The sequence below is a fragment of the Jaculus jaculus genome, chromosome 5 (genome assembly GCF_020740685.1).
Source record: "Jaculus jaculus isolate mJacJac1 chromosome 5, mJacJac1.mat.Y.cur, whole genome shotgun sequence".
Lineage (NCBI taxonomy): Eukaryota > Metazoa > Chordata > Mammalia > Rodentia > Dipodidae > Jaculus > Jaculus jaculus.
In genome coordinates, this window is record NC_059106.1 from 139,587,668 (window position 1) to 139,658,175 (window position 70,508).

The following is a 70,508-nucleotide window of genomic DNA, read 5'->3' on the forward strand; positions in this document are numbered from 1 at the left end:
TGTTTATATTACCTATCAGGTATTTAATTTAATTTTTTTTTCTCAACATGTTACAGATTTTGCACATCAGCCCATCTTAGGTAATGACTGGAAAATAAATATTTCCATTTCATGAGTGTGCTATAATTTAGTTACCCATTCACCGTTTGGTGGCTATTTATGTTGCCTGCAGCTTTTTGATAATTCCATGTTGCAGTGATTATAATTATACATACAGCACTGGGCAGCTCCACAAGCAAATCCAGATGCCACATTTCTAAAAGTAGAACTGTCAAGTTGAATTTTGGAAGTTTTTGCTACAAATTGCTATGTTCCCCCTCCCCCGCCCCCCAGTTATTTGAAACAACTAGTAAAGGCCACGCTGGCTTCCTTCTACCTAGGACCCTTGGGCAGCCTGGGCAACAGAAGGAAAAGGGAAGGGGGAGGGAAGGAAGGGAGGAGGGAAGGGGAAGAGAAAAGGAAGAGGGCAAAGGGAAGAAAAGAAACCCAGTGGCAGGAGCAGCCCAGAGTCCTGGGTGAAGGTGGAAGGCCCCAGGGACAGAGCAGAAGCAGCGAACCATTGACAGTACTGGCACCTTTACCTGCTGCTTGCTCTGCACCGTGCAGCGGTGCGTGTCCTCACTGATATGGCCTCCCTCTCCTGCCAACGAAGCCCAAGTGGTATGAAAGTCAGTGGTCAATGCTCGGTCCTTGTGTTCTGATCTGTCAACCGCATTTGAAGCACTTGCTCAACTTGGCCTCTGTGTTACTCAGTCCCTTTAACAAAGTGCCTCAGATAACCAGCTTATAGGAAGAGATGTTCCTATCCCCGGGACAAAATGCCTACAGTGACCCACTTTCAGGAGGAAACACTTGTTTCGTCTCGTGGTTTGAGATGCTGCAGACCATGGCGTACTTGGCTCTGTTTTGGGCCTGTGGTAGCCCAGACCATCATGGAGGGCATAGACTGTGGATACCTGTTCACCTCATAGCAGCCAAGGAGAGAGAGATTGAGAAAGAGAGAGAGAGAGAGGGAGAGCAAGACAGAGCCAGAGAGATTCCAATGTCCCCAAGAAGGCACACCTCCAATGGCATATCTTTTAAATGTCCCATCACTAGGCTAGGGACTAATTATTCAGCACATGGGCCTTTGTGGGACATTCAAGAACCTTTTGAAAGTCCTTTGTATACATGGTTATAGACCGTGTGGTAGTTTGAATAAATGGCCCTCGATATCTTCAGGGTTTTATTAGTTTGTAGTTTGGCTCTGCAGCCACCTGGCTGGAGGAGGTGTCACTGGGTGGATCTGAAGGTGTGGTGGTGGGTTTGAAATCCCAGTCCAAAGATATGCAAAGTGCCTAGTTCCACCTGGAGTTCCTGAAGTGTGCAGTGTGGTGTGGCTTTTGGCTTGGGGCTACTTTCTCTCTGTTTGGCCCTTCTTCTGCCATTATGGAACTTCCCCTGGATCCGTAAGGGTCAATAGATACCACTTCCTCCATACCTGTGCCTGGTCTGGAAGTTTATTTAAGAGAACCTGAGCCGTCTGTTACAGACCACTTTCTTTGTTTATCTTTTCCTCGCTTCTCTTCTTCTAGATTTTAACTTTTTGCCTATTTATTACTTTTCTGCCTGTCTTACATATCCACAGACCTGGGCTCCAGCCCGAGTCTACTTCTCTTTTCCCTCTACAGCCACTCCCTTGGTAATGTAATCCAGATCCAAAAAATGGACCACCACCAGACAGAAGTCCAGACTTCTTCTCTCTGTGGATATATAAGCATTTCAAGGTAACATGGTCAAATAATTGAACTCTAGTCTTTCACCTGGAATCTCCTCTAGGATTTCAAATCTCCCCTCTTCTCAGTTAATAGAACTACATTCTTCCAATCCCTTTGGACAAAATTCTTGGAGTCATCCCTGACAATCCCTCTCACACACCGTTATACCTGTGTTAAACCCTGTGGGCTTTGGCTGCAGGCGTGTTTGGAGTCAGGCCACTTCTCACACCTCTACTGCTACCAAGTTGGCCCACACCACCCTCATCACTCTTCTAAATTACTCCCTCTGCTTCTTTGACTTTCTGCAGCTGGTCAGAACAGCAGTCACAGGGAGCCTTTCCCAATGGTAGTCAGATCATGTTACTTCTCTGCCACAAGCCTTCCCCGCTCCCATGCCAGCTAGCAAAGCCAGATTCCAAGTTCGTGAGTAGCGTGGTCCCAGCTACCCCTGACTTCCCCTGCTCTTCCTCTCACTCTTTCTGTACCAACGACAGGAGCCTTCTGGTGGGCCTTTAGCTCACTGCCCTGCCCTGGCCTCCCTGACCACTTGCTGTTCTGTCTGCCTGGGATGTTTTATGCTTTAAGATTTCCATCCTTTATTTATATGGGCTCTCTCCAAGGCCCAGGACCCAATTTCGTATTGGTAATTTGATACTCTATTTCCCTTTTTTTTTTTTTTTTTTGATTTTTCGAGGTAGGGTCTCACTCTGGCCCAGGGTGACCTGGAATTCACTATGTAGCCTCAGGGTGGCCTCGAACTCATGGTGATCCTCCTATTTCTGCCTCCCGAGTGCTGGGATTAAAGGCGTGCGCCACCACGCCCGGCTTTGATACTCTATTTCTTAAAGAATGTCTCACAACTGGGGACTCAATCTCCTTCTGCTCCCCCTGGTATCTGCAGAGCTCACTCCTCCACCCTATCAAGCCATTATTCAAAGCAGAACTACTGGCTTTTCATCTATGGCAACTTGGCTGGGAGTTTTGTATCTAATATGAATCTGCTTGAGGTTAAAGTAAAAGCTTATCATTTTGAATATTAGATCAAAATGTAGTTGTCTTTTGAAAAAATATTTTATTTGTTTGCAAGTAGAAAGAGAGAGAGTGTGTGTGAGTATGGGCATGCCAGGGCCTCTAGCCACTGCAAATGAACTTCAGAAACATGCACCACTTTGTGCATCTGGTTTTACATGGGTAGTGGGGAATCAAACCTGTGTCATTAGGCTTTGCAGGTAAACGCCTTAGCTGCTGGGGCCATCTCTCCAGCCCTCAACAAGCAGTTTTCTGAAAAAGAAAAATAAAATTTTGGGCTAGAGGTGTAAGTTAGTATTAAAGCACTTGCCTAACATATGTGAGGCTCTGGGCTTGATTTCAGCAGGACTAAAATTTAAATTAAAGTTAATAAAAGTTGAAAACAAATAAAATTTTAGCAGAGCATGGACTACACCCCCCTTTACATGTTTTGCACTTGGATAATGTTCCATATTGAAGTATACTCTGGGGACTGGGGAGATGGCTCCGTGGTTAAGGCACTTGCCTATAAAGCCAAAGGACCCAGGTTTGAGTCCCCATTAGTCATGTAAGCCAGATGCACAAGGTGGCACATATGTCTGGGGTTCATTTGCAGTGGCTGGAGGCCCTGATGCACCCATTCTTTCTATCTATCTGTTTCTCTTTCCCTCAAATAAATTTTTAAAAAAAATTTTTTTTAAAAAGTGTAGGGCTGGGGTGGAGAGATATCTTAGTGGTTAAGGCACATGCCTGTAAAGTCTAAGGACCCAGGTTCAACTCTCCAGGTCCCCCGTAAGCCAGATGCACAAGGTGGTACATGTATCTGGAGTTCATTTGCAGCATCTGGAGGCCCTGGTGCACCCATTCTCATACTTTCTCTCTCCCTCTCTGTCTCTAGTAAATAAATAAAAATAAATCTTTTCTTAAAAAAGTATAGGGTTAGATAGATGGCTTACTAGTTAAGGCACTTGCTCACAAAGACTAATGACCAGGTTCGATTACCTAGTACCCACGTAAACAAGACACACTAAGTGGGGCATGTGTCTGGAATTCATTTGTAGTGGCTGGAGGCCCTGGTGTACCCATTCTCTCTCTTCAATAAATAAATATACCCTGGATATCTTCCCTTATCTTCTGTACACTTGCCTTGGGTGTTCTTCATGGCTGCATAGTGTGCCATGTGGATATCTTTTTAAAAATATATTTTATTTATTCGTTTATTTATTTATTGGGGGGGGGAGGGACAGGCAGAGAGAGAGAGAATTGGTATACTAGTGGCTCCAGCCACTGCAAATCAATGTCAGATGTGTGTGCCATCTTGTGCATCTGGCTTATGTGGGCTCTGGGGAATTGAACCTGGGTCCTTAGGCTTCTCAGGCAAGTGCCTTAAATGCTAAGTCATCTCTCCAGCCCTATGGTGGATATCTTATTAGTTATGATATGTTTGGTAATGACTAAATATCAGATTGAGCTAGTTTAGGAAGAAAGAGGTCTTGAGAAAAAAAAAAAAAAAGCAAAGGAGGTTGGCTAGGCCTTAGGGACAGCTGGGACAGATTCCTATCTTCTCCATTTGCAAGAGACCACTGTTCACTCCCCTTGCAGCTTGGGTGGCTGTTATGTTTGGGTTCACAGAATGTGGCTTCTGAGCTCAATATATATATATTTTTTGTTTTATTTTCTTTTTCTTTGAGGTAGGGTTTCCCTCTAGCCCAGGATGATCTGGAATTCACTATGTAGTCTCAGGGTGGCCTTGAACTCATGGTGATCCTCCTATTTCTGCCTCCCAAGTGCTGGGATTAAAGGCATGCGCCACCACTCCCAGCCTTGAGCTCAATATTTTCAGCTTTAGATTGCACACTATCTCAACCCCAGCTCCAAAGTCTCAGGGAAGAGCTCTGAGCAGCCTGCTGTGGATCAAGTGAACATATTTATGATGGTTTGAATGTGAATGTATGTCTACCATAGCCTCAGATTTTTTTTTAATTTATTTGAGAGTGACAGACACACAGAGAAAGGCAGTAAAGAGAGAGAGAGAGAGAATGGGCACACCAGGGCCTCCAGCCACTGAAAGCGAACTCCAGACATGTGTGCCCCTTTTGTACATCTGGCTAACATGGATCCTGGGGAATCGAGCCTCGAACTGGGGTCCTTAGGCTTCACCAGGCAAGTGTTTAACTGCTAAGCCATCTCTCCAGCCCAGCCTCAGGTGGTTTTGATTAGGGTTAAGCTTCCTGCTTAAGTCTCCAGCAGCCAGCTGGAGGAGGTGTTACTGGGCAGAGGCTTCCAGGTCTGTGGAAGCAGTTTGAGCTGTGGTGGTTTTGTCTGCGGTGCTGGGTGGATGGTGATTTCTCTCTGCTTGGATCTATGAAAAGGAGCCAGCTGCTTCCACCATTGATGGAACTTCCCCTGGATCTGGACGCCTGAAATAAACCCATTCCTCCCATGAAATATGTTTGGTTGAATGTTTGTCCCAGCAATATGGAGCTAACTATAACAATATTGAATCTATCAGCTGTGGCCAAGAAGAACAAGATCTGGTGAGGGATAAAGAAGGTTAGGATGTGAGGAAGAATGACCCCAGAAAATCAGCAGTATGGGGCAGATGATATTTTTAGTCTGGATGGGCCATGATCTATTTAAACATCCCATTACTGGGTTAGTTTCAACTTGTTCTTACAAATAGTGTTGCCTCAAATCACCACACGCACACACTGTTGATAAAGTATTAGTATTTTTGTAGGCTAGAGCCCGGGAGTGGAAATGCTGCGTCCACAACATCATGCGTGCGGCTCAAGTGCTTTCCAGAAATGGCTGTCATTTTTACTCCTGCCAGCAGTGTTTGAGGGTGCTGCTTTGTTTTCCTCCATCATTTCTTTGTATTTTTATGAGAGTGAGTGAGTGGGGGAGGGGAAGGGGGGAGGATTAGCATGCCAGGGCTTCCAGCCACTGAGATTGAACTCCAGGCTCCTGCGCCATCTTGTGTGCATGTGCAACCTTGCACACTTGCGTCAGCTTGTGCATCTGGCTTATGTGGGTTCTGGAGAGTCAAGCATGGGTCCTTAGGGTTCACAGGCAAGCGCCTTAGCTGCTAAGCCATTTCTCCAGCCCTCTTCCCATCATTTTAAATCTTCAACAATCTGGTTGACAAAATGTACTGGGTTGAAGCCAGACGTGGTGGCGCACGCCTTTAATCCCAGCACTTGGGATGCAGAGGTAGGAGGATCGCAGTGAGTTCGAGACCACCCTTAGAATGCATGGTGAATTCCAGGTCAGCCTGGGCTAGAGTGACAGAGACCCTACCTCAAAAATAAATATTGGTTTGTATGTTTAAATTACTTATGATAGTAACTGAGTATATCTTATGTTTATTAGCCATCATTTTTTTTTGTGATTTCTTTGCCCTTTGTGCAATTTCTTTAAAATAAGATTGTTTTTTTCTTCTTATTATTCACATGTAGGTATCCTTTATGTTTTGTGGATTTGTCAGACTGGAGCTGGAGATGCAGAGTGTTTGCCTAGCTACAGATCCAATGCCCAACACTGCATGAAACTAGGCATGGTGGTGCATGCTGGCAATCCCAGCACTCAGGAGGTGCATGCAGGGTGATCAGGAGTCCAAGTCCGTCTCTGACAGTTACTCTTCTCATTACTGGGACAAATAGCTGATAAAGACCAATGAAGAAGGAAGGAAGGGCCTATTTTGTCTCACCATTTGAAGGTACCACGTCTCAGGATGGGCAAGAGCAGGAGGTGGTTGGTCATGTTGCATCACATCACACCAGGAAACAGAGAAACATGAATGCTGGTGCTCAGCTCTCTTCCTCCTTTTCATTCAGTCTGGGACCCTAGGCCATGGAACAGGATCACCTGCCAGCTACTTTACCTGACGCACTCCTAGTTCCTCCCCTGGGCCAGCTCCACTGGGTGCTTGCAGTCTTCCTCAGGGTTCCAGCATCTCCAACGTGGTGGGGTCTTGTGGCCGTCAGTTCCTCATTGCTGGAACACGCATCCAATCAGACACAGCCTGTGGGAGGAAGGGGTTTTATTTCAGGCTTAGAGAGTCCAGGGAACACCATCAATGGCAGAAGAAGCTGGCTCCCTTTCCTAGATCCAAGCAGAGAGGCACTATCAAGCACCCAGCCCCACCAGAAGCATGAAGACCAGAGCTCAGCAGCCCTCCACACACCTTAGGCTGCACTTAAGATCCACCCCAAACATACCTTAGGGCTGGACTCCAAGTGACCTGTCCTCTTCGCTGGTAGAGCTCCACCCACTGGAGACTTGAGCATCAAGCTGAGTTCGGTCGGGCCATACATTCAAACGACCACAGTTTCCATTGCAACTCAGGCAACTTTCACAGAGGCCCCTTGGAAGGACTGCAATCTGTCCAAGCACTGGCAAGGGAAAACTGGCTATAACACCCATAAGCCCGTCCCCAACAATACACTGCCTCCGGGAAGCATTAATTTCCAAATCTCCATCAGCTATTGTGTCAGAGGATGTTAGTACCTGTGGTGGTTTGATTCAGGTGTCCCCCATAAATTTAGGTGTTTTGAATACTAGGTTCCCATCTGATGGAGATTTGGGAATTAATGCCTCCTGGAGGGAGTGTATTGTTGGGGATGGGCTTATGGGTGTTATAGCCAGTTTTCCTGTTGCTGTGGTCCACCTTACGTTGGCCAGGGGGTGATGTCCACCCTCTGCTCATGCCATCGTTTTCCCCTGCCATCATGGAGCTTCCCCTTGAGCCTGTAAGCCAAAATAAATCTCTTTTTCCCAGAAGCTGCTCTTGGTTGGGTGATTTCTACCAGCAATGCGAACCTGACTGCAACAGTAAAGTGGTACCGAGGAGTGGGGTTGCTGCTGGACACCTGACTGTGTGGCTTTGGCCTTTTGTAGCTGATTTTCAAGAGGAATGTGGGAGGATTTGAAACCTTGACCTAAGAGATGCTTTGCAGTGCTGTAAGTACAGCTTGATGGTCTATCCTGGTCAGAGCTGAAAGACCTGAAGGCAGTAAGAACTATGGACTGTGAGGTTTGGCTTCTGAGGGTGAGAAAGAGCTGTGCTTGGACTGGGCTAGCAGTTTGTGTAGAAGCTTGCTCTTGTGCCCATGTCCTGAGAAGTTGTGCAGGGTTGCTTTGCATAGAAATGAACTGGTGTGTGCAGAGGGATATGGCAGAAAGAAAAATCTTTGGGTGAACTGTTGCCCGTTCAGCTGCAACTGAAAGATTACAACCTTGGAGATTCGGCCAGGTGACCTGTGCTAGGGAACAGGAAGAATGTTGACTCTTTTGAAAGGGTCTGAATGCTCAAGGAGTGTCCTGTTCTTCAAAGTCTGCTTTATTCACCCCTGGATTAACAAATTGGCACCCTACCTGGTATTGTGGAGTATAAGAAATGCAGGAAAGAGGGTCATTGAGTTTGCAACAAGGTCTTGTGTTTTGGAAATGGCCATGGGCAGTGTGAAGCGGGTTTGCTGGTTGCCTGCATAGAGACCCCATGGGGCCATGAGGAGGAACCGTGGCTTGCAGTGGAGACCCAGTGGAGATGCCGGGACCATGAGATGGCTGCCAAGGAGCTGCCGGCCCCGATGAAGTTTTCCAGGACTGTGAGTAACCTAGCTGGAGGGGCAGAATTGGAATGCCAGAGACTTGTTGCTGGTTAGAATTATCTGACTTGAACATTTGCCACTGGTTAGAGTTGCTGGACTTGAAGCTACAGAGTTTCATATTTGCCCTGGTTGTTTTAAATCTTGTATTGGTTGAATGTTTCTTTGCTATGCTCCATGCCATCTATTGCAGTGTGAATATTTATTCTGTGCCATTATGGTTTTTTGAGGTTATTTTTTGGTATTATGGCTCAGTTAAAAGATCTTGGACTATGGGGATGTATGAACATCATTGGGATTGATAAAAACTACGGGGACTTTTAAAATGAGATGAATGCATTGCATTTTACATTATGTATGATTATCAGTTTATGGGAGCCAGGGGTGGAATGTGGTGGTTTGATTCAGGTGTCCCCCATAAACTTAGGTGTTCTGAATGCTAGATCCTCAGCTGATGGATATTTGGGAATTAATGCCTCCTGGAGGGAGTGTATTGTTGGGGGTGAGCTTATGGGCTTTATAGCCAGTTTTTGCCATGCCAGTGTTTGGCACACCCTCCTGTTGCTGTGGTCCACCTTACGTTGGCCAGGGGGTGATGTCCACCCTCTGCTCATGCCATCGTTTTCCCCTGCCATCGTGGAGCTTCCCCTCGAGCCTGTAAGCCAAAATAAATCTCTTTTTCCCAGAAGCTGCTCTTGGTTGGGTGATTTCTACCAGCAATGCGAACCTGACTGCAACAGTACCCATATTTTCCCGTACTGTCTACATCAGAAAGGCTATGTGCCACAGATTATGGTGTTTTTGACCAGCAGAAGCTGGCAGAGACATGCGTTATGTCCCAGATGGTGCCTGGAGAGCAGCTGGCCCTTTGTATTCCTGTTCCCTGCCTGGCACCCCCTCTCCCTCTCAGCTCCATCACATCTCCTTGTATCACCCAGCCTAAGATGTCCTGGAGCAGATTAAGTTACAGTTTTGTCTGTGCCCTGCCTGAGCTATGAGCACCTGGAGGCCAGCGACCCCAGAGACTGCAGGGCAGGGAGAGAGTGTAAAGCAAGCATTGCCACATCTTGTCTTGGCCAGAGGCCAACCCTCCTACCTTTAACCTGTGCTCCAGGCCCCAGGATAAGGTCCTTGGTTGCTACTGTTGAGTCCTGCCCTTCTAGACAGAAAAGAGGGGCACTTCCAGAGGGGAGGAATTCAACTGGGAGATCAGACCACTCTCAATGGGTAAGTCAGTGTTCTACATTATACACACACACACACACACACATCTATGCGATTGCAGTCAGGTTCGCGTTGTTGGTAGAAATCACCCAACCAAGAACTGCTGTGGGGGAAAAAAAAAAAAAAAAGGAAGTTTATTTTGGCTTACAGGCTTGCGGGGGAACCTCCATGATAGCATGGGAAAACAATGGCATGAGCAGAAGGTAGACATCGCCCCCTGGCCAACATAAGGTGGACAATAGCAATAGGGGAGTGGGCCAAATACTGGCAAGGGGAAATTGGCTGTCACACCCATAAGACCATACCCAACAACACACTCCCTCCAGGAGGCGTTAATTCCCAAATCTCCATCAGCTAGGGACCTAGCATTCAGAACACTGAAGTTTATGGGGGACACCTGACTCAAACCACCACATTCCACCCCAACCTCCATAAACTGACATCCATACATGATGTAAAACACAATGCATTCATCCAACTTTAAAAGTCCCCATAGTTTTTATCAATCCCAGCGATGTTCAAACATCCTCATAGTCCAAGATCTTTTTTTTTTTTTTGGTTTTTCGAGGTAGGGTCTCACTCTAGTTCAGGCTGACCTGGAATTCACTATGTAGTCTCAAGGTGGCCTTGAACTCATGGTCTTCCTCCTACCTCTGCCTCCCAAGTGCTGGGATTAAGGTGTGCACCACCATGCCCGGCTCCCAGATCTTTTAACTGAACCGTAATACCAAAAATTCCCCCCCCCAAAACCCATAATGGCACAGAATAGACATTCACACTGAAAATATAGCATTGAGCATAGCAAAGAAATACTCAAGCAATACATGATTTAAAACAACTAGGGCAAACATCAAACTTTGTAGCTTCAAGTCCAACAACTCTAGTCAGTGATAAATCTCCAAGTCTGATAATTTTAACCAGCAACAAGTCTCTGGAGTTTCAATTCTGCCCCTCCAGCTAGGCTACTCACAGTCCTGGAAAACTATCAGGGCTGGCAGCTCTCCTTGGCAGCCATCTCATGGTCCCGGCATCTCCACTGGGTCTCCACTGCAAGCCACGGTTCATCCTCATGGCCCCATGGGGTCTCCATGCAGGCATCCAGCAAACCTGCTTCACACTGCCCATGGCCATTTCCAAAACACAAGACCATGTTACGAACTCAATGACCCTCTCTTTCCTGCATTTCTTATACTCCACAATACCAGGTAGGGTGCCAATGTGTTAATCCAGGAGGGAAAAAGCAGACTTTGAAGAACAGGACACTCCTTGGGCACTTAGACCCCTCCAAAGGAGTCTATATTCTTCCTGTTGCCCCAGTGCAGTTCAACTGGCCCAGTCTCAAAGGTTGTCATCTCTCAATTGCAGCTAAACAGGCAGCAGTTCACCCAAAGATTTTTTTTTTTCCCCTGTGACATATCCCTCTGATCACACCAGTTCATTTCTATGCAATGCAACCCTGCACAACTTCTCAGGACATGGACATAACAGCAAACTTTTCACACAAACTGCCAGCCCAGTCCAAACAAAGCTCTTTCTCACCCTCATAAGCCAAACCTCACAATCTGTAGTTCTTGCTATATTCAGGTCTTTCAACTCTGATCATAATAGTCCATCAAGCTGTATGTACAGCACTGCAAGGTGTCTCTTAGGCCAAGGTTTCAAATCCTTCCACATTCCTTTTGAAAACCAGCTCCAAAAGGCCAACGCCACACAGTCAGGTGTCTAGTAGCAATCCTCTTCCTGGTACTTTACTGTTGAAGTGAGGATTGCATTGTTGGTAGAAATCACCAAGCCAAGAGCAGCTTGTGGGAAAAAAGAGGTTTATTTTGGCTTATAGGCTCAAGGGGGAAGCTCCATGATGGCAGGAAAAATGATGGCATAAGGAGAAGGTGGACATCACCCCCTGGCCAACATAAGGTGGACAATAGCAACAGGGGAGTGTGCCAAACACTGGCAAGGGGAAACTGGCTATAACACCATGAGCCTGCCCCCAACAATACACTCCCTCCAGGAGGTGTTAATTCCCAAATCTTCATCAGCTGGGAACATAGCATTCAGAACACCTGAGTTTATGGGGGACACCTGAATCAAACCAGACATAAGCATGTATATAGTGTATGTGCATATATACAAGCACATATACATATATACATACAGTGCATGTGTGTATGATGTGTATGCATGTATGTTTGTGTTTGTGTAAGTGTAGCACGTGTGTGTATGTGCATCAGTGTGGAGGTCAGTCAGGAGTCATCCTCAGATATGCTGCCCACCTCCTTTGAGACGGAGTCTCTCCTTAGTCCAGAGCTCACTGATTAGGCTAGAATAGATTTGTAGTGAGTTCCAGGGATCTGCCTGCCTCCAATTCTCCAGCGCTGGCAAAACAGGTGCATGTGGCTACACCTGTTTTTTTTTTTTTTAATTTTTTTTGTTATTTTTGTTTATTTATTTGAAAGAGACAGAGAGGGACAGAAAGAGTCAGATAGAGAGAGGGAAAGAGAATGGGCGCGCCAGGGCCTCCCGCCACTGTAAACGAACTCCAGACGCGTGCGCCCCCTTGTGCATCTGGCTAACGTGGGACCTGGGGAACCGAGCCTCGAACCGGGGTCCTTAGGCTTCACAGGCAAGTGCTTAACTGCTAAACCATCAGCTGGGGACCTAGCTACACCTGGTTTTTTTTACCAGGGTCCTGGGGATTGAACTCAGATCTTCATGCTTGCAAGGCAACCACTTTACTGACTGAGCTACCCCAGCCTCTCACCACATTCTTGAGAGTAGAAGCATTTGCACGATATGGAAAGAAAGAAAGAAAAAGCAAGAACAAAACAAAACCTATCAGCTTCTGCTTTCTCCCTCAGGCAGATTTTACAGGAAGCCCCGGCAGCACAGACCTAAAGCTTCAGACCCTGGCGTTGCATTATTTGTGTGTGTATGCATGTGTGTTGTGTTCAAGTGTGAAACTGGGTGCACATGTGCCTTGGCACATTTGTGGAGGTCAGATCTCACTTGTCTGCCATGATGAAAAACAGCCCACTTGATCTGTGAGCTTCAGAATTCCCCCAACTCTACCTTTCCATTACTTTGGGATTACAGATGCTTGCATTATTTCAGTCTGGCTTTCTGTGGGTTCTGTGGATCTGAGACTGAGATCTGGACTCTGAGCCATTTCTTCTGTCGCTCAATTTAAGTCTTAATCTTATGCACGAAGTTCTCCTCAGGAACATCCAGAGTATTTAACTAAATACCTGAGCACTGTGGCCAGGCAAGTTGCCACAAGAAATTACCCATCACAAGTCCACTTCTGTTGACCTGGCAGCCGTACACGTCACCCCAAACTTTGTTAATCTCTAAACAAAGACACTAAGAAAGTTATAACGGGGCTAGAGGCATGGGTTTGTTAGTACAGAGCACTTGCCGAGCAGGCAGGAAGCTTGGGTCCAGTCCCTAGCTCAAGGAGGAGGAGGAGGAGGAAGAAGAAAGAGGAGGAAGAGAAAGAAAGAGGAGGAGGAGAAGGAAGAAGGATAAAAGAAAAACAGAAGGATATACTTCTGCCTATGGTATAACAATACTAACTTCAACTCTGCCCTGTCATACTGACTTTCTCCAGAAGAGGATATGAAGTCCTGAGGTGCCGTTTACTATGACAGAAAGTTAACAACACCTAAGTATTAGGAAATAAAATCAACATAGCCTATGTTACATGACAAAAGGATTAGTAATGGAAGGAAACAGGGTGCTAAGGGGATGGTTCAATGGTTAAAGGGACTTGCTTATAAAGCCTGCCAGCCAGGGTTCCATTCCAAGGCTGCCCACATACAGCCAGACAGGCATTGTTTGCAGTGGCAAAAGACCCTGGCACCCTCCCCACACCCACCTACCACACACATAGGCAAATAAGTAAATGAATGAAAAAAATATTTTAACAAGGAAGTGGAAGACAACAAAGATATTTGCTACACACCCATGCAAACATACTCATAAGTAAGCAAGGAGCAGACTGTCCTGGCAATTATAGACTTTGTAACTGGTCACATGATCATAAGTGGCTTGTAATGAATGGCCTCTACCAGCTCCACATCCCCTCAGTAAGTATCTCAGCTGTCAGTCATGGTTCTTTACTTGATGAGGTGATCCAAACTTTCTTTCCTGAAGAGACTGGCTTGGGTCATTAATAACTTGGCTGGAATTAGGTGGTGGTAATTTTCCACAGACTTTAATCACAGGGCATGCTAATGCTGAGAGATGCCCTAAGGGATTTTGTGTACCTCAGACATACTCTTGCTATCCTCCTTGTGACACTCAAGGGGTATGGCATTTGCCCAACCTCCTTCCATGTGACCCTGGATAAGTCCCCTTGGCCATTTCAAAATCTTCCTCAGGTAGTAATTCCAGGTCATACTCAGGGCACTCTGTTTATTTCCCATTCTGTTTGGGCCATTTCCTGTGCTAACATGTGCCCACACATACCTGGCAGGGTGAACTCCCAATGGGGCCGGGTAGAGCTGTCCTTTGACATCATTTTATGAACATGTCTCTAGGCCAAAGGATCTACCCTTGATCCCAGAGAGCCAAACTCACAGACAGTTTAAGCTTAAAACAAACAGTCACAAAGCTGAACTTTGCCTGTTCAATGACAAACACACAAACAAACATCCAGAATCTTAAATATTGTATTTTACCAGTAGGTGACTTTCCTATCACGTGTGTGCGAGATTTTCCCTTCCCCGGAAAAAGCAACCCAGGCACCAGAAGACTACGCAGAAAGCCTGGGGGAGATTTCCAGGAGAGCTCTTATACCCTGCTAGCTGGGAACTAGGAGGAGGCCCAGGTATCTGGCGGGTCCCTGCCTCGAGAGGACCCTGTGTGCAGACGGTGCCTCGGAAGCCTTGCTGCTCCATTGGCCGCGGTGAGGTGAGCGAAGGCTGACCTCCAGAGCTGTCAGCAGAAGGACGCACGTCTGGGCCTTTGGCAGGGCTTAATGGAGGGGTCGAGGTTGGGAACATGTGAATAGGCCTTTAGAGAGAGGTTCTGGCATCTTCAAAACAGAGAGGCAATAGCTTTTTCATTTGATACCTATGTTGAGAAAAAAAAATCAGGTTCTATCCTTGGTAGCAATAGGTAGGAGTGAAAAACATCTATTTGGGAAAAATAATTGAGTTAAGCATATAAAATTATATCTTGTTTTTAAACTTTTATTGTAATACAATAGTAAGCATTCTTTGAAAAAACAAACTTTGAAATTCAGAAAATTAAATCGGATGAAAACATTGAGAATTTTGTCAATATGGGCCAGGTGTGGTACACATGTTAATCCCAATACTAAGGATGCTGAGGCACGAGGATCATGAGTTCAAGGGCAGCTTGGGCTACACAGTGAGTTCAAGGCTAGCCTGGACTACATAATGAGATCCTGCCTCTAAAAAATAATTAATATAGCCAATTTAATTATTTCTCCTGGTTGAGGGCATCAGAAATTGACATCTGTATTGTAATCACCATAAGAACTTCCCATGTAGGGCTGGAGAGATGGCTTAGCAGTTAAGCGCTTGCCTGTGAAGCCTAAGGACCCCGGTTCGAGGCTCGGTTCCCCAGGTCCCACGTTAGCCGGATGCACAAGGGGGCGCATGCGTCTGGAGTTTGTTTGCAGAGGCTGGAAGCCCTGGCGCGCCCATTCTCTCTCACTCTATCTGTCTTTCTCTCTGTGTCTGTTGCTCTCAAATAAATAAATTAAAAAATTAAAAAAAAAAAAAGCACCTGGGCTTTGGTAGAATGGCATCTTAAAAAAAAAAAAAAAAGAACTTCCCATGTAACAAAGCAACTCTAGCTTCTGTTGGATTGTCCATAGAAACAATACCCATTTTGAAAAATTAAAAATTAAAAAAAATTTAAAAATCTATTTAAAAAAATCATATACTCTAAATGCCTTATACATCAGGACTTTAGGCTGGGGTATAGCTCAATGGTAGTGAGTGCTGTGCATGCCCAAGGCCCTGGGTTCGATACCTAGCAAGCATGCCTCTCCCCAAAACTAAAAGAAAAAAGGTTAGCACACATGGTGATGTTCTTAAGCAGGCTCTTTGGAGTAGAACGGATGAGGCAGGGTCGGTCTCTGCTGCTTCTCAGTCATGTTCATGTACACAAGTTATTTGACCTCAGTAGCCTGCAGGCAGGGATGCAGAAAAGGTCTTGGGTTGCTCAGGATTGTTGCAAGATTAAATGAAACGATGCTTAGACAGCGGCACTTGGCATAGCGATTGGTATGCTAATAACTAACCATGATATGCGAAGTTGTTTTAGTGAAAGCAGGGTCTCCTCACTGGTTTATGACTGCATTTCAAAAACACGGCACAACTCCTAACAAGGGCCCAGACTCTTGGAGCTAAATAAATGCAGTAAGAAATTCTATGGTTCGCTGTAGCTTCTGGTGGGGTTGGCAAGATCTAAGCCCACCCTGGTATTTATTTTCTTGCCCCCTCATGCTCTTTCCTCTTCAAAGATACAGTGAAGTCTAGTTTGCCAGCACTCGCCTGTAATCCCAACATTCAAGAGGGTGAGACAGAAAGCAGGTGTGGATGTATGTGTCTGGCCTGATTCTGCATTTTCCCTTTTCAACCCAACACTCACTGCAGGAGAAAAAGGTATTCTTTCCAGTTTTCATTCATGTGCAGAATCCAGTATGACAGTCATTTAAAATCAACTGTCAAGAGCTCTCTCCCTAACACACTGAGCCCCACAACTTGTTCTTAAACTTCTCTTTTCCTGCCAGTCAGAACAAGCTACTTGATACTTGTAATATTCAGTAGATTAAGAGTATAATTTCTATCCTTGTTAAAAACAAAAAAGAAAAACTCTGTGAGGTTTGGGGTGGTGGATGGCATTCTTGTTCTCTGTCCTTGTCTGATCTCAAGCCAGCTCCACACACTCCGACCTGGAGTGGCTGGCCAAGAGCGGAGTTTAGCACTCAGGACCTCCACAGCAGCTAGAAGCAAGCAGGGATCGGACTGAGGCAGGCCCAGCAGAGGAGGGGCTGGGCCCTGGAAGGGGAGGGAATGATTAACTAGGGTTGGCATTAGAGGACGCCCTGGACTACCAGGCAATGAGGAGCTGATCCAGCAGGGGACTTGTTGGGGGTGTTACAGATGGAATCTTGTGGGATTCTCCCTCTGCAATGGAGGTTCTCCTGCGCTCCCGCCAGAACTCTGACTCCACATCTCTGTCTTTCTTAAGCCTAAGAGTGGGACTTACCATGACTCACTTACACATGCACATGCCTCATCTCCCTAGATGGCAAAGACCTATCCTTTCAAACCTACCTTGGGGACTTGCAACAGCGCCCTCTGGGTGTTGAAGTGAGCCTGGCAGAAGGCTTTGTGTCTGGACAGAGAGGCACAGGGAGACAGAACCTTGGCACATGCCTTGTGATCTGGTTCCCACTGGCTCTGCTTCATGTGTTCAGCCTCGGAGACCAGCATGTCTCTAACTGCCAGAGTTGGGAGGCAGAACCTTAGCAGGGAAGGAACTTGAGATGGGACTGAGAATGGCTTTGGCCCTCGCCTAGTCCCAGTTCTTCAAGCCCTGTCTCCTGGGAGTTGCTGCTATTCCCTTCCTGTCTGAGGGTTCATTAGTGACGTCCTAGCGTTCAGGGCATCTGGGAGATGAAAGTGTGAAGTCTCAAACCCAACAAACCAGTTCCCCAGTAGCAGTGTTGGGAAAGGTCTGGTGAGTGAGGCCTGCCTGAAATGGGGGCTGAAATTCCTCCTCCCCCTAAAGCAGAGTCTGGGCAGGACATATATACAGGTAGTTCTGAGGATGAATCTGGTTTATTTGGTTAAAACAAGGAGGTGGTGAAACTGTGTTTTCACTAATGGATTATTGCTGTAGAGCGAGTCTTGCTTTTCACAATGCTTAAAGAGCAGCTGAGGAGCACAAATCTCACAGGGAATACACTCCATCAACAAGGTACGCTAACCACACTGTGATTTTCTTTAATCTAGAATCAAAATTTAAAAGCCCAGCTTTTAAAGAGATGGCTTAGCAGTTAAGGTGCTTGCCTATGAAGCCTAAGGACCCATGTTTGACTCTCCAGGTCCCACGTAATCCAGATGCACAAGTGGCACACACATGTGGAGTTCAATTGCAGTGGCAGGAGGCCCTGGCATGCCAATTTTTTTTCTATCTCTCTTGTTAAAAAAAATTACAAAAAAAAAAAAGAATGAAAAAAGTCCAGCTGTTGGGATGGAGGCACACTTTGATGCATATAAAATCTAGTAAGAGTTTTGCCTCCCTAAAGAGGTTCTCAGAGAGGTGTCTTGGCCAACCTCCTCACAGGCCTGCAAAGACATGCAAAACCCCCATCTGCCAGGAATCCGTGTCCATCCTGGTGGGACGGGCTTCAGAGAGCAGCTTAGAAGGCTGACAGAGAATAGTCCTGCACTACTGATCTCCCAGTGCATATAAAATCTCGGGGTTTTCGTGGTGGGAATCCAGTGTTTGAGGTCAGTAACTGACATATATGGTCTGACAGGGTGCAAAAGGACACTGTCGTCAGGACGTTCTTACCACAGCAAACTGTGTCACACACCTCATCAGCTACGAAAGCATTGGGAGTCACTTCAGAGCTACACAACAAATCCCACAGAACAGGACTAGGGGACTGGAGGCAAATTGGGAAGGAGGGAGTGAAAAAGGCGGTCCAAGGTTGTCCTATTGAGTGGATCACTACCACAGACCCTTGGCCACTGTCACTTTAGGATGCATACAGAATTCCCTCATAGTCACAGAGAGGGAGAAAAAAAACAGTGTTGGATTTGTCAATGCCAGGAGTGCCATTAGATATCCTCCTGGGAGGTGTTACCTTCCTATTACTTCCGCGTTTACTCAGTGTCAGAGAGCAGTGGATGGCGGTAGCGGGTCTTGGGGTGCTTCGACAGAGAAACCCTGAAGCTGGGAGATAACAGGTACAAATGAGACCAGGGGTTTTCCGGTTATACAGGACAGAGCTGGTTAGAGAGCAAAGCTGGGCTGGGACGATGTGAAGCCAGCCAAGGGGGAGGTGGGTGTGATGTAACTTCAAAGAGGTCCTTTGCCTTCTATAAATAGTTTCCACGTAATTCTCAGTCTGGTTAGCATATGTGGTTTTTCTAGGTGGAAAGAGTAGTCCCTGAATTGCTTTCCCAGCAGTGTGTGATTCTCAAAGGGTAACCTGGTGACACATTGTAGAGTGATTCATGGTTATGCTACGCCACCATCTACCCAGGGACGTGCTCTGCCTTACTGAAGCAAGGACTCTGGTCTGGCTTGAATGTGTGAAATGAGTACAGAGAACCGCGGCGTCTGCTCTTCACGATTCTCCCTCTTTTCAAGGCTCTGGGTGCCAGGAGCGGGGCATACAAAAGGAAGACAGCCTGGTCCTCCAGAAGCTGCCAGAACCGAGCTGACAGGTTTCTTTAAAGCCTCCCCTCCCCCGCCGCGCCAGCCCTTCCCTCTGGTTTTCATCGGTCTAGTCTCTTTCCATTCAGGCCTTCTGTATTTACCCAAACATGGCTCCCTCACTAAGTACCCTGCTAGCGTCTTTCCTCAGCCTCTCAATCCTGGAAACTGGGTGTCTTGAGGGCGAGATGTGTGTGTGTGGGGGGGGGGGGACGGGACTTAATTTGTAGCCGATTGCACTGATACGCTCAAATGGCGAAATTCTGGGAAGATGGGCTACTATGCTATTATAGAGACCCTTAAAGGGACAAAATCTAACATAAATTCTATTCGTTCCGGCAGTGGTGGTGCACTCCTTTCATCCCGGCACTGGGGGGAGGCAGAGGCAGTAGGATCGCTTGAGACTACAGAGTACCAGGTAAGCCTGGTCTGGAGTGAGACCCTACCTCGGAAAAAAAAAAGAGAGAGAGAAAGAGGGAGAAAGGAATTTTAAGACTCAACCAACCGTTTAACCTTGATGAGCTTGAAAAGACAGCAAGCAAGAACCTGGTCCTCCGCAGGGTTTCCTCACTTCCTGGAGCTGCACCTTCTCCCCGCCCGCAGCTATGGGGGTGGGGTGGGGTGGGGGGCGCAGAAACCTTCCCGCCAACCCCCGCCCCTGCCCGGGTCCAGCAAGGAGGTGTCGTTGGAGAGCTCCGTTTGGCTTGGGCCGAGACGCATAGGTGGGAGTGAGCTAGGCTGAGGCCGGGCGCCCCGGCGATTTGGGGTTCCCTAGGCTTGGGGCAGAGCCAGGAACCGCCGGGGAGGGCGGCGCGGGAGCACTCCCCGCCCCCGCGTTGTCTGCCGTCGGGCCCCGCCCGGCGCAGCCCCAACGCGCGCACCCGCGTGTAGGCGCATCCGGGTGCCAGAGGCAGGAGGCCGCAGTTTTGGGGGGCGTCTAGAGAGGGGCTTGGAGAAGGACGCGGCGGCGATAACCCCACCCCCGACTCTAGGTCAGGAGCCCGAGCACGTGGGTAGTGCCGGGTTAAGAGGCGCGCACCAGCCCATCCCTCGCCGAGGACCCCCGCCCGGCTCGCTTGGTTTTGGTTTGGGGTAAGAGGAGGGTCCTACGTCTCTGCTGCTCGGGAGGGATGCGCCCGCGTCCGCAGCTCCGTTCGGTTTGACCCCGCGAGGCCACGGAGCCTGGTTCCCGGGGATGCCGGTGGGGAAGGGGCGTCGCGCCGTAGAAGCCCGCCCTGGTGGCCGAGGAGGTGGCGGAGGTAGGACGATGGGGCGATTTTGACAGCCCTGTCCTAGTCCCAGGTGGTCCTCATGTCCGGGAGCGAGGCCGGCCGCTCAGGATCGGAGTACCGGAGGTCCCGGGTTGGACACGCGGCCTCCAGGTGAAACCCTCGGGACTCAAACGTTCCCTGTGTAATTTTACAGGAAGGAACCCAGGCCTCGAGAAGGGCGGGAGCTTAGCAGCCCAAGGTCACTTCGTAGTCCCCGGCCGGCCGAGCCAAGATCGAAGCCCGGAGTGTGGCTTCCCAGCCTCGGCTGGACCAGTCTCCCGATCCTGCCCCTCGGCCCTCTTTCCTTGCCCGTCCTCCCCAAGGCTGTGTTCTCGGGGTGTGTGTGGGAGGGTGGTGGTGGGGTGCGGGAGTGCCCCTCCTCCCCGCCCGCTGCGCTCCCGGGAAGGATGCTGGACAGCGGTGAGGCCGCGCGGGTCCAGCGCTGCGCCACGGGAGACGGGCCAAGCCGCAGGGCCGCGGGAGGAGGAGGAGAAGGAGGACCCGGCCGGCTGGAGGAGCCGCGGGGGGCTGCAGGGGCAGCGGAGGGTGGGGTCGGCCCTGCCAGGCCCGCAGCCACCTTGGCACGGCGGCGCGCGAGGACAGAGAGGCTTTGTCTGGGTGGTGCTGCCTCAGCCAATGGGAGCGCGGCTCCGGCCGAGCCCCCCTCTGTCCCCGCCCCCTTGCCGGCCCGAAGGGACCGCGGCTTCGGGATTGGCTGCGCCGTCCACGGTGACGTCGGGCGCGGCGTGGAGCGAGGCGACGCCTGCGCGTCTCCGGCGGCGGCGGCACGCTGCAGCGCGCGGGGATGCGCGGACCCGTGCCCGTCCTCGTCCTCCGGCCGGTCGGCTTGCGCGCCGCCCCCTCGCGGTTGCGCCCTGCGGGGACGGGCGGCGTGAAGCTGGTCGCGTGTTTTTCCAGCCAGTGAGCCAGAGTCTCTGCCCATAGTCTGCAGGTGCGCAGTCACCTTCCCGCCCCGCCGTTCCTGCGCCGAAGGGTTGCCGGGACGCTGGTTTCGCTGCAGCCCGCCGCCTCCATGCCCAGCATGGCGCCTCCTTCCAGCGGATCTACCTGTTCCACACTGGGTGTGATACACCCACGACCGTCCAGGAAGCCCAACGATGACGTGCGGCGCTTTCATGACCTCTCACTACCTCTACAGAGCATCATTTTGAGGGAAGCCAGAAGTTATTGATTTGCTATGTGTGTCCTGTTCGTGGGGGTGCTCCCAGTGCAAGTGAGGATCGGTGGTTAGGTGGGCTATGAACAGAAATATCTCCTATGTACCCTGACTTAGGTGAGTGCAGGTTCAGTTACAGAGGCTCACAGAGGAGGAGACTCGTGTGTGTGTGTGTCTGTCTGTCTCTGTAATGGGCAGTGAACCTAGGGCTTCCTGTATGCTAGGCAAATGCTTTATCACTGAACTGTATCTGCAATCCTCCTTATTTATTTATTTATTATTTTGAGAGAGAGAAGTAGAGAGTAAGAGAAACAGGGCCACTAGCCACTCACTGCAAACGAACTCCAGATGCATGCGCCACCTTGTGCACCTGGCTTAGGTGGATCCTGGAAAATCCAACCAGGGTCCTTTGGCTTTGCAGACAAGCACCTGAACAGCTAAGCCATCTTCTCCAGCCCTACTTTTTATTTTGAGACAGCCCCAACTAGGTGCCCAGGTTGACCTTAAACTTGGCTACGTAAGCCCAACAGGCCTTGAACTTGGTCATCCTCCTGCCTCGGCCTTCTGAGTAGGTGTGATTACAGGCCTGCTCACCATACTCTGCTGGGAGATTCAGTTTTGATTTAGGGGATTAGAGGAGGCAGCTCGCAGGAGGTGTTTGTACTAATTAGGTCTGAAATAGGGAAATTAAAGGACTGGGGGGGGTGGCTCAGCTGTTACAGGAGCTTGTTTGACATAGAGAAGTTAGATTTGGTATAGGATGAGGGAAGCGCAGACATTGGGAGGTACAGAGTTGGATGATGGGAGATGTAGGAAATGGTTTAATACTAGTGGTAAAATGTAGTAGGAGACAAGACATGGAGGGGCAGTGAAGCCTAGGAGGACCAGCTTGTGCTTGGTTTGTCCAGCTGTTGTAAATACAAAATCTCCTTTATTTATGGACCGCCACATTTTACATCTAAGCCAAAATGTCAGAAATGTCTTTGATCTCTCTTTGACATCCCACATTCAGTCTGTTAGGAAATGTGATGGTGGACTTTACCTTCAAAATCAAGTCAACTAGTGGTCTATCCTAACCACCCTGTATTTTCTGCATGGACATCTGAGTTGTGCAGCGCCCACCATGTGTACACCTTGCCCCCCGCATTACTGCCACAGCTTCTGATTGGTTTCCCCACATCTGCTCTTGCCCATCCTAAATTTATTATTAACGCAACGTGAGTCGTTAAAGTGCACACATCATCATGGCTTCCTCGTGCCAAACCCTCTTTACTTCACTCAAGTTCGTGCCTCTGGTGTACAGGGCACTGCTGTAGGTGTTGGGGTAACAGCAGTGAACAAGCCAAACCAAACTCCCATCTCCAGAGAGCTTAAAGTGAGTGGGTGAGACTGATAGACAGCCAATAAGAGAAATAACAGTGAGATTCAGAATGTTACAATGTGGTATCTTCAAAGAAGGAAGACAAGATGTGAAGCAAGGAAGGAGGGTATAAGATGGCAGGCGGGGGGCGGGGTTGCGTGGCCAGGAGATGCCCCAGTAAACATTCGAATGAAGGACAGATCAGCCAGCCCTGTAGATATCTCAGGCAGAGTTCTGGGTAGTGGGAACAGGAAAGGCAAAGACCTTGAGGCAGGAATGTTCCAAGGATAAGGAAGGTCACTGTGAGAGAGGCTTAGTGAGCAGGGTTGGTGTGAGAGGGATCACTGAGGCCTACATTGTGTAGAGCGTAGTAGGCAGTCTGTGCAGAATATGGCTTTTAATATGACACTAATTTAGTGCAAGAAGGACATGCATGGTGGGACGTGTATTACACAAGGTCGTGTAGGCTGTATTATGCTTGGAAATTTTAGAGGATGTGGGGAGCCGCGTTGGGAGGCCTTTGCAGTAATTTAGGCAGAGAGGGTTGGAGTCCCAGACTGTGGTGCTGGATAGATAGAGAGGGTGAAGCTGAAGTCAGTAGGATTTGCCAACAGCAGGCTGTGGAGTGTGCTTGAAAGTCGGAGCACAGGCACAATTCGGACAGGTTATGTTTGAGATACCCATTAAGGACACTACAAAGGGCAGTGTAATACATAAGTCTGGAGTTCTGAGAGAAGACCGGGCTGGAGATAAACATTTGGGAGTTGGCAGCATGTACATTGTATTCAAAATCATGAGCGGGCTGGACAGATGGCTCAGTGGGTAAAATGCTTGCTGTTCAAACATAAGGACCTGCGTTTAGATCCCCAACATTTATGTACAAATGGGTGTGGGGCTGGAGAGATGGCTTAGTGGTTAAGGTGCTTGCCTGCAAGGCCTAACAACCCATGTTCGACCCTTCAGGTCCCCACGTAAGCCAGACACACAAAATGAAGCAAGTGTACAAGGTTTCATATGCATTCAAGGTGGCACATACATTGTGAGTTTAATTTCAGTGGCTGAGGCCCTGGCATACCAATTCTCTCCCTCTCTCTTTCTTGCTCACATTAAGAAAAAGGTGGGGCTGTGGGCCGTGGTGGTGTATGCCTTTAATCCCAGCTTTCAGGAGGCAGAGGTAGGAGGATCACCATGAGTTTGAGGCTACCCAGAGACTACATAGTTAATTCCAGGTCAGCCTGGACCAGAGTGAGACCGTACCTTGAAAATCCAAAAAATAAACAAAAAGGTCAATCTATTGGGTTTGCCTCAAAAGTCAGACACAATAGTATGTGCCTGTAATCCCAGCACTGGGTAGTTACACACAGGAATCCCTGAGACTTTCTGGCTAGTTTGACTAGTCAAATAGGTGAGCTTTGAGTTCATTGAGAGATCCTGTCTTGGACAACAAGATAGGAGGTGATTTAGGATGATACCTACCACTGACCTGTGGCCTCCACATGTGTGTGTGCACACATGCACTTGCCCATACGTATGGAACTGTGAAAAAAAGCACACACCACCACATACACATCCATACTGTGCTCCCCCATCACTTAGCGATTGGCCTTGACTTTGGCATGCAAGCCCTGTTCTAGGGGCAGAATGCCCCCTGTAGCCTCATCTGGGATCTGACTTTGTTGTTGTTGTCGTTATTGTTTTTTTGAGGTAGGGTCTTGCCCTAGCCCAAGCTGATCTGGAATTCACTATGTAGTCTCAGGGTGGCCTTGAACTCATGGTGATCCTCTTACCTCTGCCTCCCAAGTGCTGGGATTAAAGGCATGCACAACCACTCTCAGCCAGTTATGGTGATTTTGACAGTTCTGGTAACATTTTCCTGTGGGGAAGCACAGATGAGCAATGGAGTAAGGAAAGCACATGCCATCTTGTCATCATAAAACCAATGGTGAGCCATTCTCAGAATATGGGGCAGGACTAAGGATGAATAATGTATGGTTGGAGAGATGGCTTAACAGTTAAGGCACTTGCCTGCAAAGCCTAAGGACCCAGGGTTTGATTCCCCAGGACCCACGTAAGCCAGATACACAAGGTGGCATGTGAGTCGGAAGTTTGTTTGCAGTGGCTGAAGGCCCTGACCACCAATTTTTATTCTATCTGTCTGTCTTCTCTCTATCTCTCTCTGCTTACAAATAAATAGAGAAATATAAAAAAAGTAAAAACAAAGAATGAATAATGTTCAGTAGAATCTACCTTCATTGTGTTTTCTTTTAAATACTGTATTTATTTATTTGAGAGAGAGAGAGAGACGCACGCGCGCGCACACACACACACACACACACACACACACACACACACACGAGCAGATAGAGAGAATAGGCACGCCAGGGCCTCTAGCCACTGCAAACGAACTTCAGACACATGCGCCCCCTTGTGCATCTGGCTTACATGGGTCCTGGATCCTTACTTAGGCTTCGCAGGCAAAAACACCTTCACGGCTAAGCCATTTCCCCAGCCCCCTTCAGTGTGTTTTAACCGGACTTACTTGAGCTGTGAACAGCAAACCCTTCAAGCTTGCTTAAATAACACGAATACCCAGCGTGCCTTACAGAGCTGGAGGACAAGAGGGTAGCTGTTGTAAACCTTCCCCCCACTCTGCTCATGTTCTCTTCGGTGTCTCACTTCCTATCCTGTCTCTGCAGACGTCTCTCCATCTTTGGCCGCAAGTCCTAATGCAGCGTGGCTGCCCACCCCCGGCAGCTAGGTCATGTGTCTTTAGCCCACAGAGGTGGATTTACACCCCTACCCCCGTGCCAGGGCACTGAGTGATGGGTTCACCTTGGGTCAGCTCTCTCTGGCTAAGTCCTCCAGGGTCGGAGGAGCCGACAACTACAATAGCAACTACAGCTGTGGAGGTCGAACCCGGTGAGATCTGAGAGGAAGGAGGGAGATCAGGTTGCAGGGTAAACCCTCTGCAGTGACGACCATAGAGTGGAGATTAATCTGTGACCAGTGTCACTTGGGCCAATCAAGGTGCCTGCACTGGGGCTCTGCAGCACGGAACATACTGCTAAGTCTTTGATTTTTTTTTTTTTTGTTTGTTTTTTCAAGGTAGGGTCTTGCTGTACCTGGAATTCACTATGTAGTCTTAGGCTGGCCTCAACCTCATGGCAGCCCTCCTACTTCTGCCTCCCGAGTGCTGGAATTAAAGGTGTGTGCCACCATGCCTGGCTTCTTTGACTTTTATTAATGTCACTGAAATGAGTTTTATGAGTTGTATATGCATGTATGATGCAGTGGTGGTGAGGATGTCATGTACTTTATCATTTGATGTTCCTTTATGACTCTTTGAGATTTTGGTCCACCATGTATTATCTTACAAAGGATTAGTAGGTGTCTCTTTAAAAGAGACTTTAGGGCTGGAGAGATGGTTCAGTGGTTAAAGTGCATGCCTTCAAAGACTAACAACCCTGGTTCGATTCCCCAGTCTCTGCATAAAGCCAGATGCACAGTGGCACGCACATCTAGAGTTTGTTTGCGGTGGCTGGAGGCTCTGACACACCCATTTCCTCTCTCTTTCTCTCTTCTATCTCTTCCTCTGCTTGCAAATAAATGCATATTTTCTCTAAAGAGAGTTTTAAAACTTCTCGCTTTTTCCTTTTGCATGATCTCATTAATTATGGGTTTAATGTGCATAGTTGAGCTGGGCTGGACCAAGCAAGATATGATGCTAGATGATCAGAAAGGAAATGGCCAAAGCTTAATGCTTATCTTTCTGGTTCAGAATTTCAAATTTAATTGCCCATAATTAACAACAGTGATATGGGTAGTTTTAACTTTAGAGGATTCTTTTTTTTAAGAAATATTTTATTTTTTGTTTATTTGAGAGAGAGAGAATGGGTACGCCAGGGCCACCAGTCACTGCAAATGAATTCCCGGTGCATATGCTACCTTGTGCATCTGGCTTATGTGGAACCTGGGGAATTGAACCTGGGTCCTTTGGTTTTGCAGGCAAATGCCTTAACTGCTAAGCCATCTCTCCAGGATTCTTTCTTTGTATTCAAGTCAGGGTCTCACTGTATCCCAGGCTGACCTCACTGCCTCAGGCCAACCTTGAACTCACCTACCTCACCCTCTTGAATGCTGGGACTAAATGCATGTACCAGCCCCACAGCTGTGGGTAGTTTAAGCTAGAAGGTGTAAACTATTTGTATTGCGCTCTAGCATGACTGCTACCTCATTATATTATCTTTTATACCACTAAGCTGGGCTGGGGGTGTGGCTCCTGTGAGTCAGTAGAGCATGTCCTTACATCCCCTGTGCCAAAACCAAAACCAAACCACCAGACTGAAGCACATAATAAAAAAGAAGTAAGTAAAATAAAAAAAGGGGGGGCTGGAGAGATATCTTAGTGGTTAAATCACTTGACTGTGAAGCCTGAAGACCCAGGTTCAGCTCTCCAGAATGCACGTTAGCCAGATGCACATAGTGGCATATGCATCGGGAGTTTGTTTGCAGTGGCTAGAGACCCTGGCATGCCCACTCTCTATCTGTCTGTCTCTCAAATAAAATATTTTTTTAAAATTTTTTTTTTATTTTTATTTGAGAGCGACAGACAGAGAGAAAGACACACAGAGAGAGAGAATGGGCGCGCCAGGGCTTCCAGCCTCTGCAAACGAACTCCAGACGCGTGCGCCCCCTTGTGCATCTGGCTAACGTGGGACCTGGGGAACCGAGCCTCGAACCGGGGTTCTTAGGCTTCACAGGCAAGTGCTTAACTGCTAAGCCATCTCTCCAGCCCTCAAATAAAATATTTTTTAAAAAAGTAAAACTCTAGGCTGGCCAACCACAGTGGGAGTGGTTTGCCAGGTGTCAGGCTTGGGCCTTTGACACAGGCATTTGGTGGTAGCAACTGGCCTGCCTCAGTGTGACAGAGCCTCCCCTTACACCCTAGAGCCAGAGGTCCGTCCAGACCTCCTCCCCAGAAACATGTGTCCTCACTCCTGCCCAGTGCCTGCCTTCTGAGTCCTGTGTGTTCTCTTCCTGGAACAGCAGTACATTTTAGGGGAGACCTTCCTTGACACCGACCTACAGAAAGCAGCCAGCTGTGGCCTCTTTGAGATAGTCACGCCACAATGCAGCATGGGTAGCCAGCAGTCCAGCAAGGATGCGGAGTGTACCCGCCCTCCTGTGGGCATGTCGCGGGCTCCAGCCCTCAGACTGCTGTGCCTTCCTCTGAAGTGGGAGGAGAGAGAATGAAAAGCTCCTCTTGGATTTTCTGTGGATTATGCACGGATTATGCGTTGACACTGTGTGTCTGTGGGGGCGGGGTTTCTTCAGAAGCCACCCAAGTTTTCCTAGCTTCTTTATTTTGTGACAGTATCTAAGAGATTTGGTCCCTCAGAGTCATACTATTGTGCCCTGCCCCCCGCTGGGCAGCCACTTGAGCTTCAAGGCTATACTCACTTCTGTTCCCAAACAGAACATGTCAGAATTTGGTCTTTTACAGATAAGGCATTAAAGCAATTACAGCAATCTGGAAGAGTCCTCAGGCATGGCAGTGGCTGTAGCCGTGGGTGTTAGGGTGAGAACAGCGTGGTTCAGGATCTTGCAGCAGTCTGCGTGTGCCACTCTGTGCTTGTAGCATGAGTGAGGCTCTGGGTTGAAATTTCTGCCATTCCATTCCACATATAAGAGACTGTATTGTAAGCCGTGCATAATTCAAGAGACAGCTTTTATGCACAAGAAGCAATTTTGACTGTAGTACTTGACAGTGCCGACTCTTGAGGAAAACAAAGTTGAAAGCAACCCTCTATTTGGAGACTATATTGAAGTATTTTCTGCCATAGGCACTGAGCCAAGGGATGGGAAGGACTTTAATTACAGATGGCTGCATTTGAAGTCACCCAGTGGCTGTGATCCTGGCTTTGGTCTTGGAGGGAGGAGGAGGTGGAGATGTATCTGCTCAGCCAGCTGGTCAGCACATGGCACCTGGGTAAAGAATCAGGCCAACCTTGCCCCTGGCCTTCATAGAGGGCCAGGCTGGGCTCCATCCTGCTGCTGCCTTCAAGTGTCTGCCACCAGAGCTTCAGTTTGGGTCACTTGCTGCCTTCCTACCCTCAGGGTGCCTTAGAGGAGGTCATCTCCACTTCACAGAAGCGGGCCCAGTGCCTCCTCTATAGCAGGCTTGCTCTGGGCCAGAGGATTCAGTGACCAGCAAACTACCACCAGATATGCAAAGGAGAGGCTAGAAAGCACTGGCCAGGAAAGGGATAGCTTCTCCCCCTGGCCCTGGCCGTCTTGTTCACCTCCCACCCAGCCTCCCCTTCTTCCTCTTTGGCCAGGAGATGTCACTGTTAACCAGTGCAGAAAGGCAACTGAAGGGGTCAGTTACTAATGGAAACAAATAACATAAGCTCGAGACACCTGCTGGCTTTCCTTTCCTGAAGATTAAATTCCTCCATCTGCCTCCTGCCGGCATCCAGGTGCTGGCTGGGCGACTCACTCCTGTTACCACTCTTTTTTTTTTTTTTTTTTTAATTTTTATTTATTTATTTGAGAGTGACAGACACAGAGAGAAAGACAGATAGAGGGAGAGAGAGAGAATGGGCGCGCCAGGGCTTCCAGCCTCTGCAAACGAACTCCAGACGCGTGCGCCTCCTTGTGCATCTGGCTAACGTGGGACCTGGGGAACCGAGCCTCGAACTGGAGTCCTTAGGCTTCACAGGGAAGCGCTTAACCGCATAGCCATCTCTCCAGCCCTCCTGTTACCACTCTTGACTGGACACGGTTTGAGTGAGTGGAATTTAGTCACCCTGGTGCTAAGTAGTCCTCAGGTGACTTCAAGTGTTACCTAACCTTGTTCTGATAGCTTGATTTTACCTTGGATGGGGAAGAATGGTGTGGATGAGGGTCATTGTATAAGGTTTTGTGTTTGTATGTTTTTGTTTGTTTGTTTGTTTTGTTGTTGTTGTTTCGAGGCATTCTCATAGCCCAGACTGGCCTGGAATTTGCTTATGTAGTTTCAGTCTGGCCTCTAATTTAAAATCCTCCTGCCTCAGTCTCCCGTGTTAGGGTTACAAACATGTACCACTACCACACCTGACTAGTGTGTTTTAATTTTAAAAAGACTCATTTGGTAGCTTCAGTCTTCATGCTGTAATGAGTTATTAATGAATTCAACCTCAGAGCTCCACTTTGCTGGGGGCGAGCAGGGGGTGGGGAAGAGGGGGCGTGTGAGCCAGTGGTGCGTGGCGTGGCGCTGCGAACGCGGCCTGCCGAGGGTACAGGTACATGGGGTGAGGACCAACGTTCCGATGGCACAGATGGATGTTTTGCTAAGTACTGGGAACCCGGACAGGGACTGAGGGCCCACTGAGTCATAGTCCTCCAGGTTCCCTAACCAGTTAGATTCTCCGTGGTGGTTACATACTGTCGTTGGAAGATCACCATTCTGGTCGAACCTTGTCTCGTTTTACAAATGGGTAACAACGTATTCAGGGTTGCGCGGTTAGCTGGCGGCACAGCCAGGACCAGAACCCAGACCCCCTGGTTCCTGATTTTCCATTACATGAGGCTGTAAAGTACTCAATGGAGAAGTGCAGGAGGGGGTCTGACTGGTACCAGGACCAGGCCTGGCATTTGCAGCCAGTCATTTGATTTTATCAACCTGGAAGGAAGAAGAGGATGAGGAGGAGGAAGAAGAGGGGGAGGATGTGGGGGGGGGAGCAGATGGGGATGGGAGAGGAGGGGGAGGAGGAGGAGAAGAAAAGGAAAGCGGCCACTCTGGTCGAATCCCTGAATGCAGGAGGGCTCAGGGTGTATTTTGTGTTTCAGAACCACCCGGTGGAAGCACTTCTCGGCACGATGCTGGCTGCTCGCCTCTGCAGACCCCTGTCACAGCTCCCAGGAAAAACCCCAAGTGTCTCTCACAGAGGAGCTGGAACAAGGTAAGCCACCAAGGTTGGACTTGAAGGTCACACTTTGCACACCCAGGTTCTGTCAGAGATGTCTTCAGTACCTGCTGGTTCTCAGCAAAGGAAGCCCAGAGGTGGCTTCAGGAGTCAGACCTTCCCCTTCACAGGGTAAAGAAGAATAGCTTTCACAACTGTTTGTATAATGCTTTTTTCAAAAAAATTTTTTTTATTTATTTGACAGAGAAAGAGGGGGGAGAGAGAGAGAATGGGTGTGCCAGGACCTACAGCCACTGCAAACAAACTCCAGACGTGTGCGCCCCCTAGTGACCTCGCTAACATGGGTCCTGGGGAATCGAACCTGCGTCCTTTGGCTTTGCAGGCAAACACCTTAACCGCTAAGCCATCCCTCCAGCCCTAAAACACTTTTTATATGCTGGGAATATAGCTCAGTGGCTGGTCACTTACCTAATATACACAAGGCTCTGGGTTCAATCCCTAGAACTGCAAAAATAAGCAAATCTTTATTTCAAAATAATTTTAGAGCCATATGTCATGGTGGATGGGAGCCTGAGGTAGGAGGATTGCCATGAGTTTGAGGCCAGCCTGTGGCTACAGTGAGACTGTACTTCAAAACATTTTTTTAAATTTAGAATTATATAAAAGTTACAGCATACCTATAATCCTGGCACTCATGAGGAGGCGGCAGGAGGATTATAAGTGCAAGGTCATCTTTGGCTAAACAGTAGGAGGCCAGCCTGGAATACATGAGACCCTTCCTCCCAACAAATGAATAAATACATGAAATAAGTAACTTGCACTTAGATCTCTTTTACTTAACTTCCCCACATATTCACATCTTACAAAATCATGGGACAATGTTCAAAACCAGGAAATTATCATTATGTAATCCTGTTAGCCAATGCACAGCTGTCATTCAGACTTCACCAGATGGCCCACTGATGGGTCTTTTTTCTGGTCCCAGATACAACTTAACCCCCCCATTGCACTTAGTTGGCATGTCTCCTTAGTCTGTTCCTATGCAACAATTCCTTGCTCTTTTTCATTCATGGTCTTAACGCTCTGGAAGACCACTGGCCAGTTCTGAAGAATGCCTCTTAGTGGGAGGTGTAGGCAGTGCGGCCTCGTGTTTAGATCCAGGGACGATGCTTGAGAGGGGAGCCTGCGGAAGTGAGGCCCATGGGGTTCATTTCTGTGGTTCTTTTACAGTTTACACCTGAAGCCAGTTTAGTATCATACACCGAGACTTTACAGATTTGTCTCTATGATTTATGAGAAGCGTTTCAGTGGCTGGGAGCTGGCTCTGTAGTTAAGGGCACTTCCTGCAGGCTTGAGGGCCTGAGCTGCACCTGTGCCTCTGAAGAAATTGCCTGTTGTTCCTGTTCCTCCATTTATTTTCAAGAAAGTGGTTCAAAAAAATGGAAAATCCTGTCTCCAAAGTGGCTTTTAGATACTTATGGAAATTGTATTTATTGGTTGATTTATTTGAGAGAGGATGGGGAGAGATGGAGTGCACCAGAACCTTCAGCCACTGCAAAAGAACTCCAGAAACATGGGCCACTTTGTGCATCTGACTTACATGGATACTGAGAAATGGAACTTGGGTCCTTAGGCTCTGCAGGCAAGTTAACCGTTAAGCAGTCTCTCCAGCCCCCAGAAATAATTTTTTTTTATAGAGGAGAAAATAATCCCAAGGGCAATTAAGGTACTCCTGCCAAGGTTTTATCTGCAAGTTAAAGGGAAGTGAAGCTTTAGTAAAGGTTATGGCTCATTCAGTGGGAAAGAAAACCTGTCACTGGAACATTCTGGATCACCCAGATGAATTGAAGACAACCTGGTTATGCCTGGGGATATAAGGGAGGACAGAGCAGAGCAGAATCAGAACACATTACACATCCTCAGGATGGTGGCACGTGCAGGGGAGGGAGTGCCTGGCGCAGAGGGGCTGGCACGGAGGGTGGTCCATTGTGAATGCTCAGACAGGAGGTCTCCACAGAGAGATGATTTGGCATAATCCTTTGGTTTGAGTAGCATTGCAAAGAGCCTCATTCTCTTGTCCTATGCGTGAGTGTGTCCTCTGCTGTCATAGATTCCATGACAAGGGACCCTCCAGCCTTTGAATGTGTTCATTAATAGGGGAAGGTCATTACTTCTCTGAGCAGGCTGCGTCTTTGGACAGCTCTGTGTATAGTCTCTCTTTATTTTATTTATTTTTGGTTTTAAAGTTTTATTTATTTGAGAGAGTCAGAGAGACAGAGAGAATGGGCATGCCAGGGCCTTCAGCCACTGCAAATGAACTCCAGACGCATGCGCCATCTTGTGCTTCTGGCTTATGTGGGTTCTGAGGAATCAAGCCAGGGTCCTTTGGCTTCGCAGGCAAACACCTTAACTGCTAAGCCATTTCTCCAGCCCTAGTCTATCTTTATATTGAGTACATTTCTTGTCCAAATATAAATGCCATTGTTCCTTGGTCTATCCCTGTAATCCCATGTCCCTTCTCCCCAGAGATAAGATGCCACCTAATATCTACCCACTTGCCTCTTCTTAATCCAGTCACAGTTTTTCATGGTTTCTGTCCCTTGGTTTCTGCACTGGACACCCAAGACCCACTCTTGAGTGGTTTTTACTTGTCTTGTACTCTCCTTAAAATGTGGTGGTGCCCAGCCGGAGAGATGGTTCAGTGGTTAAGGCACTTGCCTGCGAAGCCTAAGGACCCAGGTTCAATTCTCCAGGTCCCCCATAAGCCAGATGCACATGGTGGTGCATGCATCTGGAGTTCATTTGTAGTGGCTAGAGGCCCTGGTGCACCCATTCTCACTCTCTCTCCCCCTCTCACCCCTCTCTCTGTCTCTAATAAATAAGTAAAAGTGAATCTTAAAAAAAATGTGGTGCTCAGGCAGGACACCCACTGCTGGTCACAGGCCTCAGCAGGAGTCACTCAGAATATGAATCTGTTGAGGAGAAAACTTCCCAAGGAGTGGCTGGCTGTGGCTGCTACCTTGACATTTCCCTCACACAGCTCTCTTGGGATCTGGGTTTCTGGTTTTGCTGGAAGGGGCTAGTTAGTTTCTCAGGTGGGCTGTTCACTGGTGTGTTCTCCACCCAGAGTACTCACCATATGTCCCCATCCCCAGTTTCAGTCTGGTCAGGGGGAAGCCAGGCACATGAAGGAGAGGGTCGTTGGAAAGTTGAGCATATGGCCACCACACAACAAAATCCAGCTTTGTTAGTGAGGTAGGTGAAAACAGTGGATTTTGGCAGGCAAACATCAGTACTGCCTAAAGCTGATCCATTCAGGCGATGTGATGGCTTTGGCAGTGGCTCAAGAGAAGCCCCTATGGCAAGAAATCTATCTTTTCTCCTTCTCCAAGGCAGTGGTTTTGACCTCCGGTTACAGGTTAGAGTAATTTAAAGCACTGTGTCTTACCCTGGGGATTGGTCATGGCCACAGCCAGGCATAGGAATAATTTTAAAAGCTTCCCTATAATATTTTTAAAGTTGTTTTGTGAGAGCCGGGCGTGGTGGCACACACCTTTAATCCCAGCACTCGGGAGGCAGAGGTTAGGAGGATTGCCATGAGTTCAAGGCCACCCTGAGACTACATAATGAATTCCAGGCCATCCTGAGCTAGAGTGAGACCCTGCCTTGGGAAAAAAAAAAAAAGTTTTCTGAGAATTAGCCAACTTATACAAAAGTAGGACGTGTACCTTGCGCCCTGGCAAACTCACTGTCTGTGTCTGAAATCACCAGGTTCATGGCCAGTGTGGTTGCATTCATTTCTCTACCTGTCTTCCTTCTCCACCCCTACCAGATCCGACTGAGCTATTCTGCAGCAAATCCTAGACGTGGTAGATCATTTGCAGATAGTTTCATGTCTATCTCTAAAGGGTAGGGACTCCCTAATGACATAACCACACAGCCGTGATCGCATTCCCATCCCATGTCATTCTCGTGCATGGCCTGGGGGCTGCAGACCTTCTCTGGGTTTTTCTCCAGCACCTCATGAACTGTCAGTGGATGGGACCTCAGAGCTTGCTCTTTTTTCTTTTTTTAATTATTAAAGTTAATATTATTTTATTAAAGTTATAAATTTAAAAAACTACATCTCCTAAGTTCAACTTGTAAATATTATCATTTTACTTAGAAATCTAGCAGAACTTACTCAAATGTCTAGAGCTATATAAATTTAATAAAATTCTGTGAATCTTAATTCTCTTTACTACTTTTTATAAACTTGATCTTTTCAATTCAGAAAATCACAACTCTAAAACTTTATGCAATATTACTGGAATCAGGAAACTAATATACCAGATCCTCTAATTAGCCACATTTCTTTAATGGTTACAAATACTACAAATATGAAACATACATAGATCATTCCTAAAGTTAATGCAAAAATAATTTTATTGCATGTTAGAGCACTATTTCTATTTGTGAGATACAAATGAGAATGCTTCATCATCCAATAACATTGGGTCTTATTATCCCAAGCAAATTGATATGACCACCCAAATAAGCAGGGTCACTGATCCATGGCTGGTTCTGTCCCAGAAATTTCCAAACAAGCCACAGCTGGAGCGAGAGAGACCTAGGACAACTTTTCCTACAACACCAAGGCAACCTAAGTCTTATTTCACAATCCTTTTACAATTAGAGACTCCAGCCCCATTCCCAGACCCCACTCCTGGATTTAAATCATAACAGCTGCAGGGAGTTAGGCACTAAGTTCCGAGGCCCCAGCTTCCTCCACATGGAGAAGCAGCCCAAGCCCATCAGTGATCCCAGGCACGTGTAGGAATGCCAGCAGGAGGGAGAGAAGAGAAATTGGAGCGGTGCCAGCCGTGGGAGAAGGCTGAGAGCCGCCGGCGCCCAGCAGGATAGTGGTGCCGCCTGGAGCTGTCCAGTGCTGTTCAGAGCTCGCTAACCCACTAGGGCAGGACTCTGCCTTAGGGGTTGGGTGTAGTGCTGTTCCCCAGCTGTGGATAATGCATTTTAATGAATTCTTAACATTTACTGTTTGGGGCCTGGGGAGATGGCTATCAGTAAAGTGTTTGCTGTGCAGGCATGAAGACCCTAGTTCAATCCCCAGCACCCACAGACAAGCCAGGCATGGCAGCCTCACCTGAGGGGACACAGACTGGCGAGTCCCTGGATCGCTGGTTATTTAGTCTAGCTGAATCTGTGAGCTTCAGGTTCAATGAGTAACCTGTCTCAAAAAAAAAAAAAAAAAAAAAAAAAGGCTGGAGAGATGGCTTAGTGGTTAGGTACTTGCCTGTGAAGCCTAACGACCCTGGTTCAAGGCTTCATTCCCTAGGACCTACATAAGCCAGATGCACAAAGTGGCACATGCACCTGGACTTCATTTGTAGTGGCAGGAGGCCCTAGTGTGCCCATTCTCTCTCTCTGCCTCTTTCTCTGTCTGTAGCTCTCAAGTAAATAAATAAAAAGATAGAAAGCAATAGAAGGAGGCACCTGATATTGACCTCTGACCTGCACATGAATGCACAGACACAGGTGGCCCACATGCATACACATGCATACACACCATACACATATGCACACAAAAACTTAATATTTTGAGCAAGTCATTAACGTGATACAGAATTCCAGTGACATAAAATAGTACACAGAAAACGCACATCTATCTCCTATCTCATTTCCCCCGTGACCAGCTGTCACTTAACCTCCTAACTCCTCCACTTATCATTGCTGCTTTAATATTTACTTGAAAACTAACAAAACTTCCATTTCCAGGCAGATGGGCTACATCTGCTTTTAGCAGTCCATTCCTCCTGCTAAATACGGCAAAACCTCCTGGATATTTTATAAAAAAGACTTAAAAAGATGCAACGAGGAAGGAGAGAAGTCAGATCAGCTAGGAACCCCAGGACCCAAGAAATGACATGGTATTGAGTTTTCCTTTTGTTTCATGTAGCACAGATTTAGAGCTGGGAGGAAAGAGCTGGCAGCCCGGGAGCCCCATGAGCTCAGCCGTTTTGTGCCCTAACAAAAGCCACTCTTTCCTGCTGGAGAACCAGCCTAGCATGGCAGAAGATGGTGAGATGGCCAAGTACCACAGAGAAAGCTGTGGATTCAGTTCACCCTACTCTTGCCAGTGAGGAGGCAGAAAGGAGCCTAGACTTCCCTCACTCACCAGACGGGGGAGGGACCCCAGTCTCCCACCTGAGGGGTAGTGTAGGGGTAAGTAGGATCCAGGAGTACAATTCTCACCTAGCAGCAGTAAGGCAGCCCTGCTTGCACTAGAGAAAGGAGGAGAGTCATTGGAGAGCTCAGGGAGGGTGGGACTTGCCCATCCCCATCAGTAACAAGAAAGACCACACTGTACGTGTGTATGTGGAACACCGTAAGGAGACACACCAGTCCCTCCAAGGCCTGGAGGTGTCGGGAAGGCCTGAGGGGAGCTTGACCTTCCATGCCCAGTTCATTTGTGAAACTGGTATTATCCTTATTCCAAAACCAGACAAGGACATCATGAAGGAAGGAAGGGAGGGAGGGAAGAGAGAGTAAGGCAAGGAAAGAAAAAGTTCAGACCAGTTTTCATTATGCATTTATGTATAAAAATCCTTAAATTATTAATAGTTAACAGATAAAATTCTACAATATTTAAAAAGAATTATAAAACCAGAAATGTGTTTGTTCCTGGGATGTGATAATGATGATCTTTCCTTTGTTTTGTTTTTTTTTTCTTTTATTGGCTTCCCACCCCCCAAAGGTGCGGGGGTTGAAACCCAGGGCCTTCCCTGCATGTCTAGGCAAGTGCTCTATTACTGAGTTGTGTCCCCAGCCTACCCTTCCTTTCTTCTCTCTCTCTTTCCTTCTTTTCCTCTTTCCATCCCTTCCTTCCTTGCATGTTTTCATGTGGCATTGGGGATTGAACCCAGGGCCTTGCGCATGCTAAGAGTGTGCTTTGCCCCTGACCGCATCCTCAGTCCTTGCTTCATTCTTTGAAAATGAGTGTCATTCCTTCAATGACTTGGCTAAGGAAGAAAGTCATATAATCTGTCAATGAAGAAAAATCAAAACAATTGCCATTTGTGATAAAAAGTCAGTCATACAGGAGAACTAACTGAACTGGAGGCTAAGAGGAGGCGTAGACTCACCGGTGACTGACTGCTTTGTCTCTCAGGTAAGGAGCAGAGCAAGAATGCTCCCTCCCATCACCTATCCAGCATGGAGTGAGAAGTTCTAGCCAGGGCAATAAGGCAAGAAAGGATAGGGAAACCATACAGATTAGAAAGAAAGAAAGAAAACTTATATTTTCAGAATTCAAGATTATCAACATAGAAAATAAAATGTCCTTAAGAAATCCACAAAGATGGGCTGGAGAGATGGCTTAGTGGTTAAGCGCTTGCCTGTGAAGCCTAAGGACCCCGGTTCGAGGCTCGGTTCCCCAGGTCCCACGTTAGCCAGATGCACAGGGGGGCGCACGCGTCTGGAGTTCGTTTGCGGTTGCTGGAAGCCCTGGCGCACCCATTCTCTCTCTCTCCCTCTATCTGTCTTTCTCTCTGTGTCTGTCGCTCTCAGATAAATAAATAAAAATGAACAAAAATTAAAAAAAAAGAAATCCACAAAGATATTCCTAGAACCAATGAATAAGTTCAGAAAGGCTGCAGACCAGACAACACAAATATCAAATTGTATTTCTGTGTGGATCAGAATTTTAAACACCACCACTTATAATGCTGAGAGAAAGAAAACACTTAGGTGTAAATAAAAGCAAATGTATTTGTTTGCTGGAAATGGTACAACATTAATGCAAGAAAAAAAATAAACCAATACTGTGCTTAAGAATTGAAAGACTTGGGCTGGAGAGATAGCTTAGCGGTTAAGCGCTTGCCTGTGAAGCCTACGGACCCCGGTTCGAGGCTCGGTTCCCCAGGTCCCACGTTAGCCAGATGCACAAGGGGGCGCACGCGTTTGGAGTTCGTTTGCAGAGGCTGGAAGCCCTGGCGCGCCCATTCTCTCTCTCTCCCTCTATCTGTCTTTCTCTCTGTGTCTGTCGCTCTCAAATAAATAAATAAATAAAAAAATTTTTAAATAAAAAAATAAAAAAGAATTGAAAGACTTGCCAGGCGTGATGGCGCATGCCTTTAATCCCAGCATTTGGGAGGCAGAGGTAGGAGGATCACGGAGAGTTCGAGGCCACCCTGAGACTACATAGTTAATATTCCAGGTCAGCCTGGACCAGAGTGAGACCCTACCTTGAAAAACCAAAAAAAAAAAAAAAAAAAAGAATTGAAAGACTCAACAAAGTGAGGATGGTGTTTTCTCTCAGATCCATTATACAAGCCTACCATAGTTTCTATCAAAATCTCAGGTAGAACCAGGTGTGATGGTGCATGCCTTTAATCCCAGCAGAGGTAGTAGTAGGATCACTGGGTGTTTGAGACCAATCTGAGATTACATAGTGATTCCCAGGTTCAGCCTGCACTAGACAAGACCCTATCTTGAAAAAACCAAAAGGAAAAAAAATTCCCTGTCAGAGCCAGGTATGGTGATACACACCTTTAATGCCAGCACTTGGGGGCTGAGGTAGGAGGATCACCATGAATGAAAGGCCAGACAGGGCCCTAGAGTGAGTTCCTGGTCACCCTGGGCTAGAATGAGACCTTGCCTCAAAAAAATAAATTCCAGTCAGTTTTGTTGTAGATTAAAATTAAGATTACACTAAAGTTCATATGGAAAGACAAAAGAAATAGTTTCTTTTCCCAAAAAGAAAAATAAGGTAGGGTACATAGATCAATGAAACAGAATAGAGAATCCAGAAACAGACTCACCCATATAAAATGCTTTACTGTTTCTTGACAAAAGTGCAAAAGTGATTCATCAGAAGACAGCACTTCAAAATTGTTACTGAGGTCACTGGAAAATCATTGGCAAAACCAAACAAAAACAAAAACCTTTGACCTAAGTCATATCTCATATAACAATTAACTCAAAAGGGTCATGGGTGTAGAATTTAAATCATAAAGCTATAAAACTTTTAGGGGAAAAAAAAACACAGAAGGTTCTGAGTTTAGGCGGTCACATGACCTATAAAAGGAAAAGTAGATTGGTTACACTTGATCAAAATGAAACCCTTTGCCCTGCACTAAACTCTGTTAAAAAGAGAAAAACAGAAAGGTACAGACCAGGAGGGAAGGTTTGCATGGAGTGAGGATTAGTGTCCAGAGCGTCTAAAGGACGCTTGAATTCTCCAGTGAAAGAACAAAAGACCCACTCAGAATACGGGCAGACTGCCAGGAGGCATCTTACCACACGGGATGTATGGGGGATGCTATGGTCTGAATGTTGCGACCCATGCAGATGCACAGGTTGGAATTGTGCCCCCCCCCAATGCTGGTTCTCTATAGAACAGAACCAGTAGGATGTGCCCACATGTGTATACACACACGTACACATATAAAACAAAGGGGATTGATTCTACTGGCATTGGCTTGTGCAATAGGGACCGGGTAGTCCAACAGTGGCTGCGTGCATGCAGGAGAGCCAGAGCTGCTCAGTCCTCACAGCTGGAAGCCTCTGCAGGCCCTGGTCAGCACCCTGAAGGCCAAAGGCCTGGAAGGTGCCCGGAAGCCCGCGCTGGAAGGTGGAAGGTGATGTCTGATGACAGATGTACTTGCTCAGGAAGAGGCAGGCAGCCCAGCTCTTCTTCCTCAGGGTTAAAAAATATATATTTGAAAGAGGCAGACAAAGAGAAGGAGGAAGATAGAGATTGGGCACACACCAAGGCATTTTGCTGCTGCAAATGACTCCAGACATGTGCACTACTTTGTGTATCTGGTTTAACTTAGTACTGGGGAATTGAACCCAGGCCATCAGGCATTACTAGCAAGCACCTTTAACCACTGATCCATCTCTCCAGCTCTGCTCAGGTTTTTTTTTTTTTTTTTAATATATATATATATCTGGGCTGCCCATTGGAAGTTGTAGCCCGCTTTGAAGGTGGATCTTCCTCCCTCCCCTACTCCTCAGTTACTGTTCTCTGGAAATTGCACAATACAAAGGTGTGCCCCCTAGGCCACTTCCGTGCCTTGTCAGGTTGACAATTAGGACCACCTGTCACAGCTGATTGAGGAGGTGGGGCTTTCGAGGCAATTAGGTCTTAGAGGTAGAGCCTTCATTGGCAGGGTTAATAATGGGTAGGATTCATGCCCATATGAATGAAGTCTAAGACTGTCCTTTCTCCTTCTGCCAAATGAAGTCACAGTGAAAAGATACCAGACAATAAAGAAAGTGGGCTCTCACAAGTTTGCCAGCACCTTGACCTTGGACTTCCCAGCCTCCAAAACTGTAAGAAACAATTTTCTGTTCTTACAAGCCACTCTGTTGTTTATAAGGCACCCATAGTACGACATCTTATTTTACCAGTCCAAACTGACTGAGACAGATGATGGCAAACCTATGAAAAGATATTCATGATCATTAGACAGTAGAGAAATGCAAATGAAACAACAGTGAAGTAAATAATCAGCCCATGATATTCAGTAGGGTTAAAATGTAAAAATAGTGGCTCATGCCTGTAATCCCAGCACTTTGGAGGTAGAGGTGGGAGAATTCCTGAGTTCAGTGTTGGCTTGGTCAACATAGCAAGTTCCAAGACAGCCTGGATACAATAAAACCTTGTCTCAGGAAGCAAAAAGGCTAGAGGGATGGCTCCACAGCTAGAACACTTCCTGCTCAAGCATGATGTCCAGATGAAACCTGAGTCCGCCAAGTGAGATTCCCCAGAACCCACATACATAGCTGTGGCCACACACATCTATAACCCTTGTCCTTTGGGAAGTTGACATTGGAGAATCATTGTAGTGCACACAATGGCCAAAGCTTCAGCACTGGTGAGGAGACTGTGTCTCCTGGAAACGAGGAATAAGCAATGGAGAGGGACACCCAACACGCGTCTCTGGCCTGCTTGCTCATAGGGCTCTGCATTTGCACAAGCAGATACATCCCATCACACCTATTGCACACAACCACACATGCAAAAAAAATTAAACAGTGATGCCACTAAATACTGCTGAGGATGTGGGAGTCTGGGTTCCATACATTTCTGCTAGAAGTATAGTTCTATGGCTGTAAAAAGAAATTAAAAATTAAGTATGCACCTACGTTATGACCCAACAATGGCACTCCCAGGCATTTATCCAAGCGAAATAAAAACTTATGTTTATACAAAAACTTGCTCAGGAATGTTCCCAGCAGCTTTATTTATAATAAATCCAAACTAGAAACAACCCAGGTGTCTTCCAGTGGGTAAATAGTTAAACCAGAAACCCATGTTTCGGACCACTACTTAGACATAAGAAGGAACAGCCTCATATATACAAAATATGGATGAATTTCTTGAGAATTATGTTGAGTGAAGCACCCCAAACCTCAGAGACTACATACTGTATGATTCCATTATTATGACATTCTTGCGTTTGTTTTTTTTTTTTTTAAACATACTCTGTAGCCCAGGCTGGCCTGGAAGTAGTAGCATTCTTCTTGTCTTGGTCTCCTGAGTTCTGGCGTTACACTTGTGAGGTACCAGGCCTGGCTTAACAGCAGGGTAGTGGTTTACGGAGGAGAGGTGAGAAGGGAGTAGGTGTAGCTCTGAAAGGTAACAGGAAGGATGCTGGTAGGGATGGAAATTTCCTCCATTTTTACTGTTTTCTATGTCAGCAATGTTGTATAGCTTTGCAATGCCTAACATATGGAAATTGGGCAAAAATTACCCAACATCCCCCATCTGTCACTCTCCCTATCTCCTCCTCCTCCTCCTTCTCTCTCTCTCTCTCTCTGTATGCTTCTACCTGTCTCTTTCCTATATTTCCAGCCCTTGTTTTACTTTTTAACATGTTGAAACAGTCTCAGTAAGTCAAACTTGAACTTGTGATCCTGTCTCAGCATCCCAAGTCTGTGAGATTATAGGTCTGTACTACCAAACCCAGCTCTTGCATTACTTCTTTCTTTCTCTCTTTCCTCCCTCCCTCCCTTCTTTCTTTCCTATACTTATGTGTGTGTGTGAGAGAGAGAGAGTTGTGCCAAGGCCTCTAGCTACTGCAAGTGAATTCCAAACACATGTGCTACCATGTGCATCTGGTTTACATGGGCTCTAGGGAATCGAACCTCTTTCCTTAGGCTTTGCAAGCAAGTGCCTTAACCACTAAGCCATCTCTCCAGCCCCCTCCCTTCCTTTCTTTTGTGGCAATTCAGGATGACCTAGAAATCACTCACTCTATAGCCCATGTGGGAGCCAACCTTCTACCTCTGCCTCCTGAGTACTAAGATTAAAGGCTTGAGCCACCATGCCCAGCTTCCTGCATTATTTCTTAACTGCTTGTCTATCTGCAATTATTTTAAGGAAAAACTTTAATTAAAGTAATCATCAGGAAGAGTCTCTAATTTACTGGGGATTAAGACACTGGAAGTAAAACTGCTTCTTTGAAAGCCTAGTCCACACTTGGATTAATCCAAGGCATTAACCATCTCTATCACTTCAGAAAGCAGGAAATAGAATTTTCTGGAGTGAGTTATGGGACAATCAAGTTTTAGTATAGGTTCTGTTGTAGTTACTTCTTGTTGCTAGGACAAAACACCCAACCAAAAGCAACTGATGGGAGGAAAGCATTTATTTTGGCTTCCAGTCTTGAGAGGAAGCTTCACAGTGGCAGAAAAGGGTTGTAGAGCAAAGGGTGGACATCACTTCTTGCCACGGCGGGGGAAGATAACTGCAAGGCAGCGAGCTGAGCTCTGGCGAGGGGGGAGCTGGCCTGTAACAACACCCTAAAGCCCACCTCTTAGCAACACACCTCCCCTAGCAAGGCTCTGCCTCTCCAGTTACCACCAGCTGGGGCCAAGCACTCAGAACACATGAGTTTACGGGGGAACAGCTGATTCAAACCACCACAGGCTCCCAGCAAAAGTAGCCTCAGGATCCGTGTTTCTGAATGGTTCCTCCTGTCCAGAGGCTAAAACGACCAATGCTGGCGCACTGTCCACCTCCAGGCTCCTAGTGGCAAGAACCTCTCTCCAAGCAGCAATGGTAGCAGCAGTTTGTCACCAGAGCCTGGGGTGTGGAGGCCATCAGCACTGCTTTAGCCTAGGTGGTGGCTAACGGTGTTCTGAGATGCTTCTGCCCAAGAACGAGGTGTGGGGAGGGGCAGCGCCCGGCACTCATGGCTTCGTTTTCTCTTACAGACACACGTTGTTGCTTTGCTCCGCCTCCATGACCCCGACCACCCGTCGGATGTACGCCAGCGCCGGCGAGGTGGACCCGGTGAGCGGCAGCCAGCTGTTTGCGAGCCATGGGGTTGGGCAGTGACCCTCTGGGTCTCCAGATCCGAGCCTCCCTTTGAGTAGTGCTTTAGTACTTTTAGAGTGTTTTTAGCCTCCTTCTCACTTAACTCTTCTTAAGTCCCCCCACACCATCAGTCCTTAGACCACACCCCTACACACATGGGTAGCAGTAATCTCATCCAGGAAGATTTTTGGGGGCAGGGGGGCGGGACGCTGGGAGCAGTGAGCTAGAGGCTCGGGGTTACACTTGGGTTCCCAATTCCAGCTCTGTCATTGACTACCTTGGACATTTCTAAAAGTGTGTCTCCTTTCTCAGTGGTGACATGGCATAGCCACAGCCGTGCCGTGGCCTCATGCGTGGTACCTTCCTGACAGGAAGTACTGCAATTGGAAAAGCCAGCTCTGATGACAATGACAATTAGGCCAGTGATGATCGTGGTGCCTGTAGGTGGGGACTCTGAGGTCCTGAAAAGAGGGGCCACTTTCCCAGGCAGCACTGCTACTGGTGGTGGACTCTGGGTGGGCGCCGCTCTACTGAGTCTGAGTCTGAGCTTTTCCAGGCACACCTTGGTGCTTGGTGCTGCTCCAGACAGCAGAAGACAGTACTGCCCAGAGGGTTGGGGAGGCATGGGCTCTTTGCCTTGGGATCATGGGTCCTTACCCTGGGCTGTGACCTTCTAAAACAGGTTGGCAGTAAAGCTGTTCTCATCACGGGCTGCGACTCTGGATTTGGGTTCTCCTTGGCAAAGCATCTGCATTCCAAGGGTTTCCTGGTGTTTGCTGGCTGCTTAATGAAGGTAAGACAAGCGTCACTCGCTTCCCCATTGGACTTGCCAGAGGGTCACTATTTTTAACAACATGTTCTTAACACCTCACTCCACTGTTGCTACAATAGCCTGTGCCTTTTCCACTGGCTCTGTCTCGTTCGTCCTGTGTCTCTTTCCACACATCTGTCTATGCGTTTCTCCATCTGTCTGTGCATCTATCCACCCATCCATTCTTTCTGTCATTTAGTCACTGTCCAGTGATAATGGTGTGCCTGACAGTTTGCTAGATGCTGTTAAAGAGTAAGACCTGGTCCCCAGCCCAAGGAGTCCCCTGGCCACAGGTGAGGGGCCACCACGCATGGACACAGCTAAATGACTGGAATGGAAATGTTCTCAAGAACATGCAAGCATGTTCAGTGGGAGTCCAGAGAAGAAAGGGATTGATTCTGGAATGATATAGGAGGAGACCTTCGTTCTTAGACATGGGGCACGAGTATTGCTATCATAGATTGAGCCTGAGAGGAATGGACTGGTGGACAGAGGGATGACTCAAGTGTGGTCTGTGCCACCAGGCCTCACTGTAATTTAAATGCAGGCATGCACTTTCTGCCACATTTTTAAATTTATTTATTTTAGAGAGAGAGACAGAGGGAGAGAGAGAATTGGCATGCCAGAGCCTCAGCCACTTCAGTCAAACTCCAGATGCTTTTGCCACCTAGTGGGCATGTGCGATCTTGAGCTTGCCTCACCTTTGTGTGTCTGGCTTATGTGGGATCTGGAGAGTTGAACCTGGGTCCTTAGGCTTTGCAGGCAAGCATCTTAACTACTAAGCCATCTCTCCAGCCCTCTGCCACATTTTTCTTTATTTTTCCATCCAATATTTCTTGCGCCCTTAAATGAGCCAGCAGCATTCGTTGTAAGGGAAAGTTCTTGAACCTGCAGAGCTAATATTGGAAGGTAAGAAAGGGGACAACAAGGACCAAGACAACTAAGACCATTGTTTCCCTGTTGGGTCATCGAAGCTGTGGAGAATTAAAGAGGACAAGAAGGTGGAGTGTGATTGCGGTGGAGGAGTTTTAGTCGTCAAGAGGGACACAAGACCTCATGGGGCAGTTACCTGGGGGAGGTGGACGCCGAGACCCAAGCCCCTGAAGAGGGTCTCCCTGGTGCCTGGGAGAAATGGCATAAGGATGCAGTGTCTGGGGCTGGAGAGATGGCTTAGCGGTTAAGCGCTTGCCTGTGAAGCCTAAGGACCCCGGTTCAAGGCTCGGTTCCCCAGGTCCCATGTTAGCCAGATGCACAAGGGGGTGCACGCGTCTGGAGTTCGTTTGCAGAGGCTGGAAGCCCTGGCGCGCCCGTTTTCTCTCTCTCCCTCTATCTGTCTTTCTCTCTGTGTCTGTCACTCTCAAATAAAAAAAAAAATTTTTTTTTTAAAAAAGGATGCCGTGTCTGGAGTGGAGAGCAAGAGAGGAGGAGTGAGCAGAGGGTGGGGCTTGGGGATCAAGGAAAGTTTACCTAGTTGCCACTTGGAAGGAGGTGCCGGAGTTCCTGAGAAAGGAGGGGAGCTGCCATAACCAGGCACTGTCCAGAGTGTAAGGTGACTAATGCCCAACGCCATGGTGAGGAAGAGGAAGAATCAAGAAAGGAAGGCAGGACTAGGCCAACAGCCCCATTTCACCAAATGTGCTGCTTCTCCACCATGTCCTACTCAGCCGGGCAGCAATTCGGACCACATCAGCCCCTGTTGCTTGTGACACACTGCTTCCGGACCTCATGCATCTGTGGTCCTCTTCACTGCTGGCTCCTCCTCCTGCCCATCCTGGGATTGCTGCGTTGTGTCCAGCACTTCCCACATGCGTGGTGCTCACATGTAATATGTTCTGGTGCATGTGAAGTGCAGGAGCACCTGTTGCTGTGGAGAGACTGAACCCCTTCTTCCAGGATTAGCCCCTTTTGCCTGTTTCCAAAGCAGGCCGGGCTGTTGGAGCTGCATGGCTTGTGGCTGGAAAGAGCTGCTCGTGGGCTGCGCCATGCCCCTTGGGTTCCAAACCAAAGCGGCGGGCCTCAGAGGAACTACTTGGATAGTCACCACTTGTGCCGCGGAACCTGCAGGCTGTGGAGTAGGACCTGAGTGTTGTCCAAGAGAAGTCTAAGAGTGGGCGGTGGGTGGCTGACCAGCATAGTGCAAGGAAGGGGCCGTCCTCCCGCCTCGGCAGTGACCACAGTGACCTGAAGGACACTTATCCAGTGAGACTGGTAGGAAGGCCCATCCTTGAGGTCCAGGCTGAGGGAGAGGTCACCTACCTACAGGGGACACACTGTCCCAACAGGATGGCACTCAGAGGTCCCATGGATGAGGGCTCTGTGGGATCCACAGAGGCACCCAGGAAGGAAGAGCCAGCCCCTGTGTGGCAGGAGCTAGCCCAAGGAGAGCCACAGCTGACCTGAAGCCTCAGAGGACTACACTTGGCTTTGAATATGCCAGCCCCTCAAGAGGGGTGCAGATGGAGAAATAGAAGAGAAAGAGCTAGGACATGGAGGGAGAATCCTCCACCACCACCACCTGGCCTCCCACACGCCATCAGGCTTTGAGTTGGATTGACAGACGCTTGAGAGTTCGGGGCTCCAAACCAGGCTGGGCTGGAGTTACTGGGTTAGTAGGTTGGGGTAGACTCTGTCAGAGCAATGAGGCTCTCTGCCTACCTGCAAGTGACTGAAACAGCTCTGAAAGTTTCCTGAAATTTCATCCAGTGATAGTAAAAAATAACTTTGAGGTGCTGTAGAGATGGCTTACCACTTAAGGCATTTATTTGCCTGCAAAGCATAAGGGTTCAGGTTTGATTCCCCAATACCCACGCAAGCACAAGGTGGTACATGCATCTGGAGTTTCTTAGCAGACCCTGGCATGCTCATTCATTCTCTCTTTCTCTCTGTGTATAACAAACAAACAAATAACTTACAGGTAAGGTTTGGAAGGATAAGGAGAAAAAATTAGTAGACTGAACAATAAACCAGGCCCACTGGTGCCTCTCCAGCATGGCCAAAGCCAGTCTCTCTGCAGCAGACTTGGGTGAGCCGTCTGCAGGAGACCTCCGAGAGAGCCGGCAGAAGAGGGTGGGGCCGGAGGAAGGCTGCCTCAGCCTGGGCGCGGGAGCGTTGTGAGGGGACGGGCCATGCCGGCAGACTGCAGCTGGCACGTGGAGGTTGCTTGTGAACACTGGGGCAACATGATAATCTCCGTCCCTGTTGGCACGCCCATCAGGAGCAGGGTATGGGATGGGTGGAGGTTCCCGGGGGTCTGTGAAAAGATACAGGGTATGGCCTGAAGTTGCGGGAGTGAGATTAACCCATTTTTTTTTTTCCTGAATTTCACTTCTTGGTGCTGGCTCTGTTCTCTGGAAATGGACAGAACAGGTTGGCTTCCTCAGTCATGCCCTGTACACCCCAAGAACCCTCTCGCCAGCATGAGAGTCTTCAGCATGTTTGACTCCATTTGCTATGGCCTTTCACCACATTCTCTTGCACCCTTCTGAAGCTGCATGACGTGGTTCCCTGCGGGGCCCACTTGATCCAACACCACTGAAAAGGCCCAGCCGAACCTCTTGAGAACGTTCCACCCCTAACCCGTGCTAACCATTTTGCTTCCTGCTCCTGTCCTTGCTTAGGGTGTTGGCTTCAGTACCACGGTGTGCCCCTGGCTGGGCAGTGGCCATTTCTCTGTCACTTCATTCTCTGGCAGCAACCCCGGTCTTGTAAGAGACATCACTATTCCACGCACCACTCAGAAACATCACTGCCGATTAAGTTATGACTGGGAATGATTAATTTTCACATTCAGTGAAAAAGGCATGTGGCAAAGCACAGGCTGACGTGTGAACGTACTGACCTCCATCGTGTTGGAAGGGGCCAGGGAGTTCACCCCTTGGTTAAGCATGCCAGCTGCTTAGCTCAGTGTGCAGCAAGTAAACAAAGTGACGTCCACATTCCCTGAAACCTTCTAGCAGCTGCCCGGTGCCCTGTCCACCATTTCCTTCTGTCTCTGCATTGCCTGGATTAAGGTGGCATCCTCTTATCTCTTCCTGGAGTGCTCCATCCGTGCGGGTGCCCTCTTGTCAGGTTCTATGGAAAGTCTCCCTTGCCACCGTCCTCTGCTCCCTCCCTTGGGCTTCCTGGATGGTACTTGCGGCTGTTACTCTCCTGTCCCCTCTCCTAGAATGTGACTCTGGGAACAGGGCCTGAATTGTTTCTCTTCCCATCTCCCATTCCTAGCACAGTGTCAGACTGTGATCGAGGCCGGAGAAATGTTCCCCAAATGGACACTTTTCTCATGTTTGGTGGTTCTGAATTTGTGCTGCGCTTTTTAATTAGGCAGGTTTCTTAAGAACCTATTTCTTTACTCCATTGATGTGAGCCAGCCCCAGACAGGTGACAGTGTTCGTGTGTCATAGCCGGAAGAAACGGAGCACTTGTTGGGGACACACTTGAGTGCCCAGAGCCCGGGCGGGGAGAGAACTGGAAGTAGAGACTACCTCAGGCCTCTTCCCAACTGGGGCCTGGTGGGACCTTGGCTCAGGACGGAGGTGGCGAGCTGACAGCCTTCGGCCATATGTGTCCTGCAGACGTGCTTTGGCCTACGCAGAGTTTTATTTGTTTATTTTCCCACATTATTTCCTAAATGTGAACTACAGCCAATACTTAATAAATTAGGAGAAGCCGGGTGTGATGGTGCATGCTTTTAATCACAGTACTCGAGAGGCAGAAGTAGGAGGATCACTAAGAGTTCGAGGCCAGCCTGGAACTACAGAGTGAGTTACAGGTCAGCCTGGGCTACAGTGAGACCCTACATTGAAAAAAACCAAACGAATGAAAGTTAGGAAGAAACCCCAGTTATGTCTTAAACTCTCAGCCCCTGACAGCTCTGGGCTTTCATATCTACAAAGGCAACAAGGGGCACATGCTGTCATCCTAGGGACCTCTCCCCACGGCCTCTGCCTACCTACGATTGCAGCCCTTGCTGGGAAAAGGAACAAGGCTTGTTCCTTGCTGTGCAGGAACAAGGCTCCCTGTCCAATTTGTAGCGGGTCTAGGGTCCTTAGCTTTGTGCTCTCTGCCATCAGTCCTCGAGGTTGATGCGAACTACCTGGTGGGCCAGGCCTGGGGTGTCTAGAGACTGCCTTCTGGTACCAACAACATGCCTGTGGCATTGGCAGGGACTTGGAGCCGGCCTCCCATCCTCAGTCTCGAGGCTGCCCCAAGGTGAGAAGGGGAAAGGTAGACTCAGTTCTTTCTCCCTACCCCCCACCAGGACAAAGGGGACGCTGGCGTCAAGGAGCTGGACAGTTTGAAGAGTGACCGACTGAGAACCCTCCAGCTCAACGTCTGCGACAATGGGGAGGTGGAGAGAGCAGTGGAGACGGTCCGCTCAAGTCTGAAGGACCCTGAGAAAGGTAGGGGCACCTCGAGGCTGCGGGAGTGCTCTGTGGTGTGTTCAGTGAGTCCTTCCCAGTGCCACCCTCTGTTTGCTGGCATCCAGCTCAAAGGCTCCTCTCTTTATTGTTTAAACGCTTCCTCCTACGCACACAGTACAAGGAAGTGGATTAAGTAAAATACAGCCAGAGGCAAGTGCAGAAGCTGTTGGCGGGAACAGCGCGTAGCCAACATTGAACGGCAACTCTGGGCCGCGTGGTTAGCTGAGTCCTGGAAACACAGAGATGCCCCAGGCGCTCTCTGTCCCCGAGGACCTTGCAGTCCAGTGAGGGACTGAGTTCAGCGTCAGGGAGCGGTTAGTGGACAGAGGCTGAAAGCCCAGGAAAGAGGCCTGAGTCCATCCTCCAGGGGCGTGATAGACCGTCACTGCGGCAGAGAGCGGGGAAGCCAGGCCAGGAGGGCGTGAGCGGTGGCACGCAGCTCACACGCGCGGGGAAGGGGTGAGTGGTTGCATCGCAGGGCTGAGTCTGGGGAGTGGTGGCAGCCATCAGGTTGAGGAGGGTTCTCACCCAGGGCCTTGGGTCCCGTGCAGGACTGTGGCTGCTCTGCAGAGGGTTGCCACCAGGAAGCCATTGGTGGGATTTTTTTTCCCAGAGGGAATGGCCTGGTTAGTCTTGTGAGGCTGGGTTGGAGAGATGGCTTTGCGGTTAAGGCGCTTGCCTGTGAAGCCTGAGGACCCATGTTTGACATTCCAGGTCCCACGTAAGCCAGACGCAAGGTTACACAAGTACGCAAGGTCGCATGTGCGCAGTGGGCGGCGCATACGTCTGGATTTCAATTGTGCTGGCTGGAGGCCCTGCTGTGCCAATTCTCTTTGTCTTTCTCTCTCACATAGGGAAAACAAAAAACAAAACAAGGCCAGTCTGTTGGGCTTGCCTGAAAACAAAAAAAAAAAGGGACGTGTGGCGCTCTCTCTGGCTTCACTGCAGTGCAACAGGGAGAGGAGGCTCAAGGAGCCTGGGTGAGACCATCCTGAAGGTGGGGGTGGTCGGTGGGTGGGGCTCACCCCCAGGACTAAGAAGGCACCGCTGGCAGGACTTGGCTTGCATTTGAAGATGACGAGGAGGCAGAGGTCTCTGTCCGCATACCTGGGGTCCTCTTTGCAAGGGCAGAGGGAGGGGTATGAAGATGCTGACGGGTTCCTGGGATGCCCTGGGGTAGGCCTAGAGGGAATGTGAGCAGTTAGGGCCCAGAGAGGGGACCGACACCCAACACAGAGGTTGGATAGAGTGTCCCAAAGCTAAAGGAACAGGAAGTTGGACCAAGTGTCCCACGGAGTCAAATGCTATAGAGGGCTGAAATCCAGGCGTCCTCCCAGCTCAGCCTCCACCATATGGAGACCTTGGTGGGATGGGTCTGTCGTCCAGCCCCAAAGGACTCTGTTCAAGTAGAATCCAGCAGCGCCAGATTGGGGCTCTGTGGATCTGGGCCCCACAACAGATTCTGTGCCAATGACCTTCAACTCCCCTCAGCCCAGGCAGAAGAGGGGTGCCTCCCTCAGCTCTCCTGCATGGTTGGGTGGGGCAGTGACTGGCTAGTGGGTGAGAACCAGGGAAGGGCCAGTTGGCCTGCAGGTGTGCTGTGCAACTGGGCAGGTTGTCGGGTGGCTATGCAGCCATCTCCAAGAAAGGCCTGCACCACGTGGCTAACTGTGGAGAAGCTGTTGCTTGGGGGCCTGCCTGTCGCTGTTGTCACCTCCACAGCCTGGTACCACCCCCATCCTCATGACAGGCCATTTCTGGGCCCCTCTGTTTCTGGGAGAAACTTGTGAGCTGTCGCAGGAATCACTGAACATCTGGTTAATAATTAGCAGGAAGAGCTGGAGCTCTTGGCCCATTAAGAAAAGGCAGGGAGGGTCCCACTGGGATGATTACCAGCCTGATGGCAAGGCCTCCCTGCGCAGCTGGGAGGTCGTCTTCAGATACAAGGAGGCAGGAAAGCAGCTGCAGACAGCTCCAAGAAGCTTCTAGCTCAGTTCAGGTTCCTGGGGCCTGTGACTTAAATTGCCCGTCCACAGAAAAGGATCGTCACAAGGACTGAAGCACCTAATGGGGCTGCTCCAGGGTGGGGCCTCCTGCCCCGGGGTGGGGCTCTCACTCTGGAGGGTTTGATAAACCTCTCAGGAGGACCTTTCTTAACCAATCCTGTAGTTTTGGGGAAAATATATGAAGAGTTTTATGTCCAGAAAAAGAAAAAAAACAAAAAATAGTTAAGTAAAAATAGTTAAATAGTTAATCTATCAGGTATGCGCTTGTACGCTTTCCTTCTTCCCCCACTCTTGTCCTCTCGCCCAACCTCGCTCCCCCTCTTCTGGCTTTTCTGGGTAATGCAGGAGTACCACCTAGCAGTGCTGGCTTTGACCTCCAGGTGGCGCTGTTCCAGAGCGTCCCCCAGCCATAGCCGACTCTGGTTCACTCCGAGCAGGTATGTCCCCAGAGCTTGGACCTTTGGGGTGCTCTTTGTTGGTGATTTTTCACCCTGGCTGTGTGGGAACAATTGCTACCAAAGCCTGGAGAGCCAGTGTCCAGAGGTGAGATGAAGGGGACTGATGAAGTGCTCAGTCACGTGAGGAAGGCTCCAATCCCTGCCACCCCTCACAGGACCCCAAGGGACTGAACGTTTGGTGCCTCTGACCAGACCTCCCACTCACATCCCTAGGAAAACTTAGGCTCAGGGGGTGGCAGACTGTGGGTGTGGCCCAATCTTGGCATCATTACTTATTAATCAGTCAACGTCTACTGAGCCCCTGCTGTGTACTTGGTAATGTGCTCAGTGCCTGAAGGGCTCTGACCCGGCAAGAGGGGCTTGTAGTTGAACACCAGCTGAGCTCAGGGCAAACCTGTGAGAAGCAGGGACAGCACCAGGGGCATTATGTTGTGCTTGGGGAAGATCTTACCTCTGGCACTCTCCCTCTATATGAGTGGAAAAACTTGGATTTATTCTGGGCTTCACCTCTTCATAGAAGGTGATTTGGGTGTGGTGCGAACCAGCTCCCGTGTGGGCCCCAGCTCGCTCGTGCGTCAAGTAGGAAAATACTTGGAGCCATCTGTGCACTAGCCTAGACCTCACCGCTGCGGGAGGAGGGGAGGGCAGCAGTTGCCCAAGGAGTTGCAGACCGTTCAGATTCCGAGAGGAGGGCCATGAAGGGCCTGCGAAGGCTTTGGGTGCTTCACTGTAACATGGGAGTCACCGGAGTTAGGGTGACTGGAAAGGGAGGAGAAGAGCTTGGCTGTGGGGTCCTGAGTGGTTACAGAGGACAGACCCAAACCGACATACCACCTAGGAAGTGTCTAGGGGACATTTTGCATTCATTTCTCTGCCAGTTAAAGAATTAAGAGGCAAGAACATTTTTTTGTTTGTTTGTTTGTTTTGGTCTTTCGAGGTAGGGTCTTACTCCAGCCCAGGCTGACCTGGAATTCACTATGGAGTCTCAGGGTGGCCTCGAACTCACGGCAGTCCTCCTTCCTCTGCCTCCCGAGTGCTGGGATTAAAGGCGTGCGCCACCACGCCCGGCAGGAAAATGTTTTAAAAGAATAAGGTTTATTTTAGAGATGGGGGAGGGAAAGAGCGCAAACTGCTCAGAGAGGAGGGGTCTCTGAGAGCCCACCTGTGGTTTCTGTGGGAACTGAGCTGTTGTTGAATGAGAAGACCCATCCAGTGGTCGGCTTAGTCAAGTTGGGATGCGGGTTGTCTTACGGTGAGTCCGGTACTGCGCAGGATTCAGGAAGTTGTATCACTGAAAGCTTCGTCCGGGCCAGGAAGAAGGAAAAGTGATTGCCTTCCATCTTAAGTTAGCAAGGGCTCTTCTCTACCTAGTCTGCCTACCCAGAAAGCTAGCTCCTGGAGTGTTTCAAATGCAAGAGGAAACCCCACTGCAGAGGAACCCAACAACCCCCTGGAGCTGAGCGTGAGGCCATGTCCTCAGACAGTCCTTTGTCCATGTGCCGTCTTCCTCATCTGTTCACTGGGTGACATTGAGCGGGGCTTAACCTCTCTGAGCCTCCGTTGCCACATCTCACCATGGGCCAGTTTAGCCTACTCTTTATGGGTTGGTTATGGTGGATTAATGAGCAGATCAGGTGAGATCAACAGAGTGCTTCTTCTGTGGTCTAGCAGCTGCAATCCTGATTATGAGTTGTCTTCACAGTACTGGTAACTCATTAGATGGGGGAGAAATGAAGGAGTCAAAAATGAAACGGGCCGGGCATGGTGGTGCACGCCTTTAATCCCAGCACTCAGGAGGCAAGGGTAGGAGGGTTGCTGTGAGTTCGAAGCCAGCCTGAGGCTACGTAGTGAATTCCACTGGGCTAGAGCGAGACCCTGCCTTGAAAAACCAAAAATAAATAAATAAAATAATAATTTTTGGATTTTCAAGGTAGGTTCTCGGTCTAGCCCAGGCTGACCTGGAATTCATTATGGAGTCTCAGGGTGGCCTCAAACTCGCAGTGATTCTCCTTCCTCTGCCTCCCAGTGCTGGCATTAAAGGCGTGTGCTACCACGCCCGGCAATAAATTTTTTTAAAGGGAAGCTTTTGTCAAACAGGAGTAGGGGGCTTGGGAACTCCACGTGTTGGCTGCAGTTAGGGTGAGTGGGGGCCATGGAACATTCAGATGGAGTGGCCATCAGGAGGAGGAGGAGCTTGGGGTTGGGAGGGGCAGAGCACGTGGGCGGCACCATCTGCACATGGTGTTGGGACCATTCTAGGAGGACAGCTGCCTTCCCAGACTGACCAGACGGGAGGAATGCTAGTGGGGGTTTGTTCAGAACTCCACAGAGCTGCCGGATCAACTCCTGCTACTTAAGTCGACGGGCTACCACGTAGCATGCTTTCATAGGTCACGTTTAAGCTTTTTTTGCATAGTGATGCCAGATGTCTTTGTTGAAGAGCTGCGTGTGTGCGCGTTAAGTCACATGCTTGTTCCATCCGCATCAAACACAAAACCACCAGAACATTCAACAGAGGAGGGTCAGGAGAAGAGGCCGAGGGAAGGTCATTGCAGGGGCCACCTGTGGGCGTGCAGTAGGTAGGTGTTAGGATGGTACAGGTAGTGCTTGGCATTACTCGTGCCCAGGGGCATTCGTAGATTGTGTGGCAGAGGGGAGGGTTAGGACTTGGAGTCCGGAGTGCAGTGAGGATGGGGAGGGTGGGGGGTACAGGCAGAGCCAGAAGCCTGGCTACAGAGGAAGGGAGACCGGGAGGCGCGGTTAGAGAAGGCTCTTTAGTACGTGGGCACGGGGTTTGTACACATTCATGCACCTAGCACCCATGTGTTAAGGTGCTAATGCGTGTGGCACTGAAGGGAGGGAGCTGGGGCGAGAGAGAAGTTGAAGTTACGCCAGGGGAAGAAGTGATGGCTCACAGCTGGACAGTGGGGGGGGGCATGGACCCCATTGTTGGCCATGGTAGGTAGAGAGGTTTCCAGCTCCTCCCGGGAAGACATGAAGGGAGACCTGGGAGGTGTGGCGTTGACTGAGATGGCCGGGGCCATGTCTGTAGGTTACCATCAAGGTCACAACCTCGGGGTGAGCTGAGGGCAGGAAGCCCCAGCAGGCAGCTGGGGAGGAGAGGGAGCAAGCTCTTTAGACACTTTGTTAACCAGTAATTTCCTCTCCTCAATAAATATCCTTAATTTCCCCGTAATTGAAGGAGAAAGCACCAGAGGTCAGTTGGCAAAGCTTTAATTTGGGCAAGACGGAAAGAAAGCAGCTAGAGACCAATTACTCTGTCGTCGTTTACACAAACTCATTTCCATGAGGCGCTGGGAGAGCGCAGGCGGCCAGCAGGGGCTGCGCATGCGCTCTGCTGCGGCTGGGCCCTAGGAAGGAGCTCAGGACTGTGCAGTTGCTGGAGACTGAGGCCTGAGGATGCAAAGCCTGAGGGTCGCCACAGCAGAGAGGCAGGACCGAGCTCTGGCCTAGGGCTCTGGCCTGTCTCATTTGCATCCCAAAACCTGAACGCGAAGCAAAACAAGGCTGCCTTCTCCTGCCATGTTCAGGTTCAGCCCTGCCTCTGACTTGCTGATACAACTTAAATCTGTTCTCCCCAAGTGCCCTAGTTCCTTTGCTGCAAGATTAGGCTACAGACACACTCCAAGAACTTTCCAGAACCAGTATTCTCAGAATCTATACAAGCTGGTACTGCAGAATGCAGCCCAAAGCACACTGAGAATGGGTGTGTCCACCGAGCCTGTGGCAGGACACGGGCTTGGGAGATGGTCTGCTGGCACAGAGCCCCTGTATACATGAGGGACACTGGTAGACAGGCTACTGAGTCAAGGGACCCTAGTATGTGACCTCCGGCCAGATCGGGCCTCACCCTGTTGCACTCCCTAACAGCACAGGGCCTGACCACGCACCAGGCTTGGCTGAGCCCCTAACTTAATGGGTGATCTTGAAATATTGAATCTCTCTATGGTGTACCAGTGCGAGGTTAGCTGGGAGATTCTTGGTTTCCCTGGCTTCTGGCAAGAGGGAAGATGCACAGGGTGTGAAGCGGAGGGAAGTGAGCAGTGGAACAAGGAGGGACTCGGCTGAAGGCCCCACGGGGCTGGGCCATGGGCTCAGAGAAGTGATTCAGCCAGCAGGGACATGAGCCCTGGCCAATCCAGATTTAAGAGACATTCCACACAGCCAGGACTTTAGACCTTAGGCAGAGGCTAGCCATTCTGGGGGAAGAGATAGAAGTGGAGGGCCTCAGGCCAGTGGGTGACGTCTGAGCTCACGTGGTGCCTGCTTTTCTGCCCTTTCCTGCCCAGGAATGTGGGGCCTGGTTAACAACGCGGGCATCTCAACATTTGGGGAGGTGGAGTTCACCAGCATGGAGACCTACAAGGAGGTGGCCGAAGTGAACCTGTGGGGCACCGTGCGCACAACAAAGGCCTTCCTCCCCCTCCTCCGAAGAGCCAGAGGTGAGTTGTGAAGACAGCTCCTTCCCGCCCCCTGGCCCTGGCCCTGGCCTGCCTGTTCAGTCCTCTGTGGCACAGGCCCCCGTCACCTGAGCAGATGTTTGCTGTCGCCCTCTACAGGCCGCCTTGTCAACATCAGCAGCATGCTGGGTCGCATGGCCAACCCAGCCCGCTCCCCGTACTGCATCACCAAGTTTGGGGTAGAGGCTTTCTCTGACTGCCTGCGCTATGAGATGCACCCTCTGGGTGTGAAGGTCAGCGTAGTGGAGCCTGGCAACTTCATCGCCGCCACCAGTCTCTACAGCCCTGAGCGCATCCAGGCCATTGCCAAGAAGATGTGGGACGAGCTGCCCGAGGTGGTGCGCAGGGACTACGGCAAGAAGTACTTTGAGGAGAAGATTGCCAAGATGGAGACCTACTGCAACAGCGGCTCCACAGACACGTCCTCAGTCATTGAGGCCGTCACACACGCCCTGACCGCTCCCAACCCTTACACCCGCTACCACCCCATGGACTACTACTGGTGGCTGCGGATGCAGATCATGACGCACTTGCCAGGAGCAGTCTCCGACATGATCTACATACACTGAAGAGGTTGCTGTGGCCTCTGTCAGGGAGCCCTAGTGGGAGGGAGAGGAATGGGGGGGGGGGAGTCTATGTAGTTACTGCTTGATTATGCACCAGATTATCTCCTGTCCTGGAAAGACCCATTTTAGCATTAACCAGAAAGAATCGCCCAGCCTGACTTGTTGATATGAATGGCTTGGACCTACATAGGTGGGGTCCAGGTGAGAGGGGCCCAAGCCTTAGTTAGAGCCAATGGTGCATCCATCTACCTGGGGTTAATTTCATACAAAGATTTTGGGGAAATATCTTTATATTAAAAAGAGATTTATTATAGAATTCAAATTCCTTTATATCTTTGGCCAAAACATCTAAAAATATATCCCATTTGATCCTTAAAGCCAGCCTCATGAGGAAAAAGGATAGATTTTTTTTCTCTGTTGTGCATGAAGTGTTTGTAGCTCAGAGAGGACATTAAGTCACCCTTTCTTTATTGTTTCTGACTGTCCAGGTTGTGTGTCCTGCCACTGCTGTAGGGGCACCGGGCACTTGTGTGCCAGGACTGCTCTGACCAGTTCGGTGTCTTCTCCTAAGCCAGGCACACTGGAGGCCACTCCTTACCTCCTCACACATCCATGGCACTTTGTGACTTTGGCCAGCAGCCAGTGACTCCAAGCTGACCACGGGTTGTGGGTAGGGGTCATGTAGCTGCAGTTTCTCCACCCTCTGTGAGGACTTCAGGCCAGACCTGTGTGGAGAGGCTCTTTGGCTAGGAGGTCAGTTTGGTTTGGCCTAGGATGGGATTGGTGCTACTTAGAACCGTGGCCAGAGCAGCGGTGCCGAGGCTGGGCACTGTGACCCCCTTCTCCCCAGGCGTGGTCAGCATGCTCAGCTTGTCTTACTCGGTGCTCATGTTCACACACGCACACCTTACTCCACAGGGCTTCAGGGTGGCCTCCCCTGATGGCTTGTCTTCCTACTGGGAACTGATTTTTCATTAAGCTGGCACACAGCTAGGCAGTTTGTGTTATCAACCAAGGATGGTTTGAGTTTGAAGGTTGCTGGTTCCTGAAGTTGCCCATGGCGTGGTTATTTGGACTCAAACCAGGCATCACCGTGTTCCAGGTGGCTACTAGCCTAGAGCAGAGTCTGCAGTACCGACTTTACAAATCAAATCTAAGTATCATTTACATCAGTCATTAGAGGAGCTGGGCCTGCCACTAGAGGGCGCCCTGCCTCTGCTGGAGCAGCCTTCTCTCCCAACTCTGGAGCCTCTAGCCTGAGCTTTCTCCAAACGTGCTTAATCCCCAATTTGGACAACTGCCTGGGGAAGAAGGAGCAAGACCCCTTAGAAATTATGTTCTTCATCGCCTGAACCTGGAGCCTGGTGCTTCCAGGGGAAAGCAGAGGAAGCTGGGCAGCAGGAACAGGCCCCGGGGTGCACACAGTGCCAAGGCCAAGAGGGTCTCACTAAGAAAATTCAGCCTGATTTGTGGGCTCTTTTTCCCTTTGCTTTCCTATCCCAGCGCCCTGTCCACAGAGCTAGGCAGATAGAGCCTAGGGGGAGAGAGAGGGGCAGGCAGGGTATCTAGAACTCAGAGAGGGACCCTTGGTGATGTTGTGTTCACGTAACAGTGACATGCTTTTGTACCACAGAGCTGGCCTCCAGCTGGAGCCTTTCAGATGACACTTGTGCGTTTTGGGAAGATTTGCTTTACTGATTAATAAAGGAGAATGGTTGTGGCTCTTGGAATTACATGTGCACCCATAACTGGGAACACACAACTGGGAACAGGAAAGGGGTTAGAGACCACACACCCTGAGTCCTCAGTGTCAATAAACTGAATGCCGTGAAAAGCTACATCTGCCTCCCTCCATTAGGCTCCTTTGCTGTAAGACAGGACTCCCTGGTCACCCTACAGGCTGTTGTGACTTTTAGTCTGTATTCTGAAAAGCACAGGGTACCTTCCCTTCACATAATCTTTTTATTTTTTAACTTTATTTATTTGGGGGAGGGCCACCACTGCAAACGAGCTCCAGACAAATGCGCCACCTTGTGTGTCTGCCTTGCATGGGTCCTGGAAAATTGAACCTAGGTCCTTAAGCTTCACAGGCAAGTGCCTTAACCACTAAGCCATCTCTCCAGCCCTCTGCATGTAATGTTATGTAACTCATACCTCCCACTTACCTTCACGTGCTGCAGCTTTGGATCTACTTAGACACAGGATTTACCTTTGATCTTTGCAAGAGTTGGAGCAGCAAATCAGAGTTTGTTCCCATTTTATAGGTCGCATAACTGAGACTCAAGAAATGTGGCTCAGCCAGCACCAGAGTGGATTGGGGCAGAACTTCTAGCCTCCAGAACAATGGGAACATAAATTTTGATTGTTTTTAATATTTTTATTGATTTTCTTATTTGAGAGAGAGAGAGAGAGAGAGGCAGAGAATGGGCACGCCAGGTTCTCCAGCCACTACAGATGAACTCTAGACACATGCGCCACCATGTGCATGTGATTTACATGGGTCCCAGGGAATCGAACTGGGGTCCTTTGGCTTTGCAGGCAAGCGCCTTAATTGCTAAGCCATCTCTCCAGCCCAAGTTTTTGTTGTCTAAGGCCCAGTCTATGACACCTTGCTGTAAGCACCCAAGCTAATCTGTACAGCTAAGAGCCAAGCATTCATTGTCTCACTGACTCCTCCCCAGGGCTTTTGAGGCAGGGAGAGGGTCTGGCAGTGCCTGCTGGTCCTGTCTGCCTGCCCTTTGGTGTGCCCTTCAGCGTCAGTTGGTGGCAGAAGCAATGGGAGAAAGAGAGCTGTGCACACAACGCCTGAAGCTGCGGGAGGGTCTCAGCCTGCACCCGGGGTGTCTACTGGGACCCTTGGTCTGTTAAAACCGCATGAACCAGTCCTTTGATGGCTGGAGACTTGACAAACAAGGCTCTTCAGGCTGCTCTGAGAGTCCCTGGTAAGTCAATGTATATTGTATTTAACATCCCACCGCAGAGCCAACAGTCTGCTGAGCAGGTGACACGCCAGCCTGGCCCTGCCTGTCACAAGCTGTTGGGGCTGTGTCCCTGCCACCCATGGTACGGTGACTCCCCACTGTGAGGTCTGTTCATTTCCAGTATTTCAACAACCTTCCCCTGCAAATCTGTGAGCAGCCCTTCGAGGGCAGGTGAGCGAGCAGGCTCACCCAGCTGGGGGGCCCAGGTAAAGTCATGGGTGTGTACTGTGCCAGATGTTTCTGCAGCCAGTTCCCACCTCCTCTCACCTGAGTCTCCCAGCTACCCTGGCAGGTAGGTAGGGTAGGGTTGTGATCTCATCTTTCAGAATAAGGACATAGGTTTTCCCAAGTCTCTGACCACATGAGGGACAGAGCTGGTGGCCTGGCCAGAGCTCACCTCCAGCCCAGAGCTGGTGATGCATGAAGAGCAAGGCAGATGGCACCAGGATCTAAAATAAGGAGGGGAAAAAAATACCTCCATTATGTAACAGTAAGAGGAATGCTTAAGCTTATGCACAGGAGCAACCACAGGGTCTGGCCAGGCAAGGCAGCCCTCTGCCCCACCCCAGAGGGGACACTGATCTCTGGGGAGCAGTATGCCAGAGGAACCCACCCTTGCAACAAGTAACCTGTGTTGTTGAGGCTGATACTGCACCCAGTGAGTGTTTCAGAGGGTCTTCACTAGGAATTCTGGAGCGTACACCCCCAAGGGCTTGAGGGGCGTAGGAGCAGAGCTTGGGGCAGGCAGGATCCTTCCCATGCGGAGTTTCAGGGCGTTCGGGGGCTCTGGCAGAGACTAAGTCTGCTCAGGCACTAGAGATGTGATTCATGAATGACAGCTTCAGAGCCACGGTGTGAGCACCTGCTGGTCCAAGGATAGAGCCCAGGGCCCAGGGGTGTTTGCGATGAGGGCCTTGGAGGCTGCTCTGAAGAGCCTGCTAGCCAGACTTGAACCGCTCCTGTGATCGGAAGCTCATTACCAGGCAAAGACTTTCCTCAGTTCAGAAAGATTGATCTAGAAGACTGAACCCGGGCCTCCCACCTTTAACTTAACTCCTTTGCCATCTGATTCTGACCCAGACCTGTACAATTTACATCTTCCCCATCCTCTCAATATCTGGAAGTGGCCAAGTCAGCTTTTCATACACCTCTTTGTCTGAACTGGCTATACCCGTGTGTGTCTCTTGCGCTCCGTTGTTTCCTCCTTTCTCAAGACAGGGGTCTCATAGCCCTGAATGGTCCCCATCCCTGGTTCTTGACACATGGAGCTGGATGGCCACCAGAGCCCCCTCAGGCAGCCAAGAACTTTTTGCCCCCTTTGGTGAGATACAGCTGCTGGCTTGGCACTTGCTTCTGCACACCCAAGCACATTTGACTCCAACTTCTATCATCTCCTTTAAGACAGCTGATGAGTCAGGCAGGACCATTAAACCCGTTTTGCAGATAAGGAACCAGAACTTCAGGGAGTTGACAAGATGAACCTGGAAACACAGAAAAAGAAGGCACTAAGACGAACTCAGCCTTCTGGTGTTCTAGCTCTGGATTTTTTTTTTTTTTTTCTCCTATATCCCTGTGGTGCCCTCTTTATTGCCATCAAGGCTTTAGAGCTAAGCAAAACTCAGCTTAGTGGTGAAGCAATGGGTAGAGGAGCATTAAGGCCAACTTCCCAGCCCACAGCTCTTCAGAAAGCCGAATGAAAGGGAGGCCCAGCTCCCTGTCTTGTGGCGCACGTATCTGCAGCGTCTGAGGTACCAAGTGGCTGTGACCACCGATCAGGACTTGGGGATGGTGACAGTGAGGGCTGGGTTGAGGGCCATCCTGCCTCTGCATTTTCGAGATGTGTCAGAGAGGAGAGGGGGCGAGGATGAGAGAGACTAGCTTGGGAGATGCTGGGGCTCAGAGACACTTTGTGCTGCTCTGTCAGGGAGACTTAATTACTCTCTCACATGTCAGGCTAGTCTCACTTATCAAATTAGAGATGAGCTTAATTACCGCTCCCTGAGTAACCACGCCGGGTTCCTTCAAAGGAGAGCAGGCTGGCTGACTGTCAGCTTCCGCTCTAGCCACCCACCCACCCGCCCCCGGCTTCTGGAAGAACTTGCCATTGTTCTGGGGACCCAATGGCTGCTGGGCTGGGCTGTCAGACAACCAGGCTGGGCACTGTCTTGTGCTGATCACCGCCCTTCCGAACTGCTCCCACCGGACCATCAGCCAGGTGGTCTGCGTACTGGGTGGTTGGCTGTGGAAGCCTCTCTCCCTTCTTACACTGTGTTCTGTACAGAGGTGTTGGCATATTGTCTGACCTAAGGTGTGCCACTAAGTGGGCCAGGACCCACCATACAGAACAAAGAGTGAAGCCAGGCTTGGCATGCCTGTAATCCTAGCACTCAGGAGGCTGAGACAGAAAGCTCACTGGACATTCAAGACCAGCTTGGGTCACATGGCAAGTCTGTCTCAAGAAACAAAAAAGAGAGAAAAGAAAAAACAAACAAACAGTAAGTGTGATGCTTGATGAGTAACAGGGTTTGAATACATGCCAGGGCACCTCCAGGGAAACAGGGCAAGGAGTAGCTGGCTCACCAGGGCTGGAGCAAGTCTCATGACATCACCAAGAGCATCATCAGCTTCCCAGGAGGCCAGTGGGATGGAAAGGTGTGTCTTACAGGAGCTACTGGTAGAAGGGCACAGTATGACTTCAAGAGCAACTGCTAACGAGAGTCTGAACGCCATTGATGACCCCCTATGTGGAGGCGCAGCCCAGCTGCACGGGGTCTACCCTCTGAGGGGCAAGCGCCAGCTTTGATTATTGTATCCTCTGCTTTATGTGCCCTGGTGGGCATGGGGGTTCCAACAACAGGCTTCTTAATGCCCTCTCAGAGTTCCTAGTCTAATCCAGTTTAACTGATACCGTGATTTGAAGTGGAAAGCAAAAGCCCTGATTCTATCAGGTATGTACAAAAGCACAGTCCTTTTTAATCTACCTGCCCTGATCTGTCTTTTCTCCTGCACAGCCCCAGAGCCCTGAGTTGTCAGCTAACAGAGGAGTCTCTGGGGGTTCCCAAAGGCATAATGAAAAAGGAGTGTCCCCGAAAGCCTTAACAATATGAGGTAGCCACGCCAACGGGACTGGGTCTGCTGGAAGAGTGGCCAGACAGAGAGTTCTATGACACAGTGGACTGTGACCAGTTAAGAGTTTTCAGCCTTGTGGATTCCTTGTCTGTGATGTAAAGTGCAAACAAGAGTGCGTACAACAGGACCTATAGACGCAGGGGCACTTTTGGTTTCTGTGCCCCCCCAAAAAAGGCATACCTGGAAGGCCCTCAAATGGGCAGCCCCCAAGGAAAGGGAGCCCACTGGTGATGCTGTGTTGGAGATTTAAAAAAGGGACCTCAGAGATCCTGTGGCCAAAGCAATGGGAAAGATACAAGCTTTGCAGGAAATTTCTTTTTGGGTGAGGTCGGGTAGAAAGAAGACAAGGCTCAGAGCCAGGTAGACCTGAGTTTGTTCTCGTGCTGCAGCTTCCTGGTTGTGTGACACTGTCAGGTTGCCTGGCTTCTCTGAGTCCGGGTTTCTTCTGTCTTTGATGGGGTCGTCAGTGAATACGTTGCAGGGCTGTTGTGTAGATTAAGCATGGATGCTGCCCGGCCCAGCGGGGAGGGACTTGGAGGTGGCCTGCCAGCAGTCAGGACCTGACTCACTCTTTCACTTCTCCTCTCTCTACTGGCCTTCTTGAGACATGCACGCACAGGCCTTAGTCCAGGTGTGTGCTAGAGGCAGGGACAGACTGGGTGAAATACATTGAAGGTGAAAGGCAGCGGTCAGCCCTATTCCTGCTGGAAGACTAGGACGCTCCAGAGCAGGAGACACCCCTTTCCAGCTTCCCTCTGATTGCCGAGCGCAGCAGAAATTCTACAGCCCTCCAGAAACCCTCAAGAGGATGCTGAGGGTCGTAAGTCACCGTTAACCAAAAGCGTTTGGGGCTAAAGCCTAGCCGAGTCCATCCAGAAAAATAAGGAAGCATATAAAACGCAACCACTCAAAAATGTCCAGGGGTCACCCCATTCTCTCAGCTCAGGGGAGAGGAATGACCCATTCCTCAGCCCCTGGCTGGCTGTGCTTGTGTTGTCAAGCCTGCTCCCTGACTTTCTCCTTCAGCTTTTTGGGTGATAAGGGGGGGGGGGAGGAGTTAAGAGTTATACACAGGAGATCTGTGGTGAAATTTCATTCCTAACCTAAGGAGTTCCTAGTCCCAAAGGCTGATGTGGTGATTGGGGGGGGTGGTGTAGATGGATGGCACCACCTTCTGAACTACAAGCTGCTTGGGACTGCTTAGGCTAAGTGTGTGGGTGGACCAGGGAGAAGAGGATTCAGGCCAGGGAGAGTACAGCTGCTCCCTACAGAAGATGGTGTTTCCACTGGCTGAGTCTTGATAGGTCAAAGCCTGGAGGCTTGAGAAGACAGGGAAGGATCTTTAAAAGAAAAATACAGGGCTGGAGAGGTTGCTTAGAGGTTAAGGCGCTTGCCTGCATGTTTGAATCTCCAAGTCCACGTAGCCAGACACAAACTGACACAAGCATGCAATGCCACACATGTGCACAAGGGGGCGCACTCGTCTGGAGTTTGTTCACAGCAGCTGAAAGGCCCTGGCGTGCCCATTCTCTCTCTCTTCTCTCTCTCTCTCTCTCTCTCTCTGCCTCTTTCTCAAAAATAAAATTAAAAAATTAGAAAAAGAAAAATACAGGGGGCTGGAGTGATAGCTTAGCAGTTAAGGCACTTGCCTTTGAAGCCTAAGGACCCAGGAGCCATTCCTCAGTACCCACATAAACCAGATGCACAAGGTGGCACATGCATCTGGAGTTTGTTTGCAGTGGCTAGGGGCCCTGGCACGTCCACTCTCTCTCTATCTGCCCTCCCTAGTCTCTCTCAAATAAATAAAAAAATATTTTTTAAAAGAGAAAAATATAGCAATTTGGGAGGCTTGAACAACTCCAGCACTGGGCATAGAAGGCTGTTGGAAGAAATAGGTGAGATCTCTAAGGGTACTGTTCACTTGGAGAAGGATCAAGCATCAGTCCTAGGGTCCCAAAACTGTGCATAAATCTCTTGGGAAGTTGGTTTAAAAAAAAAAGTGGGCTGGAGCGATGGCTTAGTGGTTAAGTGCTTGCCTGTGAAGTCTAAGGACCCCGGTTTGAGGATGGATTCCCCAGGACTCACATTAGCCAGATGCGCAAGGGGGCGCACGCGTCTGGAGTTCGTTTGCAGTGGCTGGAAGCCCTGGTGCGCCCATTCTCTCTCTCGCTCTCTGCCTGCCTGCCCCTCTCTCTCTCTCTCTCTCTGTCTCTCTCTCTCTCAAATAAATAAATAAAAATAAACAAAAAATTAAAAATAAAAGCAACAGCTGGGGGTGTGGCTCAGTGGCAGAGCCTTTGCCTAACATTCACAGGATGCTAGGTTCCATTCCCAACACCACAGAAATAAACAACCAGGGTGAGCCAATGGAGTGGAGTCCAGGGGCCTTAACTTTGCAAGGTAACTTCACATCGCAGCCAGAAAACAGAAGGTCAGAGAGAGGGGGTGTTGCATCCTGAGTTAATGACACATCTGGGGGGACTAGGACCTGGGTACCCTGCCCCCGCCAGCCTGGGCTCTTGCTTGCACACACATGGGAGAGAGCCATCTGCGCCTGCGGTTTGCCTGGCTCTTGGTGTCTATTAGTGTTGATCTCCTAAAGCACAAAGGATCCAGGGGCTTGTTACAGAAGCTCCCAGATAAGCCAATGCATGAGAACTTTTCTTCTGTTTCCAAAGAACTTTGTAGAGTAAAAGAAAGGCCAGAGACAGGCTTACCATTCCAGCACTGCAGAGGATGAGGCAAGAGAATCATGAGTTTGAAACCAGCCTGGGCTACATATATTCATAACAAGGTCTAAGCCAAACTTGGCTACATGATGAGAACTCATCAAAAAACCAGAAAACAAAGAGACGAGAAGAGACAGGAGAAGAGATGGGTGTGCTACCAGACAACAGAGGCCAGGTAGCCTGCTGGGGTGTTCTAGCTATCAGGGAAAGTGGGTACGGCAGAGCCCCCAGTGCAGATTTGTCCTTCCAGTTAGGTTGTGTGGAACTGGCTAGTGGTCTGTCTGTCCCACAGCTCAGAGGTGTGTGTCTAGCCAAATTATGTCAACCTGTCTACCCCTGGGCCCTCCCTCTGCTCCCGGAGCTGCGGCTTTGCTCCGTGTCTTTTTTTTTTTAATTTATTTTTATTTATTTATTTGACATAGAAAGAGGGAGAGAGAATGGGCACGCCAGGGCCTCCAGCCACTGTAGACAAACTCCAGACACATGCACACCATTGTGCATCTGGCTAACGTGGGTCCTGGGGAATCGAACCAGGGTCCTCTAGCTTTGCAGACAAATGCCTTAACTGTTAAGCTATCCCTCCAGCCCACCCCGTGTCGTTTGTTTTGCCAGGAGTGGGCATGTCGCGCCTCTCCAGCATCCTCCCTGCTTTTAGAGGTGAGTCCTGGAAGCATCAGGGAGGAGTTTAAACAGGACAGATCCATGGCAGGATGCCAAGTTTCGGTTCTCAGTTGTAGAATGAGCCAATAGGGTGGCTGAAAAGTAGCAACCACTTGCTTCCATTCCTGTCTTGGGGACGGGGGGAGGTCAGGTACCTGGCTCCCATGTATCTAGTTGTCTTGGACAACCCAGAGGCCTTGAAACAGAGACTGCTGCATGCCCCTACTAGCAATTCTTCTATAGGAACATATCCAGCAATGTTTATCTGAGCATATAGCTGCCATAGTAAAAATTACAGTCCCAAGATTCTCTTGTAGCTAGAGTGGTCACGTGACTGTTCCAGCCAATGGGCTATAAGCAGAAATGGTAGTTCAATTTCTAGGAACTTTCCTTAAGAGATAGTACCTGTTGGTTCCTTCATCTTGTCATTCTCCTACCTAGAACTTGAATGCCACCATTGACCATCTATTATTTATAGCATTATAGGACAATAATGTATAGCTCCCAGATACTAGAAAGTCACTTTTCATCCAAGTTTTATGTCAGAAAAAATTAAATTTCTTGGCTGGAGAGATTGCTTAGTGGTTAGGGTGCTTGCCTACAAAGTCTAAGGACCCATGTTTGACTCTCACAAAGCTGAGGCAAGCTCAAGGTCACATATGCCCATTAGGCGGTGCAAGTATCTGGAATTCAATTGCCATGGCTGAGGCCCTGGCATGCCAATTATCTCTCTCAAACAAAAAAATAAATATAAGAAGTAAATTTCTATCTTTTCTGATTATTTATATTTGAGTATTCTTTCTTTGTATGCAAACCAAACCTTGCCTGATGTAGGTAGGGAAATCAAACTCAGGTTGTTAGGCTTCATAGGCAAGTGTCTTAACTGCTGAGCCATCTCTCTAGGATTATAGTTTTCACTTTTTACATTATTAAACTAAACTTACTTTTATTTATTTTATTGTTAAAATACTTTTATTTATTTGCAAGCGGAGAAAAATAGAGACACAGCAATTGAAAGATAGAGAAAGAGAGAGAGAGAATGAGCACGCCAGGGCTTCTAGCCTCTGCAAACAAACTCCAGACACACTTACACTTTGTGCATCTGGCCTTACGTGGGTACTGGATAATCGAATCTGTGTTATTAGGCTTTGTGGGCAAGTGCCTTAACTGCTGAGCCATTTCTCCAGCCCCTAAACTTAGTTTTTTTTTTTTCTGATTATACTAATTTAATTATTTTTAAACATATAAAAATACAACTACATTATGCAAAAAGAGAACCAGGAAGGAAAATTATTCTGTGCATTAGTTTAAATGCTGTTAAGATTGATGTGGAGTCTGTAAATAGCATTAGAGTATTTTTGAAACCAATATCACAAATAATGAAAATATAAAAACTAATCTTTTTTTTTTTTTTTTTACAACAGAAAGAACCAAGGTCTTAAAGTTACCTTTCCTTGAACGTTTCTTCCATGACTTCAAGAATGCACACTGTAGAAAAATAATCCGCAGATAACACATGTTTCCTTGCTAAGCACCGTCACTTCTTTTACTAAGCATAGAACATGGCCACTGTTTTCTGTTCCTGAATAGAAGTAAGTTGATTAACTACATCTATACATTATTACAGCTAGAGAGGGAGTTATTGCAGAAATACTTCTAATCTTGGATTGTTTTTGACTCTTACAGGGAAGACAATAGCTAGCTGACTAATTTCTGAATTGTATGAGACATATCTGAAAGGATCTGTGCTTCATAAATCAAATCCAACAAGGAACAGTAAGAATTTCTTTTTTTAAATTTTTTACTTTTATTTATTTATTTGACAGTGACACACAGAGAGAGGAAGAGGCAGAGAGAGAGAATGGGCGCGCCAGGGCCTCCAGCCACTGCAAAGGAACTCCAGATGCGTGCGCCTCCTTGTGCATCTGGCTAACGTGGGTTCTGGAGAATTGAGCCTCGAACCGGGGTCCTTAGGCTTCACAGGCAAGCACTTAACCACTAAGCCATCTCTCCAGCCCAAGAATTTCTTAAAGTCAATAGGAGACACAATGTTTTGGTTTGGAATCTTGGTCCATTATTCTTTTTTTATTTTTATTTATTTATTTGAGAGCCACAGAAAGACGGGGGGGGGGGGGGAGAATGGGTGCATTAATGCCTCTAGCCACTGCAAACGAACTCCAGATGTGTGTGCCCTCTTGTGCATCTGGCTTACACATGCATGTGGAGTTCATATGCAGTGGCTTATAGGCCATGGTGTGCCTATTCTCTCTCTCTCTATCAACCTGCCTCTTTTTTCTCAAATAAATAAATAAATAAACGATTAAAAAAACAGAGTCTTGAAGTATTTCAGAGACTGGCTGCTCTCTTTGAGGAAGGGATCCCTCACAAACATGCCCCTGAAGACTGTTTAGTAGCTGAGTTAAGAAGGCACAACATGGGCTGGAGAGATGGCTTAGCAGTTAAAGTGCTTGCCTGCAAAGCCGAAGGACCTTGGTTCGATTCCCCAGTGCCTACATAAGCCAGGTGCACAGGGTGGCATATGCATCTGGAGTTTGTTTGCAGTGGCTGAAGTACCTGGTGCTCCCATATTTTCTCTCTCCCCCCAATAAATAAAAAATAAAATATTTTTAAAAAGAAGGCACAACTCCTTTTCCTTCCTCCATGCCCTGAAGAGGCATCATGGAGCATGTGCCTGGTTCCCATCAAATGGGCTTTTGTTGATGTTCTTTTTTTTTTAAATTAATTAATTTATTTATTTGAGAGTGACAGACACAGAGAGAAAGACAGATAGAGGGAGAGAGAGAGGATGGGTGCGCCAGGGCTTCCAGCCACTGCAAACGAACTCCAGACACGTGCGCCCCCTTGTGCATCTGGCTAACGTGGGACCTGGGGAACCGAGCCTCGAACCGGGGTCCTTAGGCTTCACAGGCAAGCGCTTAACTGCTAAGCCATCTCTCCAGCCCTTGATGTTCTTTTTTTTGGTAAAAGTTATTTTCTTTATTTTCACTGGAACATCAACCAAAACTTTTTTTTTATGTTCAAAGATTTCCAGGAAACTTCCACCTCAAAATGCCTAAGATAATGACAGATTCCATCTAGACAGTTAGGGAACACTGCTGGTACAACTCCGAGCTCTATTACCAAGTGACCGTGTCACCCAGGCCAATACCTTGCGAGGAAGGTACCATGACAGGCGCA

General features: G+C 48.8%; 1 protein-coding gene and 1 long non-coding RNA gene across 7 annotated transcripts; one reads left to right on the forward strand and one right to left on the reverse strand.

Moving 5' to 3' along the window:
* Positions 1-6,016: 6,016 nt before the first annotated feature.
* On the reverse strand, positions 6,017-19,841 carry LOC123460755. Its single transcript, XR_006637184.1, has 3 exons — positions 19,533-19,841; positions 6,986-7,159; positions 6,017-6,789 (listed from the first exon to the last, which is right to left on the reverse strand). It is a non-coding gene; the product is annotated as an uncharacterized LOC123460755 (long non-coding RNA).
* Bdh1 (3-hydroxybutyrate dehydrogenase 1) lies at positions 18,531-59,541 on the forward strand. 6 transcript variants are annotated; one of them, XM_045149751.1, is made up of 7 exons: positions 18,531-18,555; positions 30,666-30,778; positions 43,967-44,045; positions 44,752-44,862; positions 50,138-50,279; positions 57,075-57,227; positions 57,345-59,541. In XM_045149751.1, exons 2-7 carry the CDS (start codon positions 30,696-30,698, stop codon positions 57,812-57,814), a joined length of 1,038 nt encoding a protein of 345 aa, XP_045005686.1. In that variant the 5' UTR covers positions 18,531-18,555; positions 30,666-30,695; the 3' UTR covers positions 57,815-59,541. The 6 variants fall into 6 exon arrangements, with proteins under 6 accessions (XP_045005686.1, XP_045005685.1, XP_045005682.1 ...); XM_045149750.1 differs by lacking the exon at positions 18,531-18,555 and adding an exon at positions 18,917-19,038; XM_045149747.1 differs by lacking the exon at positions 18,531-18,555 and adding an exon at positions 19,889-20,019.
* Positions 59,542-70,508: the final 10,967 nt, after the last annotated feature.

Bases quoted from the DNA above. Each gene is read 5' to 3' on its own strand.
- Bdh1 (XM_045149751.1), top strand. From the start codon at position 30,696: ATGCTGGCTGCTCGCCTCTGCAGACCCCTGTCACAGCTCCCAGGAAAA. The intron at 44,046-44,751 runs GTGAGCGGCAGC...CTTCTAAAACAG, and splicing joins GCGCCGGCGAGGTGGACCCG to GTTGGCAGTAAAGCTGTTCT. The intron at 44,863-50,137 runs GTAAGACAAGCG...ACCCCCCACCAG, and splicing joins TTGCTGGCTGCTTAATGAAG to GACAAAGGGGACGCTGGCGT.